Source organism: Lactuca virosa, chromosome 7 (genome assembly GCF_052849685.1).
Source record: "Lactuca virosa cultivar CGN04683 chromosome 7, Lactuca_virosa_CGN04683_v6, whole genome shotgun sequence".
Classification (NCBI taxonomy): domain Eukaryota; kingdom Viridiplantae; phylum Streptophyta; class Magnoliopsida; order Asterales; family Asteraceae; genus Lactuca; species Lactuca virosa.
Genome location: NC_136432.1, coordinates 160,717,581 through 160,788,813, shown reverse-complemented (window position 1 = coordinate 160,788,813; position 71,233 = coordinate 160,717,581). Strand labels below are relative to the sequence as shown.

Below are 71,233 nucleotides of genomic sequence, written 5' to 3'. Positions count from 1 at the left end.
ATGACTGACAGATAAGAAGAGAAAGAAAACATTTTTCTACAGACCTAACTCATCGGAATTTACCAGTCGCCCCATCAATACCGGAATTAAGGACAAAATCCGCACATCGAGGAAAAGTTAATCCACGGTTCCAAGTACGGGTTCATTTAATGTGACGAGTAGATTCCCATATATATCTCCCTGCTCAACCTATCCAAGCGTCGTATTTTCAGGCCAAACGGATTTAACTAGGTCAAAATTTGTCAAGTCTATGAATTCCTTAAGTTCATTAATGCCTAGTCAAGTCCATTTATAATCTTTCGTGCCTACCGACGCATCAGCCCAGAGTAAAGACCCTTCAATTTTGGGTACGTTACGCAGACTCAGATTGCCTGTTATCACATGATCATATCACTTCCCAAAACATCTCACTCAAACTCATTTCATTAACCAACATATTTTTGGATTTTTTTGGATTTTCTAATGTTTTTGGATTTTGTTTAAAACTTTCTAATTTTTTTGTTTTGTTTTTATTTCTCCCCCTAAATTTGTGCATAGGAGAGAAACGAAAGTAAATGCGCAAATTTAAACTATCCTAAAACAAAAGTTAGTCTTTAAAGTGAATCAGCTTACGAAAAACTCAGGAGTATAGAGAAGAAAACTCAAACCGTAAGTCACCGATTGAATTTGCATCCAGAAGGTCTGAGAACAGCACGTGTAATCTCAGAACAGATCCGAAAATTCTTCATGTCATTAAGCACTAACCCCATGTGATCTCTTCCTTTCTTCCTTTCCCGCAAAGGACACATACTCCCAAACAATGTTCTGAGTGTTGTACAGCTGAGAGATGTCTCCTATCATGTGCCAGGAACAGCCACTACCAACAAACCGAAGTCTGATGATATGCCTCCATAGCTGCTCCGACACAGAGTGGGATCAGTTGGTCTTTGGAACCCAGTCCATTTTGAAACTGGGTCGACCTTTGTCATTAACGCACAGTACTCTCTCCCATGACATGTCCTGCTTATCACAAACAGAAGATGAAGAAATATTAGAGTCATTAGTTGATTTGGGAGAGTGAGCCTTTGGAACCCATTTGTAGTTGGGTTTAACCCATTTCTTTTTCGATCTGATGGGTGGCTCAGTACTTGCTTTTGAACTTGATGTCGGCCGTTGAGATGACGTTGATTTTGACTTCACGGGAGCATCTCTTGGATTTGGCTTCTTAGCCGACATTTCCTTCTTGCCCTTGGGAGTTGGATTCTTGGCCTTCTGCGCGTTCCAGTCACCATGGTCTGAACGTGACCTTGAGGGGTTTCTTTTGGAGTATCTCCCTCTTGGCGCGTTCTGCCAGCCTTGTGCATAGTAGGGAACGTATGCGCGATTTGGACAGTTTCTGGCAATGTGTCCAGGTGTTCCACAGTGAGAGCATGTCTTTTTCTTCACTGTGAAGTTGTTTCTTCCTGCCCCTGGTGGCGTATCCATGCCTTGTCTCTTGCTTTTCCCACACGCACAACTACAGCAGGCACTCTGTTTCACTGGAATTGGTGGCCTGTATTTCTGAACAACAGGTTGATCAGAAGCAACTGAGTTCGAAGCAACAGATTCAGAGTTCAAGGAGATGTTGGTTTGTTCAATGGTGTTCTCCTTGTTCTCATCCTCTACTACTTTACCTGCACATGTAACAGAAACATCAGGAGCATCAGGATTATCAACATTAATAATGCCTCCTGATACAAAACCAGCTGGTTTGCCATATTGAAGATGTGCCTCCCTGTCAATTTCTTTCTGTGTCGAAGGGATGGATGTGTAGTTATGATTGAAAGGTGGAGGAACACTATCATACCCTAGACCCTTGTTTTGATTATCTTTGAATTTTAATTGGGTTTCAAATAAGGAGTCGACTGTCTTACTTGACGCAGTATAATTTTTGAAACTAACATCAGTTTTTCCACATTTAATTTTCAAGGCGTCAAGTTCTTCGGTTACAGCATCAAGTTGTCTCTTAATATAGTCATAATTTTCACACTTGTTGCTGAATTCTTCCTGAAGCTTCCTAAAGTCCTTTATTTTTGTTTCTAACTGGGCCTTTAGGGGTTTCTGTCCTTTCCTGAGTTGATAACCTTCATATCTCAGGTCCTCAACTTCTCTTTTTAATAAATCATTATGTTCACGAAGAAGTTTAATCGTGGCTTCACATGATTGAGAACATGAAACTTCACATGATTGAGAACAAGAAACTTCATTGACCGGAAGGTTTGTGGAACTCATTGTTTTTCGACAATTCAAAGCGTCAAGTTCTTCAATTACAGCAGCAAGACTAAGACGATTGAGATCTTTTGTCTTCTTGATGTCAGCCACGTTCATATCCCATGATTTCGGAAGTGCATTCAATAGCTTTTTTTTTATCTCAGATTTGGTCAAGAAGATCCCAGCTATATTCATCTCAGTAGTGAGTGTGGTAAAACGCTGCAACTGAGCTTCCAGGGTTTCTCCAGGGATATAATCGAACATGTTGAAATTTTGTCTTAACATCTCCTGACGACTCTCTTTCATGTCTTCAATTCCCTCGTAAACTTCAAAAACTATTAAAAGCACAACTAGAACTTAAAAGACAAACTTAAATTTAAAAATGCCCTTTGACTATAAACCTCAAAAGTCAACCTTAAAAGTCAAATTTAAAAAGTCAAACTCAAAAGTCAAACCGAAAAGCTAAATTTGAAAATTTAAAAGTCAAACAAGAAGGTCAAAGTTTAAAGTCAAAGGTCAAACTTTAAAGTCAAAGTCAAAACTTTAAGTAAAAAGTCAAAAATAAAAGTCAAAATTTAAAAACTAAAATTTTTGGTTGAAAATGGATTTTAAAAATAAAATTTTTGAATTTTTGGGTTAAAAATGACAAAATGCGAAATCTGGAAGCGACAGGGAGAGGTTAAGTTTTAAATTTCGATGGATTGAAAGAAATGATCGGTTGGTCGAGTTGGCTAAGCGCGCTGTGGTAATCACCTGGAGGTCCCGGGTTCGATCCCCGTCACCCCAAACCTCGCGTCCCTTTTTATTGAAGCTGTATTCCGAGTTGGCTAAGCCTGAATCCCACTGATGCTGCCGAGCCGAGCCGATCAGTCCTCCAAGCCGCGATCCACCAAACCGTATTCCGAGCCGAGCCGCAGACGATTCGAGCTGTAAACCGCCGAGCCGAGTACTCCGAGCCGCAAGCCGCCGACCGTAAACTCCGGCGACCGTAAACTCCGTTTACGGCCGTAAACTCGGGACCGTAAACTCCGGCGACCGTAAACTCCGGAAAACCCTAGCCGCAGCCGCTGCCGACCGTAAACACTTCGGAAATCGCTGTTCTTGACGAAAAACAGCGTTTTTGCCCCTTTTTGCTCCAAAACTCGATCAAAAACTCGTTTTTAGGAAAAACGCGAAGAAGAAACCCCCCTTATTTTGCCAAGATCTATCCAAAAACGCAGGAATTTTTCAAAAATAAGATCAAATAAGCTCCAGATCTGACAAAAATTGATTGATACAACCAAACTCTGATACCAATTGTAAGTCCCTAAATTGCTTGTGTATCAATCAGATCCGTTTGATGGTGCGGAATCCCAATCAAACGGATGATGTCAGATCAAATAGAAGAGAAGGAGAAGAAGAATATGATGAATCTTGTATGTATTGATATGAATGAAGATCCGGATACAAGATTCACACACACTAACACACACTCTCTTTTCTCTCTCTCTAGAACACCTTCAAATACACACACTTAAGCTCCTCTAGTGTTCATCCATCATCAATCAATTCCTCACACCCCTCACCCCTATATATACTCAATTGGGCCGGCCTTGGGTTTACGGCCGTAAACGGAGTTTACGGTCGTAAACACCCATTGGGCCGTAAATAGAGTTTACGGTCGTAAACCTGTTTACGGCCGTAAACACTACCTGGCCGTAAACCTGACCGTAAACACATATAATATTACATAAAATTACAATCAACTAGAAAAGCAAAGTATAAACCATATTTTTGACCCAACACTCCGGGCAAAACATCGCCCTCTCAGTAAACATCCTGGTGATCTCTGTCACCGACTCTGAATCCTGCTTCAGCTCTAGGAACTCCTGAGCCAACCTCTCTCTCTCAACCTGCGGAACATAACGAGTACTGAACATCTCCTGGAACTGATCCCAAGTAATCGCAGCCCGCTGCGCATCAGAATAAGATCCCGTAGTCAATCTCCACCAATCCTTCGCCCCGACCCTCAAAAGGTTCAGAGCACACCTCACCCTCTGATCCGCAGGGCATGAACACGTGAAGAAACAACCCTCCACGTCTGACAACCATCTCATAGCAATGATAGGATCCTGAACTCCATCAAAGGTAGGGGGCTTCGTATTATCGAAATCCCGATACTGAAAGCCCCGACCGGCTCCACCCCCTGCCGCTGTCACAGCCGCTGCGGCTGCCGCAGCCGCTGTCTCTGCAAGAGCTGCATAGCGCTCATCAAAATACTCCACCATGGCGGTCTTGATCGACCCAAATATCTCTGGCAACTCAGCCCTGAACATGGCAGCAACCTCATCATGCAGGATCTCGCAAATCCTGGCATCCAACTCATCCGTACTCATCTGACCAATGACCTCGGGTGGTACTGGTCCATCCTGACCACCCTCTCCCGATCCTGATCCCGAACCGGATCCTGCCCCGAAACGTCTCGTAATCGCCATGCTGCAATACACCAACAAGAACCTTAGACACATCACATACCCGCCCGGGGAACTATCTCATAACTGATACCCTAGAGAGTTGTGACTTCCTTGATACACGTATGGGTCCTATGCTTTCAGTAGTACGGGCCCATACTACCTTCCACACCTACCCATATTTGTCTCAAGTATCACCACAACACTCTAACCATATACACACCACTCAATCCTCACTCCTAGAGGAAAGCTGAATATCTCATATAACGAAAACCCTAGGCTAGTAGGCATCACATAATCAGGCAATTCTATCATGCAATTCCTGAAATTCCTAGCCTAGTACTAGCATGCTGTTCTAATATATCACATAATCAAATAACTCGTATGGTATTTTGGGGTCTACTTACTGGCTCTGGCTGATCGTACCCTCTGCATCCTCCTTTACTTATTTTGAAAACCTTTTGAAAACAATTTTGAAAATCCCTCCTTGATTTGAGACTGGATTCACACGAATGTTCCTCCAATTCACTCAAACCAAGGCTCTGATACCAACTTGTAACACCCATAAAATTTGAGCCAATTTAAAACATTTTAAATCATTCAAAAACCATTACGTTGATACATTTCGTTTTCAAAATAGTTTAAACATCAGAGTATCCCCCAGAACCATATTGCATAAATCATAAAACATGAGGAGCGGTACGATCACGTCTTTGCCTTGCCACGATCTCCTGAAGTACCTGAAACAATACACTGAAACTGTAAGCCCGAAAGCTTAGTGAGTTACCCCCCAAAATACCAACCACACATAAACATACTCATAACATATCACAAATAGAACAGCCATGCACATCGGGTCTACTGTGTGACTGGTCCGCCCGCACCGGGCCTTCAGTCCACCTGGTCCACCCTCCGAGTCTAGCCCTATATATCGAGTCTACAGTGTGATTGGTCCGCCCGCACCGGGCCTTCAATCCACCTGGTCCACTCTCTGAGTCTATAGTATGGCTGGCCCGCCCGCACCGGGCCTTCAGTCGGCCTGGTCCACTCTCCGAGCCTCGGCACCTCTGGTCCGCCCCTCTTGGGCCTTCAGCCTATCCGGACCGCTCGCTGGGCCTTCGGAATATCCGGTCCGCCCTGGGTATGGTGGCCTACAGCACAAAGCAGGACCCGCCTCAACCCAACCCCCGTCAAACAACCATGTGTACATAAAACAATCAATCACATAACAAATCCTTAACAAGACTATCAGTCTAACAGATCACATAGCATATCAACATCCTAACCAGGATTCCGACCTAACCGGTCACTAGCATAGCATTACCCTATATACCGGGTACCGACCTTAACTAGGTCACTAACATAACACCATCCTAAATACCAGGATGCAGATCTAGCAAAGCAATAACATAACAAACAATACCGGATTTCCATCCGATAAAGGGTCGGCCTTGGTGCCGTAGACCCTGTCGATATAGTGAGGATAACTCACCTGCAATTTCCGACTGAAAAGATAAGACCAAGCTGCTCCGACCACCGACACGATCTCCACCACAAAACACTACCAAAGAACCAATTCCATAAATACCAAAATTACCATAATACCCTTGGAAATCAAACTGGTCAACTCTTGGTCAAAGTTAAAATCCTCAGTCAAAGTCAACCTTCATAACTGACTCTACTCGCCGAGTCAACCCGTTGACTCGTCGAGTCCTTATACTCTGAAAACTCTTAGAACACGACTCAACTCGCCGAGTCACCCCAAGACTCGTCGAGTCCAACGATCTCCGAGTCCCATCCTGCTCATCTCACCGAGTCACCTCCCGAATCACTGCTTCGAGGTTTAACCAGAAAGATTGGGGTTTTGCACCCAGACTCGCCGAGTCCAGAACAGACTCGCCGAGTCCAAGGCAATCTTCAACAGACTCGTCGAGTTCATCCATGTGACTCGCCAAGTCTCTTCAGTTCTCAATCCATACAGAGGCTTTTCGAGCCATGCAGGGGTTCCAAACTGAAGATCCACCCTTCTAGGGCATAACCCCTACGTAAAGTTGCAAACTTTACGTGAAACCAAGGAGTTAAAGGTCCAAATCACTCTAGGGCTTGGGTTTAAGACAAAGGATCCCCTCAATAATCCCAAAGGATGGTGCTTTATGCTTCCATAGCTCAAAACTAACCTAGATCCGGAGTTGCAACCTCAGATCTAGCCTCTAATCCGAAATGGATCACAAACAAGCTAAGGAACCCCAAATCAACCACCATGGATGAATCTAAAAAAAGGAAATAGCTTAGGATAAGGGCTTCTTACCTCTGAGATGTGCCCAACTAATGTAGATTCTGGATCTATACAAACCCCTTGATGCTAGCCTCTATCTCCTCAAGCTTTTTACACCAAAATCTTCTTCCAAGCTCCACTCTCCTCAATCAATGGTGTTTCACACGAACTAGGGTTTGCTGGAACTCTTAGGGTAGCAAGGGGGCTGAGGGAAGGATATAATGTTCTTTATATAGGGTGCAAACCCTAAGATTAGGGTTTTCCTCTCTTCAGCACCAACTCGTCGAGTCCTAGCCGCCGACTCGGCGAGTTGGCCACTTAAACCTGCGACAAAATCCCGCTCCGACTCGGCGAGTAAGCGGTCCTACTCGTCGAGTCCCTTCTTTTATTTACACTTTTGGCCCTTCATTGAACTTCTGAAATTTCGGGATGTTACATTATAAACAACGATATGAAGGGAAACACCTTCCGGGACTAGGAAACACCTTGATTCAAGTGTTATAAGTACTAAGGATTGCATCTAAGGGTGGTAGGACATTGCTATGGAGTTTAGGGTTCAAGGGTAAACCCCCTTGGAGTTTACGGTTTTGTGACCATAACTCATTGAGTTTACGGTCGTAAACCCATGAGTTTACGGCCGTAAACTCATGGTACTTTTACCATGTTGAGTTTTGAAGCTTTACAAGTCCTAAGAAGCATTCCTACTTCAAGTCTAAGCCTTTGGAAGTGATTAGGGCACCATTTCACTCCTTTGTGGAGTTTACGGTCCTTGGACCATTTCTCTTTGGGTTTACGGCCGTAAACCCAAATGGTTTATGGTCTTTTTGTTGTTTTAAGTCCTATGCACATCAAGGAAGGGATCTGGACTAGTTTCCAAGGCTTGGTAAGGGACTAGGGCACACTTTGGCCCCTTTGTTAGGGTTTACGGTCCAAGAACATCTTGGACCGTAAACACCTTTGATCTTGTGTTTCATTGGTGTTTTCTTGATGATTAGAAGTGTAACAAGTCTTATAATACACTAGGGTAGGAGTACTTACTAGGTAGAAGCTTGAAAAGGTGCTAAAAGTCCAAGAACACTAGTGTGTGTTCTTGGTGTTCTTGGTGAAACTTGAAGATCTACACTTTTGGAATGATTTCACGGATGGAATCATGTAAGATCACTAGATTAAGTAAGATATCAACTTTTTAGGGCTAGAAACACTTACAAAGTTCAAGATCAAGAAGAAAAGTCGGATGATACTTGAGAGGATTTGAGTTTGGATCTTGAAAATGTGAAAAGTGGTAAATAATGACTAAGTGTCATATTTATACCCCTTTTTAGGGTTTACGGCCATAAACACCTTTGCTTAGGCCGTAAACTCCAAACTCTTGGAGTTTTGGGACATTATTGTTGCACAATAAACCCTAGGACATCCTCTCTCCTGATATCTCCCCAAGTACTATCTTTAAAAACACTCAAACTTGTTCCAAAAAGTTTGAAAGTTAACAGAAACTGTTCTGACTTCTAGTGAGTTGAATGGTTGTACAGAATAGAAATTTCGGGTTGTCACAATTTATTTTCAGGATGGTGACTCTTCGAGGCACCCCGACTAGTGGTTTTGGTGCTGGTGAGGGTTCAAGCTTGGGTTCTAGAGTCGGGCAGTTGGATGATCAGATGTGGGAGTTCATTTCATCGGAGATTACCCGCAACATACTTGAGCAGACGCCTGTGATCTTTGGTACAATCAAGGAGGGTATCATGGAGGTGTTGGAAGAGCACTTGGGCTCTTTCCGTTCTGAGATGGTGGCATTGATTGGAGCTCGTTCTTTGACTTTCAGGGAGTTTCGGGCATGCGGGGATCCGGAGTTCTTCGGGAAGAGGGACCCGATCACAAGAAGATGTTGGTTAGCGGATGTCGCTAACGCCTTCCATACTAGAAGTTGTCCCGATGGGGTAAATGTCATACTTGCTTCCTGTCTTCTGAAAGACAGAGCCCGAGATTGGTGGGATGAGGTAGGACATGCCTTGGCAAGTAGGGCAATTGAGTCCATGACTTGGGATGATTTTGTGACTAGATTTTCATCCGAGTTTTCACCGGTAATTGAGGTGCATCAGTTGGCGAGGGAGTTCCAGGACCTTCGCCAGACTACTGAGATAGTGGATGAGATCACCGATATGATCCGGTAGAGGGTGTTGTTGGTTCCGCAATATGTGGCGAATGAATAGATGAATAAGGCGAGATACCATGATATGTTGAGGAGTGACATCCGACATTTTGTGAGCCGATCCAGTTGCAAAACACTGGATGATATGATTGCGAGAGCCAAAGAGAGGGAGATTGATCTAGAGATAGAATTTTAAGAGAGAAAGGATGTTAGGGACGAAATTATGAAGACCATGAGGGTCTATTTATAGCTGAGTAATCTTACAGAGAAAGCATATTTGAATTAATTAAATAATTAGATTTAATCCTAATTCAATTCCATGCCTTATCAACACCTATGGACGAAAATCCTTTAAGAATTTATTCCTTAAATTTTTCCAACCCTCTCTTGGGTTCCAAAATATTCCAGTCTCTCAACTATTGAGCAATTAATATTCACGCCTTGTACCTTTAAATAATTTTCTGATTAATTTTAATTAATTTTAACATGTTTCTAAATAATTTATTAAGCTATGATAAAATAATAAACTATTTATCTCACTCTCTTAAATTTTTTTCTAGCTATTTTAGCTCTTGAGGGCGACCCTACAAGGACTTTGTTATTATTCCCAAAGTTATACCAGTTAGTTATGACATTAAACACCCATTTATTTCCAACATGTCTTAATAGATAAAGTTTTCAACTTTATCCCTGCCTTTGGATCATTCAAATCCAATAACAAACCTAAGTCAAAATGAGTCCCAAAAAGACTTCCTTTCTTGCATGGCTCAAAAGGAACCCCAAACATGCACTCAAAAGGTCTTAGAAATGTCCATAGGTCTAATAATTACAAGTCTAATGCTCTGGAGTTCTATAAACTCCAAAGCTTCTAGCATAAGGGACCAAAGAGACCCAAAAACACATCTACATCCTAGTTCTTAATATGATCACATATAAATCAATGATCTTGATCACTTATAGAGGTCTAGAATGAAGTTAGGAAGTTGAATCTACTATGGATCTAGCTTCTTGAGCATAAAAGCTACTAGCTTCGCCACAAAAGCTCATCAAACACACCACCAATGCACATGAAGGATAAAAAGAGGATAAGGTTTAGATGAGAGAATATTCTTTAGGGTTGGAGGCTAATAAATAACAAAACCCTAGGAAAATTTGCCCATAAATAGGCCCAAAACCCTAAGCTTCTAGGGTATATCCCAAGAAGCCCGTCACGCGGCAACTTAATCATGTCATGCCCCTCAATCCGTCGTGGTGCCACTTAGGGAAATCCCAAAAAACTTAAATAATCCAAAAACATATCGGAAGAACAAATGTTACATTTATTCAGAAAAGATTATAACATCCCAAAAATTATAAGGTAAAAATTTCATTTTTAATTCAACCATAAACACCCTTTATCCTTTTCAATCATTCAAAAGCATATCCAAGTAAAAATAGTTATTAGAGTACAATCCCAAAATCACAAAGTGCAGAAACATGGGTGGATGCGAAGCGATCAAGTTGGGCCTTTCCCTTTTGAACCGGAAGTACATGCAACAATAAACATAAATCATAAACACAAAGCTTAGTGAGTTCCCCAAAATAATGCGTACCATACATATATGTCAGCTCAAGGCTGTACCGGGTCTATTTCATCCCCATGTTTATTTCACCCTCGAGTCTATTTCAACTCATATGTCAGACTAAGGTTGTACCGGGTCTATTTTACCTCCGAGTCTATTTCACCCCCGAGTCTATTTCAACTCATATGTCAGCACAAGGCTGTACTGGGTCTATTTCACCCCACATATATATTGAAAACAAGCACACAGGCATATAACACATACAACATTAGTCACAAAGACTACAAGCACATGCAATCCCTAGTGTCCTATAGTATAGTGAGCAAACTCACCTGAATCACGATACTGACTAAAAACTCGCTTAATGACGCACTGATCACAACCAACAACTCTCACCGCCAAAAGATGGGTGCAAAACACATCCTAACAATCCACACAAAGCAAACCCTACGTCTACCTTCTAAAAATAGAGATTGACTAAAAAGTCAACCCATGCCAAAAGTCAATGGTCAAAGTCAACAGCCAACGTTGACTTTAGTCAACCGCCACGTCGTGGCCCTCCAGCAACAGTCCATCATGATATTTCATATTGCCACGCCATGGCGACCTGGTGCCACGCCGTGGGCACGGAGTCTTCAGCAACTTAATGGATTAAGCTGCCTCCCTTAATCCTAAGGACTCCAAAGTTTTGATCTGGTTCATACTATTGTCTAAATGGATAAACATTCCATCTTTATCCATTAAGACATCCAAAGAGATCAAGATCTCAAACCTTAGGTCCAAATAAAGCCAAAATCCATAATGTCTTAATCATTAAGCCCTTAATCCGAAAAAGTCCTTAACCCAGCTACTCCATAAGGGTTTCTAAAACTAGATCTATCATAAAGGTGGAAGCTTTATAGACATGTATGTCCAATATATATCTAAGATCCATCTTAGGTCAAAATATGAACCCTAAAGGCCAAAACGTAGGCAAATGATAAGATCTTCCATCAAAGACTAGATCCATAGCATATAATACTCTTGGAACTCAAGAGAGTCATAAAGTTGCCAACTTTATGAGTTCTGTAACACTCATAAAGTTCCAACCAATTTAAACTTTTCAAAAACAATCCAAATCCATTAATTATTACAAAAAGGTTTTCAATTAGTTTATTATCAGAGTATCCCAGAAACATCAGCAGAAAAATGAGGAGCGGTACGATCACGCCTTCGCCTTGTCACGATCTCCTGAGGTACCTGAAACAATACATTGAAATTATAACCGAAAGCTTAGCGAGTTACCCCCAAAATACCAACCACATACAACCATAATCATATCATATCACAATACAGAGCATCCATGCATATCGAGTCTACAGTGTGACTGGTCCGCCCGCACCGGGCCTTCAGTCCACCTGGTCCACCCTCTGAGTCTACAGTATGACTGGTCCGCCCGCATCGGGCCTTCAGTCTGTCTGGTCCACTCTCCGAGCCTCGGCACGTCTAGACCGCCCTCTTGGGGCCTTCAGCCTATCCAGACCGCTCGCTGGGCCTTCGGTCTATCCGGTCCGCCCCAGGTATGTTGGCCTACAGCACAAAGCAGGACCCGCCTCAACCCAACCCTAATCAAACAACCATGTGCACATAAACAGGTAATCACATAACTATCCACAACCAAACAAACCGATCCAGCAGATCATATAGCATAGCAACATCCTAACCAGGATACCGACCTAACCGGTCACTAGCATAGCATCAACCTATATACCAGGATATCGACCTAAACCAGGTCACTAACATAGCATCATCCTCTATACCTGAATACCGACCTAAACCAGGTCACTAACATAATACCATCCTAATTACCCGGATGCAGATCTAACAAATCAAAAACATATCAAACAGTTACCCGGATTCGAATCCGATAAAGGGTCGGCCTTGGTGCCTTTGACCCTGTTGATATAGTGAGGATAACTCACCTTGCACTTGCCGAGCTGGAGAGATAGAATCAAAACCCTCGATCACCGCCACGAACACCACCACCTATCACTCCAAAGAAACCACAACTATCAGAACCCAAATTACCAACATACCCCTGGAGATCAACAGGTCAACTCTTAGTCAAAGTCTCAGTCCTGGTCAAAGTCAACCTTCCTGGTTGATCCTACTCGCCGAGTCAACCTATCGACTCGTCGAGTTTATGAACTCAGAAACCCACCATACACGACCCGACTCGCCGAGTTCCTAACAGACTCGCCGAGTCGCTACGCGACTCAGTATCTGAAACCTCAAACCAACTCGCCGAGTCATCTCCCAGACTCACCGAGTCCACTCGGGACTACATCGAACCAAAACCCCACTCGACTCGCCGAGTCATCTCCCAGACTCGCCGAGTTCATACAGGTATTCCCATAATCGAATGATACAGAGCTACTCCTTTGATCCAAACAGTAAATCTAGGTCCCTAGAGTGCATTAGCAACATAAAGTTGCTACCTTTACGTGCTTTCATGTCCCAGAATCCGAAAACCAAGCTAGAAAGGAACTTAACTCATGAGGGATGGCTTTTGCATAACAATACTAAAGGCTTTCTGCAATTCGGATCCAAGTAGAACTCAGATCTGGAGTTTCAACTCCAGATCTAACTTATGCACCAAAATATCATCATATCATCCCCAAACAAGCCCTAAAACTCCATGAAAGATGGATCTAGAAAGGAGAAAGGCCAAGGAAGCGATTCATTACCTCAAGATGAACTCCAACTGATGAATAATCCCGATCTCCACAATTCTCCTTGATACAAGCTTCTTGATCCACAAGATCCCTTCACAAAATCACTTATCCAAGCTCCAAAATGCTCCTAAGGCTCTCACTCATGATTTTAGGGTTTCTGGATCTCAAAGGGTAGTAAGGGGGCCGAGGGGTGGACAATAGATCCTTTAAATAGGGTGCAAACCCTAAGATTTAGGGTTTTCCCTTCCCAGCACTGACTCGTCGAGTCCCGCCGACTCGGCGAGTCGGGCTAATTAACACGTGCTCCTCACATGCTCCGACTCGACGATTTATAGCTCCAACTCGCCGAGTCCATCCTCCCATTTACACTTTACACCCCCGAACTCTTGCTTCTGAACTTGTGATGTTACAATTCTCCCCCACTTAAATTAGGCTTCGTCCTCGAAGCCTGCTGCATCACACGATTTCGGATAACACTCCTTCGATGTAACCTTCGATATCAAACTGACCCAGGTCTCTTCAGGCACTACTATCGTATCCCTAAAAAAATCAACTCCTTCTCCTGCAGGGCCCTGACAACTGATCAAAGCCGGCCACCGGCTTCTTTTCCCTGATGACAACACATATCAACTAAGTATCACCTGATGATACTACCATATTCCCGTCTTACACATTCATTCGCAGCTTGCGAAAACTGGATACCATTATAAACCACCGGGCCCTGACCCAGTACTAATCTGCTATCCCTTGCCCAACTGGCACTACTTATATCAAATTGTACTATTGGGAACTCATCCCGTTTCCTTCCTGAATCCAATCCCTTTCCGCGCTGACATGATAATGCATTCTTCAGTTTCCGAGCAACTCCTATGAACACCCATCTATAACACATATACACATCGTACCTGGCCCAATCAGCCTCGAGCTGGAATACCAGGCACGCCTACGATGGGTTCAGTCATCCCTAGGATGGAATACCACTACATACATAACCCATGACTACAACCATACTTGGAATCCAAGGATCTATCCTTGCATCTTTTCCGAACTCCTCTGATTCGACACCACCGATAATCATTCCACAACCTCAACAGACACCCAACCCAGATGTGCTCCCATATAACTAGTACAATCCCAATGTTCACTGTCCATAACTGAAATACTTTCAATCATCCATTCACACTACTGCTTTCCCTTCAGTTGACCAACACTCCTTCCCGGAGCTACATACCTTTCCCTTCTATTATTCAAGGAAGTCTACTCAACGACCTTTACCATATCAACAAGTGCCACGGTGCTAAAACTCCATTCTACAGTATCCCTTTGTAGAGCAACTACTACTCCGAAACTCCCATATATTCAGAATCTGATCACATAACTAACAAGGCCAACACACAGCCTTCAGCTAACTCCATTATCATGATCAATACTTGGGGCCAGACTTACTGATTGCTATTGCATAGCAACATACTCAATCAATCTCCGCATACAGGCCTACTAACACATACAGAGTCTTTAGCATGACTGGACCGCCTTACCAGGCCTTCAGCCTATCTGGACCACTCTCAGAACCTTCAGCATGTCTGGACCGCCCTCTTGGGCCTTTAGCCTGTCTGGACCGTTCTTCGAGCCTTCGGCCTGACTGGTACGCCCACCGGCCTTCAGTCTATCCGGACCGCTCAAAACTGTGGTACACCACCCTGAACCATTCTTCCCGGGAACCTCTCCCATGTAGACTGTTCTAGCCCTCTTGGGGTTCCGAACTCCAGATCCATTCTATGAATTTTAACCCCGTCCTAACCCCAGGCCTCATGTCAATCATCCACCTTATCTGAAACCATGGTCTGCTCCTTGACCCACGTGTCTATCACCTGCTCTAACCAGACCACACTCTCGGCTAAAGACACTGCTGAATCCAAACAGTTAACCAACCTTGGATGCTTGTTGTTTCACCTGATAATTTTCTAATTCTCCCCACTTAGTGCACCAACTACTAACTACCGATGGCAAAACCGGCATAGCTCAAACGTCCCTACTCGATATTATCCCCCTTATCCATGAACTGATTCCCTCTGGAGTGATCAACCTTCACAGAACAACCCTCCCGACATCGCACATCCGAACACCAAGGAAGTTCGAATCTCAGCTAAACACTTCTTACATCGCAGATGCTATACCTAGCAAAGAGATCATACAACCTATCTTCCGATCATCTATACCCCTGGGAATTAACCATCTACAACTCCTAATTGCTAAAATCCTCAGATCTACTAAGAATCATGCTGAAAAGACGGAAAGGTTTACAATACCACACAATAACAAGATAACAAGATAGAAACATACCAGCAGCTGCATCTGGCTCTGACCTGACCTCCTCTGCTGTAAGCTGGAAAGCGCTTCCCTGAGCCCTCGGAGGCTCCGCTCCACCCTGACCCCCGCCAGTAATCCTCAAAGTGGGCGGTGCTGGAGCCTGCACCGGTCTTGCAACAAGTTGTGGACAGTTGGCCCTCATGTGACTGACCTGATGGCAGTGATAACAAATCCTCACATCTTGAACCGGGGCCGACTGACGGCAATCCCTCGCATGATGCCCCTCTCTCCCGCACTTGCGGCACGTACCACCGGACCTACAAACTCCGGTATGAACCTTCCCACACTTCTCACAAGTGCGGCTGTTGTGCCCTCCAATCCTTAAGTCAACGGTCTTGGGTCGTTTCGGTGCCGGCTGCGACTGCATCGGGGCCTGCCTCTGCTCTCGCAACTGCAACTCAATCTCCAACTCGCGCCGCCTGGCGGCCTCCTGCAACTCCAACAAGGTATCACATCTCTGCGTGGACACAAACTGTCTGATATCCCTCTTGAGCATACTCAGATACCGGGACATCTGAGCCTGTTTCGAAGCAAACTCAGGGCAAAACATTGCCCTCTCCGTGAACGTCATGGTGATCTCTGTCACCGACTCTGAATCCTACTTCAGCTCCAAGAACTCCTGAGGCAACCTCTCTTTCTCAACCCGCGGAACATAACGAGTACTGAACATCTCCCGGAACTGATCCCAAGTAACCGCAGCCCGTTGCACATCAGAATAAGATCCCGTAGTCAACCTCCACCAATCCTTCGCCCTGAGCCTCAAAAGGTTCAGAGCACACCTCACCTTCTGATCCGCAGGGGATGAACACGTGAAAAAGCAACCCTCAACATCTGAAAACCATCTCATAGCAATGATCGGATCCTGAACTCCATCGAAAGTAGGGAGCTTCGTATTATCGAAGTCCCGATACTGAAAGCCTCGACCGGCTCCTCCCCCTGCCACTGCTACAGCCGCTGCAGCTGCCGCGACAGCTGTCTCCGCAAGAGCTGCATAGCGCTCATCAAAGTACTCAACCATGGCGGTCTTGATTGACCCAAACATCTCCGGCAACTGAGCCTGGAACATAGCAGCAACCTCATCATGCAGGATCTCACGAATCCCGACATCCAACTCATCCATACTCATCTGACCAATGACCTCGGGTGGCGCTGATCCACCCTGATCACCCTCTCCTGATCCCGATCCTGATCCGGATCCATCCCCGGTACGCCTCGTAACCACCATACTGAAAATACACCACAAGATATTAAGCATTCCTCATAATAACCCGAGAACTAACTCCCAACAAAACCCTAGGGGTTGTGACTTCCTTGCTACGCGTATGGGTCCTGTGCTTTCAGTAGTACGGTCCCATACTACCTTCCACACCTACCCATATTTGTCTCAAGTATCACCACAACACCCTAACAATATACATCAACATAGCGAGCATTTAATCCCCACTCTTAGAGGAAAGCTAACCGACTCACAACTGACCTACCGGTCCCACACAACTCACCCATCCATGAAACTTTCACCAACCCTGCAGCACTAGTGTATGCTAGTCATACATAACGCTGGACCCTATAGACTTTCGAATATCCAATCCTACCCTAAGCTCCCAATCAGACAAGAACAGAACATAAGGCCAAATCAAACATTCTCAGGCTATAAGATCTTAGTTATGCATAACCGTGATGCCTACACTAAATAACTACAGTAATGATGTCAATTTCATATAAAGAAAACCCTAGGCTAACAGGCATCATGTAATCAGGCAGTTCTATCATGCAATTCCTGAAGATCCCTAGCCTAGTACTAGCATGTTGTTCTAACATATCACATAATCAAATAACTGTATGGTATTTTGGGGTCTACTTACTGGCTCCGGCTGATCGTACCCTCTGCATCCTCCTTTACTTATTTTGAAAACCATTTAAAAATCATTTTGAAAATCTTTCCTTGATTTGAGACTGGATTCACACGAGTGTTCCTCCAATTCACTCAAACCAAGGCTCTGATACCAACTTGTAACACTCATAAATTTCCAACCAATTTAAACTTTTCAAAAACAATCCAAATCCATTAATTATTACAAAAATGTTTTCAATTAGTTTATTATCAGAGTATCCCAGAAACATCAGCAGAAAAATGAGGAGCGGTACGATCACGCCTTCGCCTTGCCACGATCTCCTGAGGTACCTGAAACAATACACTGAAACTGTAAGCCCGAAAGCTTAGCGAGTTACCCCCAAAATACCAACCACATACAACCATAATCATATCATATCACAATACAGAGCAGCCATGCATATCGAGTCTACAGTGTGACTGGTCCGCCCGCACCAGGCCTTCAGTCCACCTGGTCCACCCTCTGAGTCTACAGTATGACTGGTCCGCCCGCACCGGGCCTTCAGTCTGTCTGGTCCACTCTCCGAGCCTCGGCACGTCTGGACCGCCCTCTTGGGGCCTTCAGCCTATCCGGACCGCTCGCTGGGCCTTCGGTCTATCCGGTCCGCCACGGGTATGTTGGCCTACAACACAAAGCAGGACCCGCCTCAACCCAACCCTAATCAAACAACCATGTGCACATAAACAGGTAATCACATAACTATCCACAACCAAACAAACCGATCCAGCATATCATATAGCATAGCAACATCCTAACCAGGATACCGACCTAACCGGTCACTAGCATCACATCAACCTATATACCAAGATATCGACCTAAACCAGGTCACTAACATAGCATCATCCTACACCAGAATACCGACCTAAACCAGGTCACTAACATAATACCATCCTAATTACCCGGATGCAGATCTAACAAATAAAAAACATATCAAACAGTTACCCGGATTCTAATCCGATAAAGGGCCGGCCTTGGTGCCTTAGACCCTGTTGATATAGTGAGGATAACTCACCTTGCACTTGCCGAGCTGGAGAGATAGAATCAAAACCCTCGATCACCGCCACGAACACCACCACCTATCACTCCAAAGAAACCACAACTATCAGAACCCAAATTACCAACATACCCCTGGAGATCAACAGGTCAACTCTTGGTCAAAGTCTCAGTCCTGGTCAAAGTCAACCTTCCTGGTTGATCCTACTCGCCGAGTCAACCTATCGACTCGTCGAGTTTATAAACTCAGAAACCCACCATACACGACCCGACTCGCCGAGTCGCTACGCGACTCAGTGTCTGAAACCTCAAACCCACTCGCCGAGTCATCTCCTAGACTCACCGAGTCCACTCGGGACTACATTGAACCAAAACCCCACTCGACTCGCCGAGTCATCTCCCAGACTCGCCGAGTTCATACGGGTATTCCCATAATCGAATGATACAGAGCTACTCCTTTGATCCAAACAGTACATCTAGGTCCCTAGAGTGCATTAGCAACATAAAGTTGCTACCTTTACGTGCTTTCATGTCCCAAAATCCGAAAACCAAGCTAGAAAGGAACTTAACTCATGAGGGATGGCTTTTGCATAACAATACTAAAGGCTTTCTGCAATTAGGATCCAAGTAGAACTCAGATCTGGAGTTTCAACTCCAGATCTAACTTATGCACCAAAATCTCATCATATCATCCCCAAACAAGCCCTAAAACTGCATGAAAGATGGATCTAGAAAGGAGAAAGGCCAAGGAAGCGATTCATTACCTCAAGACGACCTCCAACTGATGAATAATCCCGATCTCCACAATTCTCCTTGATACAAGCTTCTTGATCCACTAGATCCCTTCACAAAATCACTTATCCAAGCTCCAAAATGCTCCTAAGGCTCTCACTCACGATTTTAGGGTTTCTGGATCTCAAAGGGTAGTAAGGGGGCCGAGGGGTGGACAATAGATCCTTTAAATAGGGTGCAAACCCTAAGATTTAGGGTTTTCCCTTCCCAGCACTGACTCGTCGAGTCCCGCCGCCGACTCGGCGAGTCGGGCCACTTAACACGTGCTCTTTACATGCTCCGACTCGACGAGTTATAGCTCCAACTCGCCGAGTCCATCCTCCCATTTACACTTTACACCCCCGAACTCTTGCTTCTGAACTTGGGATGTTACTAGTTCCTTCCACCTAAACTTGCTCAAACATGAGGAATATTGGATAATATTCAAGATCTAACCACCAAATGACATAAAGCAAAGAACTTGGACACTTACAAAGGTCTAGAGATAATATGAGGTGACGATAATTTTGATTCCTTGCAAGCTCCACCAAAAGATCACCTTCTTCTTCTTCTTCTTCTTCTTCTCTTCTTCAAGCCAAGAAAGCTCCAAAAAGCTCAAGAATCAAACAACAGATGAAGGCTAGGGTTTTTCTGATGTGAAAGAGGGCTTGGAGGCTGATAATGAACCCAAAAATGGGTTTAGAGGGGTTTAATTACGAAGGAAACCGTAAAAGAATGATGGGCTTGGGTCAGAACAGTTGTCACGTCGTGGCAAGTCTTGGCTACGCCGTGTTGGCTCAATAAAATGTGTGTGCCATCTATTCAATGCCACAGCGTGGGCATCCTTGCTCCAAACCGTGGCACATGGTTTTTCCTAAAACTCCATCTTTAGCCCTATAGAATAAAAAGCTAAACCATACCGGAACACGGGTGTTACATAAATATAGATTATTTCATTATTGAGATGTGGATTGATGGTTCTTAGTGCTGGAATTGGCGCATGGAGTTGAGAGGATGTCAAGAAGAATATGAATTTGTGGAGTTAATTTCGATTCTTGTTGACGTTCATCTTGATGACCAACCTGATAGACGGGTTGGGATTTAAATATGGATGGGGATCTCACAGTAAATGCTTTAGGAACCATATAGGTGATTTCTTTTTACCAGATGAAAATATGTCTACTAGAAAGACTTATTTTCTCCATAGATCGAATTTGGTGATAAATGTGTTTGGTGTTCCTTGGGTGCTTTGTACTTTGCTTTTTTTTTTTTACAGGTGGAGGAATTGGAGCATCTATTCTTGAAGGGCCAAGTTGTGGCTAGAATTCGGAATGATTTATTTAAAGGGATGGATTCGAGTGCCCTTGATAATGTTGTAGAAATGATCATGTGGATTAAATTGGCTCGGGTGTCTACTACTGAAAAAGGCGGCTTTAGAAACGATTGTTTTTACCACTTAGTGGATGATTTGGAGTTTCCGAAATGCCATTTTTTGTGATACTAGCTGGAAAAATAGCTAGTATTGAGTTTATATGAGTCGTTTTTTTTTTTTTTGATTACTTAGTAAAAATCGTAAACTTCACATTAATTAGGTTTCTTGGTTACAAAACCAGAATAATACTAATAATTTGAAATTGTTTTTTCTATTGGCTTCTTGGTGACGTGGGTTTTATAATATGGTGTTGTTCTAGAAAAATTTATATGTTAACGATGTATATTAATCTAACTTGTTTTAAGAAGTGTGTTTTTTAGGGGAAATAACGACATGCTTTTAATTTTGTACATTTTTCGACAGGATCGGATTAAGGGTAACCTATGTAAATACACCCAGGTGTTGTTTGTTTTTTCTGATGCAAAATGTCTGCAGTCTGCGGACCACATCTGTAGACCTCTGCAGTAGAAGAGGTGGACCAAACGTCTGCAGTCTGAAAAAAGAAGACTGTTTGTTTTTTTAACATCTGCGGGCTACTAAAATAAACTGAAATCTAAATAAACTGATTTTTTTTAACTTCAAAGTGATTTTTTAATATTTTTATGACTTTGTTATAAATAATTAACGAATCTAGATCAACTTTTATGTATTATTGTATAAAAAAATAAATGGTATGAATTAACGTATATATTTGATAAAAACCAACTTTGGTTGCAAAGTTATAACTAAACATTATAATTAGTGATCAAAGAATTTGATACATAAATGAATGGAAATAAACTTCGATTTTTTCAATTAAATCCGTTAAAAACGTACCATAAATATTTTTTCTCAAGAAATTGACGATATTGTATTAAATAATGTTTTAAAAATTTGTCAAAAAAATATAAGAATATATTATGATTTTTTTTCATATTTATATAAACAACTTCAACGACTATTATTGTAATAAATCTTTATTTATAAATTTGTCAAAAATATCATGTTTGTATCGTCGAACGTATTTTTTTTTCAAATTGTTTATCATTAATAAAGTTGGAAAAAATATAAATTAAAAAAACTTAAAATAAATAAAGATATATATGTTTTTTTAGGATAGAAGATGTCTGAAGATGTTAGAAGACTCTGGTCTACATCTGCACCAAGAAGAGGGCGCACAGACATTTTTAGGTTTACAATCTTCAAAAAAACAAACAGTCTGCGAAGGCTAATGTCTGCGCATGGTCTGCCCGGCGCAGACAGAAGAGACCACGCAGATCTGCAGACAAAAAACAAACATTACCCCAATAGTAATCATAAAGTGACCATAAATACACATAGTATTTGTTGGGTCTAACATGTTCCTTATCTCGCATGCAAGCAAAGGAGTTGTAAGGGTATAAGATAACATGCCCCTTTAGTTTTTTCTAAGCTAGCTACATGGAGTTGTCCGGTAATATTTTACAAGCCATTGAATATCTAATATCACCAATCACCAGCTTTAAGTTTTATTGAAGTTTTAGTCGAATAAATTAGATTTCTTTAAACCAAAATGGTTCCCCCTTCCCCTATCCATCAAACCTTTTTATGTTTCCTTGAGAAATTGACTTTTTATGGATAATATACAACTTCAAGTTGCATGATTTTTAAAGGTTTTCTTTATGTACAAAAACCTTAATCACAGATAACCAATGTTGCAATATCTTGACCTAAAATCAATAAGCTTTCACAAGTTACAACGTTGACATATAGAAGTAGTGAATAAATTAAAGCCCCCCTCCTCAACTATGATTCTATAAATAGAGCATTAAGAAGACTTATTCTTATAACGAACACAAAGAAAATGGCAAGCAAAAGGTGTTTGTTTTTTATCATTTTGGCAACAATTGTTGTTTCAGGTGCCATTACACAAGTGAAAGCTTATACATCCAGTTATTGCAATCATGAGTCCCGTTGCCCGGGTCAATATATCTCATGCCCTTCTGAATGCCCTGAAAGCAACTCCAACGACCCCAAGACTAAAGTTTGTCGCATTGATTGCTATTCTCCAAAATGCAAGGCTCAATGCAAACACAGTAAGAATTACTTAATTTATTTTCTTGTTATCTTAATCGATCATTCTTAAATATTTGATACTTTCATATACTGCTCTGTAAAAACTATTTGATATATTGCTTACGAATTGTATTTATTGTTTTTTTTATTATAACATCATATTTCCATTTATTTATTATAATAATAAATATTTTGTATTAATTAAGGTTTTTTTTTCCACTTTGTAGACAAACCAGAGTGTGACACACCGGGATCTGCATGCTACGACCCACGGTTCATCGGAGGAGACAGCATCGTCTTCTACTTTCACGGCAAAGTCAACGAGCATTTCAGTTTGGTCTCCGATTCTAACCTCCAAATCAACGGACGATTCATCGGTCACCAACCCACCGGCAGATCCAGACCCTTCACTTGGATCCAAGCCTTGGGTCTCCTCTTCGATTCCCACAGTTTCTCCCTAGAAGCAACTAAATCCGCTACCTGGGATGGCGGAATCGACCACCTGAAATTCTCCTACGATGGAGAAGATGTTTTGTTAGCTCTTGGTGGGTTATCGTCATGGAAGTCGCCGGAGGGTGAAATCGAAGTGGAGAGAACGTCTGAAGTGAACAGTGTGATGGTGAACATACCTGGAGTTGTGGAGATTTTGGTGAATGTGGTGCCAGTTACTGCGGAAGATGACAAGATCCATGGCTACAATGTGCCTTCTGATGACTGTTTTGCTCATTTGGAAGTGCAGTTTAAGTTTACCGGACTTTCGGATGGAGTTGAAGGGGTTCTGGGAAGGACATATCAGCCGGATTTTAAGAATCCTGCGAAGCCAGGGGTTGCTATGGCGGTTGTGGGAGGAGAAGACAAGTATAGAACGACGTCTTTGTTGTCTTCCGATTGTGCAAACTGCATTTACGATTCCAGTAATGTTGCAGAGAAAGAGAATAATATGATTAAGGAGCATGGAACTTTGGATTGTTCTGCCAAGGGATTGTTCCGTGGAAATGGGATTGTTTGCAAGAAATGAGGGGTGAAATGAACTGAATATCTACAAAGTATTTTAAAAATAAATCATCATAAATAATTTATAAATTCCGTTGTAATGTTCAATATTTCAATGGAAAATGTGATGCAATGTGCAATGTTATCTTGATGGAAAATGAACCAAAACGATGTTATAATTTTATCAACATTTTCACAAAACAGAAGGTTTTTAATCTTAACATAAGGCAGTGCAACGGTATAAAAACGAGTCACACCTTGGAATAAAACTTAAAAAAATATATGAACCAAGGAAAATGCCTTAAAGGCTTAAGGTATTAGTTTGGTTAAAAAACCGCACTGGAATTTTTTGGAAAATTTGGTGCTGCGTCCGGTCAAGAAACAAGTCATAGAAGTGATTATTAAAGCTGCTTCGTGGTGCATATGGCGCTTTCAGAATAAGTTTATTTTTGACACGTCCAAACCTAATAGGGATTCGATATTTGACGATGTTGTGGCGTTTTCTTTTTCTTGGGTTTCTCATAGGAATCATAAATTTCATGTTATGTGGAATTTATGGATCCAAAACCCAACTTTGATCTCTACTTTGTAATTCTTGTTTTGCTCTAGCTATTTGCTAGAATTTTTTGCCTTTTTATTATATCTTCAGCCGTTCAAAAAAAACACTAGAATTTTTTTTTTGGACTACTAAGTTAAGCTTAGGTTTTTATTATCTCAACAAAATCTATTCATCAAAGTAAAATAATAGATAAATGATTTGGATTGTACTGAATAGGTTTGGAATAGGTTTGGAAGTGCAATGGTTCGATACGAGAATCATTGTTATACATAAAACCAAGTAACCAATCCAGTACACTAGTTGCAATTTTGTATAGTATAACTTTGATGAGGTTTATAGCTTATCGACTTTCAATGCTACTATGAAATACGGTTTTTTTATAGTGTCTCACTGTCTTGTAATAACCATTATTTTTTGAGTTGACGGTCTTGACCCATTTATTTTGGCATTTCTTTAACAATATATGGAATTTACGACTTTCTTCTCATTTATTTGGGTCAGGCTTTCATTGTTTGGAATTGACGATCGTTGGCTCATTTAGTTGAGTCTAAAATACCAACCCTTTGAAAATTGACAATCATTGGCTCATTTAGGTGGGTGTTGGGTCTGATTATCGTCCTATCAAATATAATTGGTTAGAGATTATACATGTTGAAAATAAATTTTCTAAAAATCTGTTAGAGTTTGTTGTTAGACTTTACTTGTTTAGATTTTGTTTACTTTCAAGAAACTATATACATTGTTTTTTATAGTTGTTTATGGCCTAAATTGGTCATTTTGCCCATATTCATCACTTAAACATCTTAACTACATGTATAGAGGACCAAGTTCAGTAGATTTTTATAGATTGAGATTGATTCAATACATTAGAATCTTCGTTCTAACACTATTAAAACTATCATTATATATTGAAATCTAAATTTCACCATTTAATCCACAAATGTTTTCCATCATTGCCATTGCAAACCTTAAACATAAATACTAGGAGTTGAGTATTAAGCTTGAAAACTTGATCAATGGATTAAATATCACTAAGAAAACACCAAAATCGAATTTCCTCATAAAATGGTTTTGAATCCACAAAACCACTATAAACTCTATTCTCTTTTTCTCTTCCTCTATTTTTTCTGAACACAAATGATGCTTCAAAACCCTAAGATGATTTGATCCCAAATATGTTCCTCATTTCACAAATTAGTCATCCCACTTTGCTTAATTTCATGTATTACCCCAAATGGTATAATATGTCATCATTTTTTACTTCCCATTTATAGTCACTTAGTCAAAATAGTGAAATTAAGGCTTAGACATCCCATAGGGGAGGTCGCTGAGTTCAAACATTTGAGATTTCAATTAAGGGTTGGCCAAGAGAAAAGGTACACGGTGCAGTTCCAAAAGTCGCTGCTTAGTATCGTCTCAATATCGGGAAGCCACAATGGGTGGTGGGAAACCCATTTTAATACTAAAGGGGACTTTACAAAACAAACCTATGAAATTTACAAAGTAAGTAATCATAAGCTTTAGCAACCCTTGTTGAAAGCTAAACTAGCATTGTTAATTTCCATAAGCCAATGTTGTCCCACGTTTCATATGAACCCTTCTAATGATCAAATCCATGCTTTTCTATAGAATCTCAAAATGGAGTCTTTATTGAATTAAAAAAATATATTACATATTGTTGCCACGCCACAAGAAATTTGGTTAATTATAATACATCAAAAGTATCAAAGTGGTATTTATGGAATAATTATATGGAAAGTTACTCACCTTGGATGTAAGCTTGTTGTTGAATGTACCCCTCTAGCTTGGTACTCTTCAACCCTATAGTTCATTGATGTAAACATATCAACGTACATCATATTAACATCATTTTCAACTCATCAAGGAGTAATCTTTCTCATGAACACCCATATTCGATAATCTAACCATTTTCCCATTGTTAAACCAAACATGCATTATATAACAACGTAATTTGACACATATTACATCATTTCAATCATGTTTAGAAGATAAATTTGAAAAACTATATCATCTATTCAATTACTACCACATATTAACTCATTACCCACCAAAGTTCCCAAATTTAGAAACCCTAACCCCACCACCCAGGCCCCAATCCCCCAGGCCCCATCCTCAATTCTTCGCTCTCAATCGCAATCGCTAGTCGCTAATCGCCAATAGAAGTTGTCGACTCCGCCAAAATCCTAATCGAAGCTGTCGTCACCATTCGCCAAATCGAAGCTGGCTGCTGTGGTGCTGCTACTTGCTGCTGTTCTGCACGATTGCACAGCTGCAATTCTGCTGCAATCCAATCCTCATCGTCAATTCTTCGCTAATCAGTAATCAGGTATGTTTTCAGCTTTCAATTTGGTTGCTGTTCTTGACTTCTTTCCTGTTTCAGCCTTTCAGGGATTCATTCAGAATTCTCTCTTTTATAATTTCTAGTGTTGCACTTTAGGGGTGAGCAAAAACCGAACCGATAAAAGAAAAACCGCAAAAAACCACAACCGAAAAACCAAAACCGACGTAAAAACCGATGGTGCGGATTTCATTTTTTTGAAAAACCGAATTTATTGGTGCGGTGCGGTTTTTATCTAGAAACCGGACCACCAAAACCGAACCTCACCGCAAGCTTATTAAAAATAAAGTCAATCACTAATTTATATTATAAAATTATACATATTATATAAAAAACTAATAAATTCTAATTTATACATATATTATATATTGAACTTGGCGGTAATTAATAATTAGGTATTAGGTTTAACATGTCAGTTTTTCACTTTGTGTTCATGACTTAATGATTATGTGTAAACTGTAAACACTATGTAGGCTACAACTTGCAAGCTTGTAACTTCTAAGCGCAAATTGAATACAAAAACGAGCTTGGGAATATGGGTTACAAATGAAGTGATCAAGTAAACAACATAAAAAAACTCAAAATTACAGCTTCTAAATATGAGGAAATGAAATGATACCATGTCATATAATCATAAATCTTCACATGAACATCATGGTAAAAAAATCGTACCGATGAACATAAAAAACCGCACCATATGAATGACTCGGTTTAAAACCGATACCGAACTGGTACAAACCGAAACCGCACTAAAAAACCGCAAAATCGAACCGTTGAAAAACCGCACCCAACGGTTTCTAGAATTCAAAAACCGCACCTCGCGGTTTACGGTTCGGTTTGACCCTAAAACCGCACCAAACTGCACCATGCTCACCCCTATTGCACTTGTTTGGTTGTTGGATACTTGTAATTAGAATTTAGAAAATTGGAATTGTTCAGGACTTCAGGAGCCTGTTTTGTTGCTTTTGTCTAGAATGAACTTATGAACTGATATGAAGATTTCCCCTATATTTGATTGTTGTTGGAATTTTAGGAATCTAACTAATTACACATTGTTAAATATTCTCTTCTTGGTTCAAGTAATTAGTGATGAATGATGAGCATTGCTTATTTTCTTATGTTAATCTAATATGTGATATAAGTTAAAGGACTTAATAGTTGATTAACTGATTTTGAATGAATTGTTTTTTGATTTTGATTTATATAGATACAATCATGGGAAATATGAAAACCATTCATTCTTTCTTCAAAAGAAAGGTTGATAATGAAGAAATTCATGATAAAAATCAAGAGATTAAACGTCACAAAGCTTCAACAAGTGAACCACAACCACAAGAACATGAAAATCAACAAGAGAATGATAGGAATGAAGCTACACCATCAAATCCTAATGAGGTGGTCCAGGTGGATCTTAAGCAACTAGAAAGAGATCCCGCTAAAAGAAAACAAATGTGGGATTATCCGGTTAATTTAAGGGAAGAAGTAAGACGAGCTTATATGAGTTAAGGATCTTTCCAAATACGTCTTAAAGAATATCATGCTAAAGGTTCAAAGAAACATCCTCGTAGATTCCAATATTCTTGGTTCAACATTTTCCCTAATTGGTTAGAATATTCTCCAACAACACATTCATCCTATTGTTTTATTTATTTTATATTTAACGATAAACCAAGTGTGCGTCATGGTTATGATGCATTTACTGTTAAAGGATTTGACAATTAAAAGAAAGTTAATGATGGGAAAAACTGTGCATTCTTGAAGCACATTGGTTGTTCGCAACATAGAAATGCTGTTGCATTCGCTGAAAATTTGATGAACCAAGAAGTACACATTGAAAATATCATAATGAAGCAAAATGAAGAGCAAATATTGAAGAATCGTTTACGATTAAAAGCTTCGATTGACACAGTTCGTTGGTTGACATTCCAAGCGTGTGCTTTACGAGGACATGATGAATCTCCTAATTCCAAAAATCATGGTAATTTTTTGCAAATACTAAAACTTCTAGGTTGCGTTTAGTTACGGAAAAACAGTTTTCATTTTCTGTTTTTCGTTTTCCCTTTTCAGTTTTCGTTTTCCGTTTCCGATTTTCATTGGAAAATTTAGAAAATGCGTTTAGTTAAAACTTATTCATTTTTCATTTTCAATTTTAGAAAATTAGAAAACGTGTTTAGATATGTATTTTTCTATCGGTTTTCATTTTTAGAAAACGGTAGTGGGGGTAGGGTGGGCGTAGGGACGGTGGCGATGGTGGGGGCAGCGGCAGGGGGCAGTGGTGGTGTCGATGATGGCGACGGTGGTGGTGGTGGCGGTGGCAGCGGGGTCGCGGCGGCAATTGTGGCAGTGGTGGTGATGGCGGCGGCGATGGTGGTGGTGATGGGGTAGTGGTGGTGGTGATGGTGATGGTGATAGTAGGTCGGTGATTGTGGTAGTGGTCTTGGTGTTGGGTGGGTGGGTGTGGGTGGGGGTGGGTGTAAGTTTGTGGGTATGTGGGTGTCTGTGTGTGTGTGTGACATCCCCAATTTCACGGCCAGAAAAGACCGATTTGTTTATGCTTTGTTTTTAAAATCAGAGTAATCGTTAAAAGAAAACTGTTGCGGAATTTGTTCCCAAAACAAAATATGATAAAAATTTATCAAAGCATTTCTTAAAGAAAAGTATTTTCATTATATAACAAAATCTCGGGATGTCATGTTCCGATACAGACACATAAGCATAAACAGAACTTACATTTATTTACACTAATGATTTACATCTCCTTTAATCCCTCAGTGAAATATGTCTTCGTATTGATACCTGTGATACAAAGAAAACTGAGTGGGTCAGGCTTGGGAGCCTGGTGAGCATATAGGGTTTTCAACCCACAATAATATAATTATTATATTTAATCAGCAAACAATCAACCCAATTACCCATCCCCATTATCTTCTTTATTTCTTAAGGTTTTACCCTAAGAACCAACTATCCTTCATTCATTCATTCCTAAGGATTTACCTAAGGAATTGGCACGAAGTCCATTGTTGCCAAAGTTTATCTATCAGGTACTAAATCCATAGCTATCAGGCGCTAACTCCATAGTCACCAAGGTTCACTTAACAAGCGCTAACTCCATAGTCGCCAAGGTTTACTCAACAAGCGCTAACTCCATAGTCGCCAAGGTTTACTCAACGTGCGCTAACTCCATAGTCGCCAAGGTTCATCAAATAGGAACGAAGTCACATCGTCGCCAAGGTTTATACAATAGGCGCTAACTCCATAGTCACCAACTATCCCATCTACCCATGTTCTACCCAACATTTTCGTAGATATAAATACTTACATAGTTTAAATCATTTAACACCTGTATAAAACATCAATTCCATGCCCATTTCAAATAGACAAATAATATATAAACACATAGCACGTATTTCATAGCAAATACTTCGTATTTATGTGTTAGAAGAAAGTAACTACACACTCACACCAAACGTATACTTAATACATTCAAACAATACTTGTATTAAAATCGTGTTTATGAAAGGGACTATACACTCACCTGATCAGAAGATGATCGGGCAGCACTACGGCTCTAAGAGTAGTATTTCTTCGGTGAAACTAGAAGATCTTCACACACCGGGCTTCTCGCAGGCAGAGCTTCGACTCGGAAACTCTTTTCTTCTCGGGATCTTCGGGATTCGGGACTTGCTTCGGGTCTCGGGATGATACTGGGGCTTCAGGGGGTTAAAATAGGGCTTAGAGAGGGTATCGGGACTGAGAGAGTAAGGGAGGAGCAACCAAAATCGACTGACCCTTGATTTCTATTTATAGGGTCATTTTTCAGCTCTCACGTCGTGAATTTTAAGTTCTCACGTCGTGAATTCAATAGTCATCAGGTGCGTCATCGCCACTTGCGTCTGTCAGGCTCCAGAAGTCATAAATACTGAGTTCACGTCGTGAACACTGTATTCACGTCGTGAACTCTGACAGTTTTGGGGCTTCGCGCCCCGAACTTCAAAAATTCATAACTTTCGCATACGAACTCCGTTTTCGACGTTCTTTATATCCACGCGTAGGTGCGATTATGCTCTACAACTCTCGTTTAGACTCCGTTGGCTAATTTTGAATTTATTTTTAATATATTTTAATATATTGTTTTTAGTAGGCTAGGACAGGAAAACTCCGTTAGAAAATCATAACTCCTTCGTCTGACGTCCGTTTTCGTCTGTCTTTCCGCCGTTGCACTACTATAGATGAGATATTCAATTCTCATTTAGATTATTTAGGCTAAATATCGCTCGATCTCATATTCGAACTTCGGGCTGTACACTGCTAAGCCGAAACTTCGAAAAATCATAACTTCCTCATACGCAGTCAGATTTAGACGATCTTTTTATGCACGCTCGCGGTTTAACGTATTCTACGACTTTCATTTAGACCGCTAAGGCCAAATATCGCTCTAACGTAAATTCACTATTTACGTCGCGCTGTGTCGTGCCGGTTCTGTCGCGAAACTTCGACAGGTCATAACTTCTTCGTTATAACTCGGATTTCGGCGTTCTTTATATGTACGGAATCCTTGTAACATATACTATAACTTAGTTAAGATTAATCCTTCTAGATAATCTTCCATCAAAAAGTCATTTTTGACGCTTATCGTCTCTAAATTGACTAGCCCTAATCTACGGGCGTTACAGTGTGTGTTTGTGGGGGTTGGTGTGTGTGTGTTTGTAGGGGTGGGTGTGTGTTTGTGGGGTCGGGGTGGGTGTGGGTGTGTGTTTGTGGGGGTTGGGGGGGTGTGTGTGTGTTTGTGGGTGTGTGTGTTTGTGGGGTGTGGATGGGGGTGTGTGTGTTTGTGGGGGTTGGTGTGTGTGTGTATGTTTGTTTGTGAGGGTTGGTGTGTGTATATGTGTGTGTGTGTTTGTGGGGGTGGGCTTGGGAGTGAGTGTAGGTAGGTAGGGTGTGGTGGGTTGGGGTGTTAAGGTGAGGGTAGGTAGAGGTGGATGGGGTGGGAGTTGGTGTTTTCTAGAAAAATTTTGGAATTAGAAAAATGTGGAAAACAATGATTATTGGTTTTCCAAAAATTTCCAACTTCTTTGTAATTTTAGAAAATGGAAAATTTTCATTTTCCGTGAAAATTTTAGAAAATAGACGAACTAAACGCGTTTTCAAAATTCTCATTTTCCTTGGAAAAATTTTCCGGAAAACGACCCATTTTCCCGCAACTAAACGCACCCCTAGCATCTTATAATGATGAAGTTGCAAATGTTATATTAGAGAAAACTCCTTATAATTCAAAATATACTTCTGGAGAAATTCAAAAAGAAATTCTTAGTATTATTGCAAATAAAGTTAGAAAGCATATTTGTATTGAAGTGGGTGATTCATATTTTTGTGTCATGGTTGATGAGTCTAAAAAAGAGCAAATGGCGATAGTTTTGAGATTTGTTGATGTAGAAGGGATCATACGGGAAAGGTTCTTGGATTTGGTTCATGTTAGGGATACCTTATCATTAACCTTCAAAACAAATATGTGGAGACAACTTTTGCACTATCAGTTTGATGTTAGTAAAATCCGTGGCCAAGGTTATGATGGTGCTAGTAATATGAGAGGGGAATGGAACGGATTAGAGGCACTTGTTCTTAAGGATTGTCCTTATGGATATTATGTTCATTGCTTTGCTCACAGATTACAACTAGCCTTGGTAGCTACTTCAAGGGAAATTATTCTTGTACACCAATTTTTCACAAACTTAATTTTTTTTTAATTAATGTAGTTTGTGCTTCCGGTAAGCGTCATGATGAGTTACAAAAGGCAAAGGCAACTGAGATTGAACAATTATTGGAACTAGGTGAAATCGAATCAGGCAAAGGATTGAATCAAGTTGGGACATTAAGAAGAGCTGGTGATACACGTTGGGGTTCTCATTTTCGTTCTGTTTGCAGTTTGCTTAACATGTTTGATTGTACTCGTGTTGTTCTCTAGGGAATAATTGATGAGGTATCTGCTACTTATTCTCAACGCGGAGATGCTAATGCAGTTTAATGTTTCCTTAAATCATTTGAGTTTGTGTTTATTCTTCACTTGATAAAGGAAGTAATGGGAAAAACTGATGTACTTTCTCAAGCTCTACAAAAGAAATCCCAAGATATTCTTAATACCATGGAGTTAGTTTCAGCAACAAATGAGGGTCTAAATGAATTCAAAAACAAGGGATGGGATTCTTTACTTGCACAGGTAAAGTTTTTTTGTGAAAAACATCAAATAGATATGCCAGATATGAATGCTCCATATACTTCTACTCGATACCGGCCTCGAAAAACAGATAATCATGTTACTTTTGAACATTTTTATCGAGTGGATTTGTTTACAGCCACATTGGACAAACAACTACATGAGTTGAATAGTAGATTCAATGATCAGGCGATGGATCTATTAAGTCTTAGTTCTACTTTAGTTTCAAAAGAACACCCTAAAGTGATTAAAGTTGATCAAATTTGTCGTCTTGTTGAGAAGTATTATCCCGAAGATTTTACGGAGCAAGAGAGAATTCAATTACGCTATCAATTGGAGATTTTTAATATTGATATGACAAAGAATCCCAAGCTTAGTGGTGTATCAACTATTGCTGACTTATGCAAGGGTCTTGTGGAAACTCAGAAACGTGAGACGTATTATTTGCTTGATAGAGTGGTGCGGTTAATCTTGACACTTCCAGTTTCTACCGCAACAACAGAGAGGGGATTTTCAGCAATGAAAATATTCAAGAACCGTCTTCTCAATACGATGTCGGATGACTTTCTCGCAAACAACTTGGTGGTTTACATAGAAAGAGAAATTGCTGAAAACATTGATTCGAAGTCGGTAATTGATGAATTTAAAGACCTTAAAGGTCGTCGGGCTGAGTTGTAATTCTTTTTCTAATTATTTTTTGTGTTTATTTGCAAAAACAAATTTGGTTTTTTTGTATGTAAGAAAGTTAATTTTAGTTTATAATACTTTCGCCCCCCCCCCCCCCCCAAAAAAAAAAAAAAAAAAAAAAAAAATTTGTTCAAGCTCCGCCCCTGCTCTCGGAACAAGCTTGATTAAAGAGCTCGGTGTTGTTAAATGAGAGATAGGATGTTGTTAGTTAAAGAAGAATGTTCGACGACGTATCAAGTTCCGATTTTGACTCCAATGAATTATCCAGTGTGGGCAATCAAAGTCAAGTCGATTATGGGTGCACACAACATATGCGAGAAGGTTGAACCGAGGGCGTTCGATGGAAGAATCTCTCAAAATATGATTGATCGGCAAAGGTATGGTTGTCAAGACAAGAAGGGAATGAACAAACAACACGGTGTGAACATTATGACGTTGGAGTTTAAATCGGGTGGCTTTGGGTGTAGCCAAGGAAGAGGTTGTCGATCCGGAAAAAGTTGAGATGGTAATGAACGTGTCCAACGGGATGCCATGTTACATGTTACGTGTGTTGTGAACAATCAAAATGGTACATATGACTTTGGACGTTGCCGAGGTGGAGGTCGGGTGTCCGGGAAAAGTCGGGATGGTTCGGGAAGACGGTGATTCAACACTACTATTAACGAGTGGTATGACCAATCTGATTAAGGGGGTGATTGTTGGGTTAATCGGGCATTAAGTCAAGGGGCATTTTAGGAAAGTTAGATATTTAAGTTTTATTTTATTGTTTTAGAGTTTAATTTGGAGAGTAGTTGATTTCTTATTCACCAGGGAGTTTTTTTGTTTCGTATAAATAGATAGATGTAATCGTATTTTATGTTTCTTAAATAAGAGTTTATAAGGTTTAAACAAAACAGCTTCTCTTCCTGTGTTATTCTCTTTATTTTCTTCCTTGCATAAGAGGGGGTTCATCAAAATTGAATCTTACGGTTCTTATATAAAAGATTGCTTCCACCTCTAGAACACATGAACTTTCTGTATTTTCTAGTATCATTTTTTTGTGAATTTTGAAATGTTTTTAATTGAATTTGGCATTTATAAATTCTCAAGCTACAGTTATTTTCATTTCAATGCTTAATATTTATTATAAGGAGTATTCCATGCTTTTGAGTTTTGAGGAACAGACGTTCCATCCAATAGACGGTGGAGGTGGGACCACCCACCAGATCTCACCGAATTACAGATGGTCATCTCCCACCTACGTGTCACCGACTTATTCTTTCATTCTTCCAGACCAAAAAAATCATAATCCACACTAACTTTTCAATAACAACTTGTATTCTCTTTATTTAATCCCTACATTCTTCTGGATTAAGCACTTTTTATCCTGGAAAATCTCTGTAATTTCTTACATACAAAAAAAAATACTCCACCAATTTTGGTATCTGTCACCATTTTGTTCGCCAACTTTCCCTTCCCACCACCATACCCGTTTCCAAGATTCTTCGTTCTTCGAAGAACTAAAAACCAAAAGAATTTTTGAGGCTTAAGTAATCGTTAATCTCTCCGATCACAACCTTATCGCCGGAGAAGACTGAGACACCAACAATGGGGCGTAGCCTCTTCGCCTGCTTCTCCAAACGCTCCTCCAAAACCTCCTCTTCTGATATCAACAAGTCAACCGCAACACATGACGCCGCCGCGGACGAATTGACGGCCGATGAGTTAAAAAGAGGAGGACCGGTGGTGGTGGAGCTGTTCTCATCCCAAGGATGCGCCACATCGCCGGAGGCGGAGCTTCTGTTCTCGAGGATAGGTAGGGGAGATTTCAATCTTGAAGTTCCGGTGATATTAATGGCGTACCATGTTGATTACTGGGATTATAACGGATGGAAGGATCCGTTTGGGTCGAGCCAGTGGACAGTGAGACAAAAGGAGTATGTAGAGTCGTTGAATCTCGACACCATGTTTACGCCGCAGGTGGTGGTTCAGGGGAGGAGTCAGTGCATCGGAAACGACGAGGAGGGTCTAATCTCCGCGATCACCTCCGCAACCAGATACCCCCCGCCAGCGTTCCAGGTAATCTCTTGAATCAACACGTCCAAATTAGGATAATTCAAAAATCTAATCGTTGATTTACTCTTTAGGCGACATTCGAGAGGCGTACACCGGAATCCTTGCAGGTCACCCTGAAAGGCGCGTTACGCGCCAAATTAGACGGCGGAGCAGACATCATGGTGGCACTGTACGAAAGCGGGCTCGTTACCGACTGCCGGAACGGCGACAACAAAGACCGAATTCTAGCCAATGATTTCGTCGTTAGAAAGCTCGGAAAGCTCTGCTCCGGCGACAAGCTACCTCCGAAGAAGCCGATTACAGGAACACTCGATTTTGGGGTTTGGGAAGGTTTCAACAGCGCCAAATGCGGAATCGTAGTGTTTGTTCAGCAACATGGATCTCATCATATTTTTGGTTCTCAACGTATTCAACTACCAGCCAATCTCTGATTCAAATTTTCTTTCTGCCATTGTTGTGCTTGTTTTAATTGATTGAATTGTAGAATAGTTTGATCATATTTGTGAAATTTTGAGTGCTTAAATCTTATGAATTACCAACATATAGAACAAACCACCATCTGGGTTTCTGTTTTCGTAACATATTTCTATATATAAACTCGAAATTAATAGGCACAAAGGCTAATAACAAAATGGAAGAGTAGATTCTTGATTCTTGTTATTATTGGTAGGGACCCCAGAAGCTCAAATAGGTAATAGTCCTCAATGGTTCTTCGGCATCTTTACTACTCTTTGTTGCTCTGCCGGAGATGTTGCCGGATGGGTGTTGTGACACCAGAGATAGGCTGAGTTGGGACACCGGTGGAGCAAGTAGTTGCCAAAAGGTGTGGGATTTGGATCTGAATGAGTGATGGCGTATTCCTATTATAGCTCCCAATGTAACGATGATGCAAGCTTTGTCTACAAGCTTCATTTCTGCGAATTCTTGAAACTATGAGGTAGAGAGAGAGAGCTTTTTTGAAGATGGAAATCTGATTGGAGGTTTATATAGAGTTAGAAAAGGTTGTGTCGTATGATAAAGCAATTGAGGAAATGTAGGGTTTATTGTCTCATTGGTGAGGGAGGTTCCATGCTGGTATGTCGTAATCGAGTATGGTCTTATGGACGTTGTTGAGTGTATCCGTACAACCACCGTGATGTATAGTCTTTTTCGTATTTTGTTCTCATTTAGAACAAATTAAATAGGAATCCTCCTTATAAATAACCAGAATATGTTTTCTCGAATTGTTTACATTTATGTGACGTCTCCTTGTGGGAAAACTCTAGTTCAAATAGATAGTTAATTAGTATTTAAGATGATGTAAATGGTTTATTTATACAACATGATGTTCAAGCATAGAATTACACAAAACTTATTGAAAAGAATTTGGTCACTAGTTAAAACTTAAAACCCACGAGGACGCTTCTTACTAATGAAATTTACAACACATTACAAAAATCTTTATGACAAATCTACACCCTCAACCTGTTGTCGAGCAAGGTATTTCTCCCTTCTTTCTTTCTACATAGGAGATCAAATAACAATAGTTAGAAATCAATATGTGCTAATGAGAACTCAAAAAATATGAGAACCTAAAAAATAACTCTTGGATCAAATTTGATTTGCAAAATGGTGGCCATTAGATGAATTTGATCCAAGGGCTGTGATTGTAATTTCAACTTACCCACTCGTCTATAACCATCCCTTGGCCAACAACTTTTGGAGATGTGTCCACTTGAGGCTTTTTTCGTATCTCTAATTCAGCTTCAGCTTCAGCCAACTGATGTTTTAGTTTTTCCAATGCCTAAATACATCAAATCTTCATGTCAGTTTTATATTATGATGTCATTAATTCATTAATTATATATAACAGAACATAACAAACTTACAGGGGTAGGACGTTCTGCATTCAAGAAGATAACACGTAAAATTCGCTCAACAACTACTTCATCCTTTTGTTCATCAAACTGTAAGATGAAGAACAGATTATTGATTGTTGAATCTTTGTTTTGTTTGAACAGATTTTGATTATTTAAAGGGAAAAAAGAAAAGTTACCAATTCGGGCACATAATCTGTTCCTTCTTTCACTTTGAGGCTCATGATCTTGAACTTAACTTTACTCCTTTGGTTTAGTTGTTTTTCGTTTTTCTCAGGTTGCTCAACAAACTTGAAAACTGTCATTAATTTATGTCAGTGAAGAACACATGATGACATAAATGAAGAAAGAAGTAGGAAGAAGGAAGATAGATCCTTACCTGTAGCAATAATGGTTTCTCCAGGTGCTAGAATACCACCAGGAGGTCGCATGTAACAGCTCTTTGGTGCAGTAGTTTGAAACTGATGACATTAATCCATCAGATTAAGATCTTGTTGAACAATTACATCAGATTAGGTCTAAATCAAAGCATAAATTAGGTGAGATACCTTAAAAGCGACATGAGAGCTGCTATGGTTCTTGATTCGAACAGCACTTCTCACCTGTTTACCAGGTTCATCTTCAACAACAAAAATCAAAGTAAAACAGTCAGACATCATCTCATCAAATCGTTGTAAATCAATACATGATTTTGCCTAGTGATTTTCAGGAACATCGTTTAGGAGGAAATATCATCACCGATATGGAAACGAACATAATCAATGTGAACGATTTAGTCAGTAAAAACAGAGAACAGAGACTTTATTAATTACGAACGATAAGATGAGAAACGATTCAGCTGACATGAAAACTTAAAACGATTACTCACAAGGAAAATAAAGGTTGTTAGCCGGATCAAGGCGGAGTCTACGCCTAGCTGGTAGGAGCGATTTCGCCACCGAGGATACCTTATTGGAAGTCCGACGGTTTGATTCGACGCCATTTTCATGGCTTTTCTGACTTTGAAATTGAAGATTCCGCGTCGATGAAAACGACGAAGAAGGTGTTCCAGATTGCCAAAACGGACATAGTCGCCAGGGCTTTCCATCTGAATGGGAACGGCGGTGATCAGCGATAGACATGACTAACTTATTGCAACAGTTCTCCTTATTTGTAACAGCTCACACCACACAAGTAAGGAATAAGAACTCCGGTTGACGGAATTAAAATATTCCGGCAAAGTAACGGCTTACGCTCTTTGATCCATATGAAAAGTGGAAATGACGATATCGGACTTGAAATGTGTGGAATTGAATTTAACTTCTGCTTGATGTCCGTCCTCCTCACACTTTGGTGCTCGTCTTGCAAGTATCCGGAACTTGAGCTCTGTCTCTAATGGCTGGTCTGTTTGTACCTCTGTACTGAAATGGCCTTTCCTGACAAATGAAATTATGCCTGTTCATTCACATATTACTTTCTAAGTTTTAAACCTTGCAAGTTTCTCCCTTGGGTTTCTCCATCATTACAAACTACCCCTAACTTAATTTTATTTAAAAATAATAATGATTTGAGATATTATTAATCTTATAATCTAAATTTTTTTTATCCAAGTATCTAACTAGATGCTGAAAATAGGCTTGAACAAGTTAAGTAATAAGTGAGAATAGATAATATTATAATATATGTTATTACATGTTGAGATTAGACAAGTAACAGATTAGGTTGATCACTTATGTATATTTTTTGTATGATTCTAAATTGAATGATTTAGGAGGTCTCGAGGTTTAGAATATAACTTAGGTGAATGTTGGATCCTAGATCTTCTTCCTTTCTATCCCAAGTCTTGAAAGTAAGGAGGTCAACCAGAACTCTGGATCTGGATCACAACAAGACTAGTTAGTGTGATTCCGAGTGGAACCTGAAACCTGTCCGATGACTAAGTTAGTATGTAGTCGGGGTGGGTGTATATTGATAGTGAATATAATTGAGATGCAAAAGATAGATACTTCTGACGATATTTCCATTACCTCATATAGGAGATGACCTTGTCGTCGGACTTGGATATCCGAGAGTTAAAGGGTGATGAGACACAAAGTAATTTGGACTGATTTGATTGACTGATAGCTACGTGGTCAACACATCGTCTGTTGTGATGCTCCCTGACTAATTAAGTTCGACCCCTACCTTATGATCATTATACATCAGTGATTTGTGGGTGGTGGCGAGATCGACTTGCAGATCGGTTATCTTACTGATGTGCCTTCCGGCTGACTTATGTCCGTCCGGCCCTTTTTCTTTAATCTAAGAAATACGTTATTAGTGGATCTTAACTCGTTCCTCATGTTTCTTTATATCTATTTTCTTATATTTTACCTATATGACTTTTTTATCAATAGATTTGACAGGGTTAATGTAGTGATCATCTCATATTTATATCTTTTTGTTTTTTTGTTAATAAGAAACAACAATTTGATATGTATAAATTCAATCAGTTTTCTTAATCAGTTTTCTTTTTGTTGAGAAGTAGTTCAAATACTTTACATAAAGATCATATATATTAAAAAAGATACTTACCTTTTAAACAGAACGGTTACTGATTTTTGGCTATAGTTAGTCGGGTTACCCTTGTCCTTCGAGGCTTGGACATCATTGTTATAATTAAGTTAAGAGATGGCTTAGGAGATAAAAATATTAATGTGTAGGGCGTATATGTATATAGAAAACTATAACAGGAGGTGAACTGAAATTTATGGAAAGTATTGTGTAGGAATTTAATTCAATATAGCAAGTAGGTGTGTATCCTAGCTGTTTGAAGTGGAGACTACATGATTAAACTCGGCTTCATAATTAACCAATTAGCCCATATCCTTTTAATGACTACGCAACCATCTAATGCCACGTAGTCAACAATAATACCGAATCAGCAAAAAGGCTGAAACCACCCCCACGTAAGCGTCAGCGCAGGTAGTTTTTCTCTTTACCTTTTTATATAATTAATGTTGTAAAATATAAAGATTTTAAAGTTATACTTTTTTGAAATAAAATTAAGTGAAAATATGTTTGTTGTACTTAATTCGCTATTTAAAAGTAGTCTAATAACACTTTAAAAATGGCGAAGTTGGACGGGTTATATAATATTACGAAAGTAACATTTTTTTAGGATAGATCAAATGAGCTTGGATGGATCTTTTAACATATTTGTGTATTTTTTTCTATTTGAATTTTATAAATAACGAATATACTTAAAATAAGTTTATAAGTAATTATATTTTTAAATAATTGTCCAATTCTTTTTTAAATAATCACCTTAACAATCGTAAACAGTTGAATATATTTTCATTGACTTCAAACCATTTGAGATACATATTTACCAACAGATGGAATGTTACTGAATAAATAAGTTTAAAATTGCCGATGAAAGTGCCAACTCAAATATCTTCCTAGACACATGTCATGAGACCGGTTAGTTGGTACACGTAATAAATACATGTAGATAGATAATACTTTGGATCTATATTAGTTTTTATTTTGTTTTAGCATATTTATTGTTTTGAATCGTTTTTTTTTTTTCTAAATTTTATCCAAATTTATAAAAACGGACAATGGTTTTTTGGATGTGTGTATCCAAACACAAACCGACAGGATAAGTATGCCTAAGTCAACTAGTATAGTACTACAGTCAATATGAAAAGATAAATCATAATATCTTTTTTTTCATATTTGAACCTGAAACTTCACTTATAGAATCTCAACTTCTTATTGTTAATACAGTCATACGAAGAGCATGTCTTGAATTTCAAGCTCAGTAATTTTTTGTTTTGGAATAACTTTTAGCCTTTAATTAAAAAATAGTGTAGGGAATTTAGATGTTTAAATATGAAAAAGGCATAGTGATGTGATAATTGATTGTTTGATTAGGGCGGTGAGAGTGAGTTGTAGTTGATACTTCCTCTACCCCACCAAGGATATATCACATTAATGCCTAATAATTCACTCACCATTTAATTCCTTTCAGAAAGCTGTTCAACCAACCCAAAATGGTGTCACAAAAATAATTATAAATTAAGAAACATGAACTTTTACCTCATTTTAGTTTATAAGCTTAGTTTTATATTCCCTAAGACAATAACACATGAACTTGTGGAGCCTTGTGTACGTATAACTATATATCTTGTTTACATCTCACATTACGTCTCACTTCTTGCTTACAATTTGATTATTTTCGGAAAACATATTGGATATAATCTCCGCATTTCAGAATTAAAATTATAATGGATTTGATATTATTGGATATGGACATAAGGTGCGACTGTGACACATATTTAGCAAGTTATATGAAATATGAGATTAGCTATCTTTGTCACACCTGAGAAAGCCCTAGTGTTTTATTTTTTAATTAATATCTAAGATCTTAAAAATAATTATACAATTAAAATTTCAACAAATAAAATAATTTACAACTAATACACCTTTAATTTACTTTTTATGACCACCATGGAGCATCACCTGTTCTAAAATCTGTTTCTATCCACTGAACAAACACCACTTTGTCATCATCTATTTCTACACGAGCCAGTTCCAAAGACTGTTGACACACGATGATAAATTAGCGACATGTACCTCATGCATCAAAACTTGTACATTTGTTTAGGGAGAAATTAAATACTTACCATAGGAGCAGGACCTTTAATAAGTTTTCCATAATTATCATATTGTGAACCATGGCATGGGCACATAAATTTCTTTTCAACTGTGTTCCATGGTACTATGCAACCTAGATGAGTGCATACTGCATTTATCCCGTATGTTGCTATACTTTTGTTGCTCTCCACAATAAGGTATGTTGGATCTCCCTATAAATTATAATTTTACCTTTTTATTGAACAATTGTAAAAAAATAGTTTATAAGAGTTTTTGATACCTTTAAGCCTTGAGTAAGGGTTTTGTCACCAGGTGCATGGGTGTTTAGCCATTCTGATGCAATAATATTGTTTCCAATCTCGTCCCTAGCGCTAATACCACCTTCCCAACTCCCTGAACTGTTCCAATTCCCCACATAAAATATTAAAAAATCGACACATTTCACATTTCAAGGAATTGGAATTTTTATTTCGAAATAGTCGAGGAAACAAATGTCCTAGTCTACTCATAAGTCATAGAGAATGATTGATGAGATAAAAGTTTATGGGTTTTCTAACATCTATACACACTGATTTTGGCAGCGGAAACAAAATAAAAAATCTTATGTGTACATGCACCCTAATAGATCTAGGTTTATTCTATTATAGCAACCTACTTTGAAAAAAAAACTGTAAATTATGAACCTCTTGATCTTAATCTTCTTGATTCCTTGATTGAGATCTTGTTGCAGCCATTTTGATTGGATGAGATGACCTAATAGTAGGATTGTAGGAATCCCTCTTTTGCTTCACACCCAAGACACCAAAAGAGCAAACAGGAAAACCCTAGGAGAGAGGAGGTTTTCGAAAATTCTATAACCCTAGAAAGGGGTTATAATTTTCGTCTAAGGCAAGGAGATAGGAGGTTTGGATGATTTTAGGAGGATCAAGGAGCATCAGAGTTTAATCCCTAACATCCTATTTATAGCCTCCTGCTTAATCCTTAAGCCATTCAAAAACCTAAGGATAATTTCTATCTTTATATGGAATTGTACCCTATCATTTCGTGAAGTCGTACCCTATCATTTTTTGGAGGGTTCTGGAATATTCCAATTAATTAAAAATTAATTAATTAATATTTAACCCATTTAATTAATTTATTAATTCATAATAAATCAATAATCTTATTTTCTCCTATTTCCTTATTGCTCAAATAGGTCATTAGGGCAACCCAAAAGGACCCTGTTATTATTAGAAATATTACCAATAGTTAATGACATTGGACATTCCTTCCAGCAAAAGCAACATGAAAGACAATTCAGGTTTCATTGTCATCGGATGGTTGATCGGATATGAGAAATAAAAGTCTCGTAATTTTTTGGTAAACAATCAATATGGCATAGTTTTGTCATAAAACCAATGATGCATCCGGCTGTATAAAGAATGCTCAAAAGTCATTCGAGTTGCATGATGAAGTTCTTGTAGAAATTTGGGAAGATATGGTGGTTTGAAGTGGTGACCGACAATACTAATGTATACAAATCAGTTGGAGCTTCGTGATGGATCAGATCCATTCTCAGAGATCAATCCTAAACCCGATAGACTGTTCCTTTTTCCGGTATAAGAAATAGGTGACTTAGCTAAATCGATTCTAAGAAATATCTAAGCAAACCCTTTATCCTTATTTCAACAAAGGAAGCACAAGCCTTTTCGATTTTTTGCTGAAATACATGAAATCAAAGGGCATTATTCGAATGCTACTGCAGGTACATGCGAAGAAATGATGAAAAGGGCTATATTTGCCAGAGAATTAAGAGAAAGAGCTTGTATTGGACGACCCCATGTGCCACCCATTGCATCAACTTATGAGCATTCTCTATATAAGCGATGCAATTCCAATACAAACTCTCTCTCTTCTCCATTAACAATGCTCCAGCCGCTTTGTATGCACTAGCATTGAACCACATTATCTTCCTTAATTTCTACAATAACTTTACGAAACTTTTTCTCATATCCTACCAAACATCTGATAACAATGAAACCCCGGTTGTCTTTTATGTTGCTTTTATCCCATCCACTAATGGACTTAGCAAAAGCTTCTCCAATTGATTGTAAGGGTGTTCTACCCAAAATCCTTCAACATACCTCATCTAGATCCCGGTTTGGTCTAGTTAAAAACTCATAGAGTTGCTCTTTCTCCACATATCTTATATTTGACATGTTCTTTAACCTCTCCATGCCAAGTTCATGCCATGAAACTTTCAAACAATTGTAATGAAAGGTCACCTCGGTTGGTCATTAAAAGATGTCCTTTAGTTTCATTTTTATCTCTAATACTTGGGACGTACAACCCAGGTCTAAGCAGGTTTCATTTACTCACATTGAAGTCTTGAATAAGAGATATCGATCTTCATTGAATTGATGAGTTACAACATCACAATCGAGTTATTGAGTTCCCACGTAGCACATTGCTTATCATTAGGGTCGGGTTGAGGTATGTCACCAATGAGATATCCTAGTTTACCTCTTCCTCTAACAACCATGAACACCGATCAAGATTACTTAAAGAAGTTTTTCCCTTCTATAGTATGCAATTTGTAATCACCATATAGGAGTTATCATTGTATGTAAAGTTTTGTGTGGCAGAATGAATAGGCTAGAACAACCAATGAGCAAAATTTGTATGGATCTTATGCTCTTGATACCATAAAATAACAAAGAATGAAACAATGAAACAATTTTCTAGCATGAATTAAAACTAATTCTTTGCCCTGCTATTTCTTTTACAGCCATTGTAATTCATAATCAATGAGCTAGTGTTAGTGCTTAATTGCATCGGAACAATATCTCCACTCCACAAAAATTGATATCTCCCTAACTTTCTATAAGGAAATCGACTGACAAATTGATGAAATGAACAAAAGAATTAGGGTGAGAAGAGAACAAACCTAGGTCGTGCAGTATAAGGTGCTAACATGCCGGCGGCGGGTAGACCAATGGCGCCGAATAGCAACAAGCTCATAAGCTTCCTCCTCTCCATAACAAAAACACCGTCGGCGCCAATGCTTGCTGCAGCCTGACATGTCACCTTCATCCCCTTTTCAGTTACCACCGTTTCAAATCTGGTCGATTTCGCCATTAGTCCTTTGGTCGGTGAGAAGACTCCGTTCTTGCTAGAACAGCACTGTTAAGATTCAAATCGAATTGAATTAGAAAGCTGAATGTAAGAAGAATTAAATGCAAGCACCATTAAACATGAAGTCGGAACTCGGAATCTAGTTTAGGAACCTGTAACTAATAGGAGCTCTGATTCCAATTTCAAACATCGAACTCTATTTTAATTTACCTGAGAAGTGGCCGGAGGAATTGTGAGAGCAGCCATGGTAGGATAATAGAGTTAACTCTGGATTTGGGAGCAAGAAGGTGCAAAATGAAATTTGGGAGCAGTCTATGGAAGATGAGTGGCACTAGGATCCACGTATTCAGGTCGAATTAAAATCACGTTGGTGACTCTGTAATATATAATAATATAATATTAATTTTTAAAATCTATATCTATCAATATAACTAACAACAGTAAATGGTATTTGGTGAATTTTGCATGTATATACCATGTTATAAAGTAAATGTTTGTTTTTATACACGTTATAAAAAGTAGAAATGTTTGGTTAAAATAAAATACCCTTCGGTTTTTATTTTAGGTTTAAAAAAGGCAATCTAGAATTTTAATTATGTTAAAAACAAAAGAAACCAAAGGTTTTTCATAAAATCCCGTAAAAAAACCTTAGAATAATTAAATAAACGATGTATCGTATGTAAAAAGCTCACAAGGACAAATGAAAGGATGTGACAATCGATATTATTTCTATTGATCGGTTGCAACATATCAAACATAGATCATGAAGATTTCATTATTTTCAATATTTTACATTATATTTTTTTAAACAGATATTAATGATAGTTTAGTTATCACACTACAACGAGTTAGAAAGCAAACAGACAACATTTTAAAAGGTATGAAGATAAATAATAATAATAATAATAATAATAATAATAATAATATAAAATGTTTAGATGGAATTAAAGAATGCCATCCAAGATTTTAAATTTTTTAAAATGAAAAAATTATATAAGAGAAATGACTCCAGATTAGGAGATTTGAGAGAGGATGTGAGATGAGATACTTGCATAAAAATAAAAATAAAAATAAAAACCAATGAGATATTTATAATTTATCTCATATTGCTAGTGAGTGAAAGAAAGAGTGAATATCTATCTATTTAATTTATAAGGAAAAGCTTTGGTTAGAGATGAATAGAAGAAGAGCAATCTGGACATCTCTACTATATCAAAAAAATAATTAAAAATACTTAATGGATTGGGTAACATTTTGGGCTAATTCGTTGGTCCAAGACTTTTGAACTTGTGAGCCCTTTACTCCAAGCCTGGTATATGCGTCTCCACTCAACTAACTTCATTTTCACACTCTCGTGAATTGTAATGTGCAATTAGGGTGAATATTTGGATCGGAGTGACATTTAGACAGGACCGGTTTTATAGAAATTGGTGAACTTTAGACCGGACCGGTTTTATAGAAATTGGAGAACTTTAGACCGGATCAGATGAGGCTTACCAGGTTCAGGTACTCCAAGTATGGTTCCCGGTTCTTGGACATAAAAATAAGCATTTGGACTGGAGTGGACCGGACCGGCTCTTGGACCGGACATGTTTTACAGAAATTGGTGGACCTTGGACCATACCTTTTGAGGCTTACCAGAGGTCTGGTTCCCGGTCCAGAGGTCCAAATACTCACCTCTAGCGTGTATAAAAGGAAAGGTAAAAGGGAAGAAGAAAGATATCGTAGGATGTAGATACATGCATATAAGAGTTCTTAAAATCTTATTTTTATGACACCTAAACTAAAAATTATACTTTAGTACCTTAAAATATTTTTATTAAACCAAAAAAATAGTTAATCTATGCGACTAGACCTATGTACGATTCATCGATAAACTATCTTTTTTAATTAATATATGCATATTCAATTAATAAATTCTATAGGTTTTGTAACTTAACACAAGTAAACTGTTTGTGTTATGGTGATTTGGTAAAACAAATGAAAGATATGGTGAATAACTTATTGATTCATATTCAAATCATGACACTGCTCAACCTATGTGATCATGAAAGTTCATCTGTAGTGACTTCATAGTCCAGGACATTAGACATATACGAAAGTTAACCCGGAAACCCTTGTTAGGAAAGTTAACTTTCCAAACAAAAAAAGCTTAACGCAACTAGGATCATGTTTATCAATGTACGTAGCGATAATTGTAAAAAAAAATAATAAAATAAATAACTGGACAATCAATTGCACTAAAAGTCGACTTGCAAGCCAATCTTCAATGTTAACTATTAAATTTGCAATGGTCATATGATTTGTTATTGTTTGTTAATAACCATATATATAATATGTTTGCAATCCTTTACATATAAAAAACCTGACATATCTATTTTTGATTTGATTATGACATTTAAAGTCTATATAACAAGAAATTAAATGTGTTTGACAAAATTAGTTTGTAACTAAAAATTATAACTTCTATTTGTATAGAAGTGTTCGATGATAATAGAAATGTAAAATTATAAAATCTCACAATTAGGAATATTTTGTTTGAAATAAAAACTAAAAGCTAGTATGACAATGAATTTTAGTTAGAGTTTTCTTAAAAGTTAAAAGCTAAAAACTTTCAAATGTTCATTATCGAAAATACACATTGTTGGTGTGTATGTAAAAAAAACGTATTGTCTCCATATACAATTTCATATTGTTTGCCTCCAACTTACGTATTATCAAACTTGGTGTGATGAGATAAAAACAAATTTAGTACTAATTTGAACTTTGAGTTGGGTAATATATTGATCTATTTATTGGTATTGTTAAGTACATTACTTTTTGTAATTATTACACACGGTTTAAAAAATGACAGAAATTTATAAAACATTTCACAAAGATGAGGTTAATTAGTCAATTTTTTAAAACAAAAATTTTTAAATTTGTTAATGATAGAAAAATATTGAAACTAATAGGTTTTTATATGTTAAAGTTAGTAGAAACATGATCTAGGAAAACAATAAAGTTATAAATAAGATTTATGATTGTGGATTTCTATTAAAATGTAAACGTAATGCAACAAATTCCGAAACATAACAAAACAAAAAAAAAATAGTACTTCCAAAATATATATAAAGTACATTTCGATTAACCTAAAATTTTGTATGTTTCTTGAATTTTATTTTGATATTCTACTTTAATCAATGAACTTAATTTCAATTTGTCGAGTCTTGACCTTTAATTAATATTATTTTAACACAATTATTTTCTCGAACCAAATGATCAAAAACTTGTGTTCCTTATCTTTCGAAAAAGAAAAAAAAAATGCTTCCATAAACTATTAAACCAAATAAATATCCTTTGATTCATTTATTTATGTGTTTCCCTCTTAGACATAATAATTATTTGACCCTTCAAAGTCAAAAATAAGACAAACGATAACAAGAAGAATAGTAACACTCAAATTCCATAACAAAATAGGATGATGGAGATAGAGATGAGATGTAGACATCTTTACCTTCATCCAAGCATATTGAGCTGCTCCCAATAAAAAAGACCTGACTTGAAAAAATATATATAAAAACCGAATATCCATCCACAATGAAAATCAACAAAATTACTTATATACCCCTAAAATAAATGTCATGTTATTTAGGGCACACACAATGCAATATTCAAACCTAAAAAAGATGCTATATAGTGGTCTAATGTGGGAATGTAACAAAAGTGTTCAATTGGATTCTTTACTACAAATTTTCTAATCCAAAACATTTCATTATCATGGGCCAAAAACAGAAAAGAATTTTTTGCATTGGGTTGTACCTCTCCTGTTTTACGGGTCTGGGTATGGGTCCGGGTTCCGGGTCGACCCAATTGAGATCAAAGTTCATAGGTATCTCCTCTTTATCTTCTTCTTTTGAAATCTCAGTGGTAATCTCAGATGTATCTTCATGATCATCAGGTGAAGAATCTTCAATCAGTAGTTCCTTTCCTTTTTCTGGTTTGACACCCCATTTGTAAATTTCTTTAAGAATCACTGGACATTTCCCAGGATTCAGTATATAATCTGCATGTATACAAGAAGAGATTTCAGATTACGATCATATCTGTATAATGTTCGTTTTGAATTTTAATTTCTGAAAGATGAAGAAGTTCGATCAAAGTTATAGGTAATGTACCTGGTATAACATGTTCCTTCAGTTCATCGAAGCATTGTTCCAGTTCAGTCTACGAGCAAAAAGAAGTGAGAAGAGGGATGAATTCTGTGAATCTGGTGATAAGAATAGATGAAATATAACCTGTTGAACAAATCCAGATCTTGAAATCCTCCGTGAGAATTCAGAATACAGTTCGGGAAGTAATTTGTAGGCAGTTACTAGAATCGATGAAGCTGCAAGTGTAGAAGGCCTGAATTCTGTGAATCTAACATCTGGAAGAAAATGTATGGATTAGAATATCAAATCGAACAATTTCATAATAGTTACAGAGACGATGATTAAACAGAATACATACTAACATACCTCTTTGGATAGAAACGATTATGTTAGAAACAGTGGAAATTGGTAGAAACTGCTGCGGATCTTCGGTCTTAAGCAGAGGAAGGAAGAAATACATGAAGGTTATGGCAGTCACTGGTCGTACCTTCCATTGTAGACCTTCTAAGATCTGAAGCTCCATAACTAGAACGTATCTAACCTCCGCCATTTTGTGTTTATTCTGTGTATTAGATCGATAAATCAAAAATCAAAAATACATACACGATAGATATAATATGTATATACAGAGATAGAGATCAGTGAGAAACCCAAAGTTCAACGAACGAGAAGTCTGAACAGCGTATTTTGCAAGCGATTGAAACGCAACAGAAGACAAATAACTTCAAATTTTCTTCAAAACCTTTGTCGCGTAGAACCACCTGCATCGATCAGATTGAAATTAAGTTTATCTAAATTTTTGATTCCATAAGATAACTTTGATTGAAGTAAATATATATCACCATTACCGGTATATTGATGTTTGTTGACAGGAAACGATCGACATAAGTGATAGCAAGAAAAGGCACGAACGAATCAACTTGATCAGATGTATACTGTTCGTACAGCAACAAATTAAGAAATCAACTATATCGAACATCAATTAATCAACGTAATATGAATGGCGATTGATTTAATTGTAGTTCATTATTGATTATACCTCTTCGATTTTGGAAATTGCGATTGATCTGATTGCGATGAACCTCTGCTCTTTGGAATAACCACGAGCAACCATGAAATCCACCTCAAGATCGAAGTACTTCTGGACTAGAGCTCGATTACTGGTATTGTGGCGAACCAGTAATGGATTTGTTGGATTGAATTCCATTCTGATTTTGATTTTGATTTTGATTTCTTCTCGGTTTTTTGGGCTAACTATATACGTGATCACAAGAAGATTTGCCGCGAGAGTGAAGAAGTCGCGTGTTCGCTGACTTTTCTCAAACCGTTTCAATCTGTACGGATAAAGCGGTTATTTGAATCATGCAGGCCAAGGCGGGAATATAGCATATGAGTTGACTCGTTTCGTTTTTTTAATTTTGATATTTAACTTAAACAGATGAACTCGTATAAAAGGCTAACCCTAAAAGCTGAAAATAAAAATGGTTTAATATGACATATTTATCATTTTATGAAAAGTTTACAGAAATAGTAAAATGGTTTGAAATAAAGTTATGTAAAACTGATAAATATTATATTATTAAATGCTTAAAACGAGATAAAATAGCTATAATGGTTAATTTGTTATATTAATTTGATAAATTCTATACTGCATACTTATCATAAAAATTTTATGCAAATTTTACAGTTTATAATAAAAGGTTTTTAAATAAAATAGATAAAACCGATAAGTATATAATATTAAATGTTTAAAACGAGATAAAATAGCAATAATGGTTAATTTGTTATATTAAATTGTTAAAATTTAGGGAAATTGAGTAATCTAACCATATTTTAATATGTTTTTAAAAATAATAACCAACGTTATTTATTTATTTATTTTTATTTTTTTTAAAAAGACAAACTAACCACTCTCTTTAGAATGAATGTTAGGCGTGTCAAACCCAACAAATAATATGGGTATAATAGACTCCAAATACACTGTTTCAATGCACTAAAAAATAGTACAAAGCAAGCAGGGTCGAACCACAGAGACACGAAATAAAAATATATACCTCTTTGCGCAAGGTACTTTGATCACAAATGGGCTTTTGTTTGCAAAAGTAAAATAATAAAATAACAATCTACTTTAAAAACATGCAGAAATGAAATAAACTTGTAAACAATTTGATTGAAAGGTTCGAGTTCTAGTTTTCAATGTTGTTGTTCAACTTGATTACGACTTGATGCATGATTGCTATTCTAAGTTGGTACTGAAAGATATTAACACGCTCTAACACCTCTCGTTTGCCAAATTATCTAACCAAAACACGCTCTGTGACTAGACCTAGCTTTACTAATTCAACATAAACACGCTCTTAGATTGTATTGAAAATTTCATTAAGTTTTGTACAAGTTTCCCAACAATGTTCATTTCTTCTCATACGCTCGGAAGTATGAAAACATGTGATATATGTTTTACAATAAGAAAACTTATTGTTTGTTACCAATTATTAAATTAATAGAACGATTAGGTGCCCTAAAAGTTAATTAATTACATAAAAATTCAATTCATGAAAGTAGCCAATCAAACACAAATCAAATTCAAGGATTCTTGTTTAAACAAAAACATAATCACTAGAATAGAATCACAAATCAAACATCAAATTATATGCTTCAAGTCAAGCAATCAACATGTTTTGAACAAGAACTAGAAATTATGGTTTCTTAGCCACACATGACTAAGAACAAATCAAACAAGAATAAAGATGGAACTGAAATGTTTAATGCTTATAAAAGGAAATCAAAAGTGTTTGAAATGATTAGTAGCCTTCAAGAATACCCAAAAATCTCCCCATAATCGCCAGTGAAAGCTCCCAAAACCGTCTGTTTATAAAAATGACGTCTTCCCCTCTTTTAGTAACTGCTCACATGCCTAACTCAAGGCCATGCGTTTTTTAGCATGGCCATGCCTTTTGCCCATGTGTTTTTAGCATGCCATGTGTCTTGACCATGTGTTTTTAGCATGGCCCATGCTTTTTGCTAAAAGTCCAATAAGTCTTAACGGTTGGCTCCTTCTTCAGTCTAGCTTCACCACGAGTCATGTTGCTCAAATATAAGATGAGAAAGGACAAACACGACTCATGTCGGTGTGACATGAACCGTCTTTTAAACGTAGTCCTTTGCTATGATGATATGCAACGACTCGAGTTATGTCTTCATATTTTCTTCCATGGCATGGTCGGTCCATCTTCTCTTCATGCTCCAAAGCTCCAAGCTCCAAGTTTCAAGCTCCATGCTCCATGTTCCAAGCTCTATGCTCCATGCTCCAAGCTCCATGATGCCTACAAAATAAATCATGCATTTTAGCTCTATTTATTAAGTTAATATATACATGCTATATACACACAAATCACATATTTTCAAATAAGTATTTTTCATTTATCCATAAAAAGTACCATCTTCTGTTCATGCTCCAAAGCTCCATGCTCCAAGTTTCAAGCTCCATGCTCTACGTTCCAAGCTCCATGCTCCATGCTCCAAGTTCCATGATGCCTACAAAATAAATCATGCATTTTAGCCCTATTTATTAAGTTATTATATAAATGTTATATACACACAAATCATATATTTTCAAATAAGTATTTTTCATTTATCCATAAAAAGGTTACGATCGTCGATTGACATAATTACATCTTTTATAACTAATGCCCAACGAGAAATGTGGGCGTTACGAGCCCTTAGGATGATTCCATTATGGAATCATGCATCGGAAAACAGATGTGGATAGCGACTCCTCATGTCACTTTCTGTCTCCCATGTGAGGTTCGACATTTAAGTATCTTTCTATCGCATGGGTACTAACTCAACCATCTTACATCGTAACTTCTTTGTCTTGTGCCAACAATTGCTTCAGGCTCTTTAATCAACCTCTTGTTTTCGTCATAAATTGTTTTCATGAGATTTAGGTCATATTCTCCCCTAAAGACCTAGTTTGAGTGGAGGACAGGCATGGGTCATGCATGTCCATAAAGGTTGGATTTTTATGAACCTTTAAGGTCCCAAATATGGCTGGATGTTATAAATCCAAAATGTTAATGATGATTTAATTTCATACATGTGATTGTGAACCCGTTTCTCCCATTTGACCTTGCATGTCCACAAAGCAAGGACATTTATGGTGCTTAGGAGTGTAAAGAAGCCTTCTAGGAAGCATGAGTTAGGAACTTAGTAGATTAAGGATTTAATCCATTAAGTTAGTTCTATGAAGTTACCACGACGTGGTGGTGTAACACCCAGAATCAGGAAGATCAGGAAAGGGAAGAAAATCTCTAAGTCAAAGGAGTCAACTCGTCGAGTCCAAGGAGGAACTCGACGAGTCGGAGCGTGACCCGTGTCGCGGATTAAGTGACCGACTCAGCGAGTCGGGGAGACTGACTCGACGAGTCTGGTTTGGGTTGAGAAACCCTAATTTGGGGACTTGGCACCCTATTTAAGCATCTCATTCTCATTTCTAGGGTTTCATTTATAGCCTCCATTGTCCAGAGACGAAACCCTAGCCTCCCAACTTCATTCTTGAGCTTGTGTGAGAAGATTAAGGCTCTTGGTGTGCATCTTGAAGATTCTAGAAGAAAGGGAGCAAGGAAAGGAGTATAGATCCAGAGTTTGGGTGACATTCCAGATCATTTGAAGGTATAAAGCTTATACCTTGGCTGTTAATCATCTAGATCCCTTTTCTAGCTTATCTTTTGTAACATTTGGACCATTCCCAAGTGGAATCCGGGTGATAAGCCTTGGAGGATGGATTGGACATTAGATCTGGACACTTTTGAGCTCTAGAAGCTCAAAGTTGTTGGCTTTATCTAGCTAAGGCTCCATGTCTTGACCTTGAACTTCTTATTACCTTGGATTTGGTGTTCTAGCCTCATAGCACCTTGCATGCACGTAAAGTTAGCAACTTTACGTGCAATGCTAGCATAAGGAGTCCAGATCTATGAGTTAGGAGTGTTGGAATAGACTGAAATCGACAGAATAGAGTTGTCTCAAGATGGACTCGGCGAGTCAGTTCTTGGACTCGGCGAGTCGGGTCGCAAATCCAAACCCTTCTGTTTATGATACAGATCAGTGAGTGGAGTTAGTAAAGGATTCAGCCAGTCTGTGTCCGTGATGGACATGAATATCATGGTACTCGACGAGTTCAAGGAGGAACTCGGCGAGTCCAAGGCAATCTTCTTAGCTGATGAAGATTGACTCGGCGAGTTGTAGAACAACTCGGCGAGTCGGTTGAAGATAGTCCCGAAGCGTTAGATAAAGGAGAACTCGTCGAGTTCTCGCTAGACTCGACGAGTGGAGTCAACTCGGCGAGTCGGTAGAATAACTCGGCGAGTTGGTAGAATAAATCGGCGAGTCGAGTCAACTGGAAGGTTGACTTTGACCAGGACCTTGACCAGAGTTGACTTAGTTGACCTCTGGAGGACAGTTTAGGCTAAGTTCTATTATTTGGTGTTGGTAGCTCGGTGAGCTAGGAGAGCAGCGCTTCAGAGAATAGTCGATTAGCAGCCAGATGATTATCAGCAGAGTTCAGCAGTATAGGTGAGTTTCCTTCCAGTAGGAACGGGTCTACGGCCACAATGCCGGCCCGTTTAGTTAGCAGTAGTTCCGGACTTCGGTCCGATGCAGTAGTTCAGTGTGCTTGATGTCTTTGTGACTCAAGCATGTTTATGTGTTAGTTAGTCCGGACCTCGGTCCGATGCAGTATGCAGTATATGTGTTTATGCTAGTAGCTATGATTATGTTATGTTATGTTCAATTAGTCCGGACTTCGGTCCGATGCAGGGGGCAAGGCCCCAGTTAGTCCGGACTTCGGTCCGATGCAGGGGGCAAGGCCCCAGTTAGTCCGGATTTCGGTCCGATGCAGGGGGCAAGGCCCCAGTTAGTCCGGACTTCGGTCCGATGCAGGGGGCAAGGCCCCAGTTAGTCCGGATTTCGGTCCGATGCAGGGGGCAAGGCCCCAGTTAGTCCGGATTTCGGTCCGATGCAGGGGGCAAGGCCCCAGTTAGTCCGGACTTCGGTCCGATGCAGTAGGCAAGGCCCAACATGTGCTTTATATGTTATTGTATGGTATGTGGTAGTTTGGGGGAGCTCACTAAGCTTCGTGCTTACAGTTTTCAGTTTTGGTTTCAGGTATTTCCGGTAGCGGAGAGTAGAGCTCAGGATGATCGCATGGCACACACCATAACTAGTCAGCCTGGGATGTTTACTCTGATGAAATGAATAAGTGTTTTGAAAAGATACTCTGATTTGTTATATAACTCTTTTAGTATGTTTGAAATGATTTAATATTGTGGTTTAAGTAATGTTTTTAAAAAGAATTTATTGTGTTGATTTTTGGGTCGTTACAAGTTGGTATCAGAGCCTTGGTTTGAGGGATTCGGGCGCACTCCCGAGTATGTCTGAACTCAAACTAAGGAAGTGGTATAAAGTTTTCAAAAGAAAAGAGTTTTAGAAAAGCAAAAAGAAACTTAGAAAGAAAAGAACTCTGAAAAGAGAAAAAAAGGGTGTGGTGCATGCAATCAGTCGAGCTCAAGTAAGTACTCCCAAATTACCCATACAAGTTTATGTCATAATTATCAGTTCCAGTTTCAGTAGAACAACATGCTAGAATAAGACTAAGGATCTAGGAGGATGCCTTATGTGCCTATTATATGTGTTTCAGCTTATTGAGAATTGCATGCTAGTATTGAGTAGACAGCAGTAGGATAGCCTGTTTAGGTTATGCCTGATAGTATGAGCTTAGCATTGTATGCTAGTACAGTTTCTCGTTATGAGGATAGAAGTGCTTAAGTAGTTTCCTGTGTCTGAATGCTGCTTGCTTCGTGCTTTGTAGGACTCGGAGTGATGGGAGTTAGCCATTAGGTGAATACGTCACGTCACATGTGATCAGGGTTGAATAATCTCAGAGTGATGAATTTGGCCCTATTGTGCAGCTCTTGTCTGAGTCTAACCGTTGTAGGGACGAGTCTTTTACTCGAAGGATTATCTGAGCCTCGTCACATGTGATGGTATTCAGGTGATGACTAATTGGCATTACAAGGAGGCTTTCAGCAGCTGAGGACTGGCTTGGGTAGAGTCAGAGATTTGCCTAGGGCAAGCCTAGGATGAGAGTAGCAGAGATCAGTAGCAGTAGAAAGGACTTGGTTGAGTTAAGGTAACTCTTGAGGAAAGTACAGATAGATGTGGAAGGTAGTATGGGCCCGTACTACTGAAAGCAGAGGATCCGTACTCGATTCAAGAGGGGCCAAGACGAAACCAGGGAAATTGTAGAGTGTGTGAGATCCCTCGGCAGCCATGAGTATTCTGACAGTTAATGCGATATGTTTTCAGTATGGTGACGTTGCGCGAGATACCAGTTAGCAGTTCAGGTGCCGGGGAGGGATCTGGCTCAGGCTCTAGAGCCGGACAGCTTGATGATCAGATGAGAGATGTCATTTCCGCAGAGATTATGCGCAACATCATTGATCAGACTCCTGTGATATTCGGTTCGATTAGGGAGGCCATCGTGGAGCTTCTGGACAGTCGTCTTGAGGCCTTTAGGGCCAGGATAGTTTCAGGGCAGTTTGGGACTCGTCTAGAGCCCGACTCTTATGGATCCCAGGGATCCATCAGGGAGGGGGATCCCATTTTTAGCTCTTGCCATCAGGGGTCGGGAGCGAGTGGGGAACCCCGTCCCCAGGAGAGTTCTCTGCGTGATTGGGTTGCTGCGGAGGTATCACGAGTCGTTCGCGAGGAGCTACCCGACATCGTTGGGAGGGTCACTGATAGGTTGACCGAGAAGCTCCAGGATCAGACAGCGGTTGTTCAGACGATTGATGGGGACGATGGGGTAACGCAGGAGCGAGAGATTGACCGGGAGTCAGAAAAGAAGAGGAAACCGGATGAGGTTCAGGGGCCCACAGGTTCGGGTAAAAGAACCAAAGGGCCGAGTTCGAGATCGAGAGACTTCCAGGGCCGCAGCCGGTGCGGTAAGTATGGCAGGACGCATGGGGGTGCGTGTAGGAGTAGTAGAGGTGGTGATCCTGGTTGTTTCAAGTGCGGGTGGACTGGTCATTTTAGCAGAGATTGTACTGCTACTATCGCCCAGGGACTTGACCCAATATGTTTCCATTGCAGTCGGAGGGGCCACAAGAAGGCCCACTGTCCGAGTTTGTGTTTAGCAGGGCAGGTGACAGCTCCTGCCCCTGTGACTTCGAGAACCGCCAGCAGACGTCAGGGTCGGGCAAGGGCGCCCACAGCTCGGAGCAGAGCATTCCGGTTGATTTCAGCAAGGATTCGAGCAGCACGGGAGGTTGGAGGTACATATCTTTTACCTTCCTGTCAATTATTATTTATGATGTTGTTGTTATGTTCTGCACCGATTTAGTAGGTACATATATTGGAATATTATATTACCTACTTGTGATTGAGTTATATGTCATCTGCATACCTTGGATTCTTGAATGATAGTTGAGGACGTCCCCTGTAGAGCAGGTTACTACGGATGCAGTAACTGTAGCAAGTATGAGTAAGACTCGGTAGTATCTCACTACCTTTGGGAAGGTGTAGTTCGGGTATAGATCGGTTATATTCCAGCACGAGGAGCACCTGAGGGAGGTGCTAGAGACTTTGAGAAGGGAGAGACTTTTTGCAAGGTACTCCAAATATGAGTTCTGGTTGTGCGAGGTGCAATTTCTTGGGTACCTTGTCAGTCAGAAGGGTATTCTAGTCGTTCCGGCTAAGGTAGAGGCCGTGATACAGTGGGAGTTTCTGAGGTCTCCAATTGGGATTCGGAGCTTCCTGGGTTTAGTGGGTTATTACCGGAGATTTATTCGGATTTTTAGAAGTTGTGTGATCTTTTGGAGTAGTTGGTGTTGAAAACACTAAAAAGGGTAAGCGTGGTACTAGCATATTGGTCATGGGTGGTAAGAAGGATCGGGAATCCTTTCCAGACAGTGAACTGTAAGGAGCTAGTTGAATCGAAGTGGGGGAGGAACACTCGTATAGTCAGGAACGGAAGAAAGTGCGAAGCGAGGATGAGTTCGCAACCTTGTTGAGCATGATAGTAGTCCGAGTGGCTGATCGGATTGGGAAACGCGTGAGATGGGAGTTGGGAAACTCCCCAGTATTGAGTGCGTGTAATAGCGATCATTAGATGATTGGTTTGGGAAACCAGGTTGAAGATTTTCTCGGCAGGACGTGATATTAGTTAGGATGTAAGACTACAGGACAGCCGTAGCATTCACCAGCAGGTAGACAGTACGGGAAGTGTAGCGAGGCTACGGGATGACCATAGTAATCACGTCAGATGATAGCTGGTTCGGAAAAACCAGGTTGGAGGATCGCCGACAGGACTTGAGTGAGTCAAGATGCAGATTGAGTGAATGTCCGGCATGAGATGCTTTCAGATTAGTAGGCAGTGTAGAGTCAGAATGGAGAGTGCAGTAGGACTGCGGGATAGCGCAACATTCCCCAGCAGCGAGTTAGTGAGGGGGTGTTGTAAGTCTGCGGATGTAGCCGTAGCATTCACTAGCAGTCAGATAGTATCAGAGTGTTGTAAGTCTGCGGGTGTAGCCGTAGCATTCACTAGCAGTCAGATAGTATCAGAGTGTTGTAAGTCTGCGGGTGTAGCCGTAGCATTCACTAGCAGCCAGATAGTATCAGAGTGTTGTAAGTCTGCGGGTGTAGCCGTAGCATTCACTAGCAGCCAGATAGTGTTAGAGTGTTGTAAGTCTGTGGGTGTAGCCGTAGCCTTCACTAGCAGCCAGATAGTGTTAGAGTGTTGTAAGTCTGCGGGTGTAGCCGTAGCGTTCCCTAGCAGCCAGATAATGTCAGAGTGTTGTAAGTCTGCGGGTGTAGCTGTAGCATTCACTAGCAGTTAGGTAGTGCTAGAGTGTTGTGAGACTGCGGGCGTAGCCGTGGAATACACTTGGCTGGTAGATAGCGTGAGTGCGTTGTTAGGACGCGAAAAGAACCGTAGCACCCACCATTTCGGGTATAGCAGTAAGAATATGGAAATTCACGGATTGGATTTCGGAAATTCCCAGACGGATTAGACCTGGTTAAGCGAGTGATAAGATTGTAGAAGCGTCACTACAGGGATGAGAGCAAGGAAGCAGTGGACTGCTTAAGGTCATTTATGACATAAGGCTACAATTGGTCATGTAGCAATCGCGTTTAGCTGTGGGTTGGTAACCTCAGGATTGGACGTGTGGAACCGATCAGTTAGATCAGAAGGCCGCTAGGGCCACAGTGACAAGATAACTAGTAGTTGTTAGTTTCAGAGAAGGATTTCGTTCAGAAGTTGTGTGAGGCGACTAAGTAGGGAGTCCTTGGGGCTCCGCAGTCGGGCGGGAACCCGGTATTCCAGATGACTGACAAATAAATTGAGACCAGGAAGGTCTCGATAGATGTTGGAAAACAGCCATGTAGCAACATGCTGTTTCTGTCAGTTCAGTGTTTCAGGCAGTTCAGCGTTCAGGCAGTTCAGTATTCAGGCAGTTCAGTGTTTCCAGGCAGATCAGTGTTTCAGACAGTGTTGGGTCTCCAGCGGTAATGATATTTTGGATTCTCATGGATAACTTGGAAGATCAGGAAAGGGAAGAAAAGCTCTAAGTCAAAGGAGTCAACTCGTCGAGTCCAAGGAGGAACTCGACGAGTCGGAGCGTGACCCGTGTCGCGGATTAAGTGACCGACTCGGCGAGTCGGGGAGACTGACTCGACGAGTCTGGTCTGGGTTGAGAAACCCTAATTTTGGGACTTGGCACCCTATTTAAGCATCTCATTCTCATTTCTAGGGTTTCATTTATAGCCTCCATTGTCCAGAGACGAAACCCTAGCCTCCCAACTTCATTCTTGAGCTTGTGTGAGAAGATTAAGGCTCTTGGTGTGCATCTTGAAGATTCTAGAAGAAAGGGAGCAAGGAAAGGAGTATAGATCCAGAGTTTGGGTGACATTCCAGATCATTTGAAGGTATAAAGCTTATACCTTGGCTGTTAATCATCTAGATCCCTTTTCTAGCTTATCTTTTGTAACATTTGGACCATTCCCAAGTGGAATCCGGGTGATAAGCCTTGGAGGATGGATTGGACATTAGATCTGGACACTTTTGAGCTTTAGAAGCTCAAAGTTGTTGGCTTTATCTAGCTAAGGCTCCATGTCTTGACCTTGAACTTCTTATTACCTTGGATTTGGTGTTCTAGCCTCATAGCACCTTGCATGCACGTAAAGTTAGCAACTTTACGTGCAATGCTAGCATAAGGAGTCCAGATCTATGAGTTAGGAGTGTTGGAATAGACTGAAATCAACAGAATAGAGTTGTCTCAAGATGGACTCGGCGAGTCAGTTCTTGGACTCGGCGAGTCGGGTCGCAAACCCAAACCCTTCTGTTTATGATACAGATCAGTGAGTGGAGTTAGTAAAGGATTCAGCCAGTCTGTGTCCGTGATGGACATGAATATCATGGTACTCGACAAGTTCAAGGAGGAACTCGGCGAGTCCAAGGCAATCTTCTTAGCTGATGAAGATTGACTCGGCGAGTTGTAGAACAACTCGGCGAGTCGGTTGAAGATAGTCCCGAAGCGTTAGATAAAGGAGAACTCGTCGAGTTCTCGCTAGACTCGACGAGTGGAGTCAACTCGGCGAGTCGGTAGAATAACTCGGCGAGTTGGTAGAATAAATCGGCGAGTCGAGTCAACTGGAAGGTTGACTTTGACCAGGACCTTGACCAGAGTTGACTTAGTTGACCTCTGGAGGACAGTTTAGGCTAAGTTCTATTATTTGGTGTTGGTAGCTCGGTGAGCTAGGAGAGCAGCGCTTCAGAGAATAGTCGATTAGCAGCCAGATGATTATCAGCAGAGTTCAACAGTATAGGTGAGTTTCCTTCCAGTAGGAACGGGTCTACGGCCACAATGCCGGCCCGTTTAGTTAGCAGTAGTTCCGGACTTCGGTCCGATGCAGTAGTTCAGTGTGCTTGATGTCTTTGTGACTCAAGCATGTTTATGTGTTAGTTAGTCCGGACCTCGGTCCGATGCAGTATGCAGTATATGTGTTTATGCTAGTAGCTATGATTATGTTATGTTATGTTCAGTTAGTCCGGACTTCGGTCCGATGCAGGGGGCAAGGCCCCAGTTAGTCCGGACTTCGGTCCGATGCAGGGGGCAAGGCCCCAGTTAGTCCGGATTTCGGTCTGATGCAGGGGGCAAGGCCCCAGTTAGTCCGGATTTCGGTCCGATGCAGGGGGCAAGGCCCCAGTTAGTCCGGACTTCGGTCCGATGCAGTGGGCAAGGCCCAACATGTGCTTTATATTTTATTGTATGGTATGTGGTAGTTTGGGGGAGCTCACTAAGCTTCGTGCTTACAGTTTTCAGTTTTGGTTTCAGGTATTTCCGGTAGCGGAGAGTAGAGCTCGGGATGATCGCATGGCTAACACCATAACTAGTCAGCCTGGGATGTTTACTCTGATGAAATGAATAAGTGTTTTGAAAAGATACTCTGATTTGTTATATAACTCTTTTAGTATGTTTGAAATGATTTAATATTGTGGTTTAAGTAATGTTTTTGAAAAGAATTTATTGTCTTGATTTTTGGGTTATTACAAGTTGGTATCAGAGCCTTGGTTTGAGGGATTCGGGCGCACTCCCGAGTGTGTCTGAACTCAAACTAAGGAAGTGGTATAAAGTTTTCAAAAGAAAAGAGTTTTAGAAAAGCAAAAAGAAACTTAGAAAGAAAAGAACTCTGAAAAGAGAAAAAAAGGGTGTGGTGCATGCAATCAGCCGAGCTCAAGTAAGTACTCCCAAATTACCCATACAAGTTTATGTCATAATTATCAGTTCCAGTTTCAGTAGAACAACATGCTAGAATAAGACTAAGGATGTAGGAGGATGCCTTATGTGCCTGTTATATGTGTTTCAGCTTATTGAGAATTGCATGCTAGTATTGAGTAGACAGTAGTAGGATAGCCTGTTTAGGTTATGCCTGATAGTATGAGCTTAGCATTGTATGCTAGTACAGTTTCTCGTTATGAGGATAGAAGTGCTTGAGTAGTTTCCCGTGTCTGAATGCTGCTTGCTTCGTGCTTTGTAGGACTCGGAGTGATGGGAGTTAGCCATTAGGTGAATACGTCACGTCACATGTGATCAGGGTTGAATAATCTCAGAGTGATGGATTTGGCCCTATTGTGCAGCTCTTGTCTGAGTCTAACCGTTGTAGGGACGAGTCTTTTACTCGAAGGATTATCTGAGCCTCGTCACATGTGATGGTATTCAGGTGATGACTAATTGGCATTACAAGGAGGCTTTCAGCAGCTGAGGACTGGCTTGGGTAGAGTCAGAGATTTGCCTAGGGCAAGCCTAGGATGAGAGTAGCAGAGATCAGTAGCAGTAGAAAGGACTTGGTTGAGTTAAGGTAACTCTTGAGGAAAGTACAGATAGATGTGGAAGGTAGTATGGGCCCGTACTACTAAAAGCAGAGGATCCGTAGTCGATTCAAGAGGGGCCAAGACGAAACCAGGGAAATTGTAGAGTGTGTGAGATCCCTCAGCAGCCATGAGTATTCTGACAGTTAATGCGATATGTTTTCAGTATGGTGATGTTGCGCGAGATACCAGTTGGCAGTTCAGGTGCCGGGGAGGGATCTGGCTCAGGCTCTAGAGCCGGACAGCTTGATGATCAGATGAGAGATGTCATTTCCGCAGAGATTATGCGCAATATCATTGATCAGACTCCTGTGATATTCGGTTCGATTAGGGAGGCCATCGTGGAGCTTCTGGACAGTCGTCTTGAGGCCTTTAGGGCCAGGATAGTTTCAGGGCAGTTTGGGACTCGTCTAGAGCCCGACTCTTATGGATCCCAGGGATCCATCAGGGAGGGGGATCCCATTTTTAGCTCTTGCCATCAGGGGTCGGGAGCGAGTGGGGCACCCCGTCCCCATGAGAGTTCTCTGCGTGATTGGGTTGCTGCGGAGGTATCACGAGTCGTTCGCGAGGAGCTACCCGACATCGTCGGGAGGGTCACTGATAGGTTGACCGAGAAGCTCCAGGATCAGACAGCGGTTGTTCAGACGATTGATGGGGACGATGGGGTAACGCAGGAGTGAGAGATTGACTGGGAGTCAGAAAAGAAGAGGAAACCGGATGAGGTTCAGGGGCCTACAGGTTCGGGTAAAAGAACCAAAGGGCCGAGTTCGAGATCGAGAGACTTCCAGGGCCGCAGCCGGTGCGGTAAGTGTGGCAGGAGGCATGAGGGTGCGTGTAGGAGTAGTAGAGGTGGTGATCCTGGTTGTTTCAAGTGCGGGCGGACTGGTCATTTTAGCAGAGATTGTACTGCTACCATCGCCCAGGGACTTGACCCAATATGTTTCCATTGCAGTCGGAGGGGCCACAAGAAGGCCCACTGTCCAAGTTTGTGTTTAGCAGGGCAGGTGACAGCTCCTGCCCCTGTGACTTCGAGAACCGCCAGCAGACGTCAGGGTCGGGCAAGGGCGCCCACAGCTCGGAGCAGAGCATTCCGGTTGATTTCAGCAAGGATTCGAGCAGCACGGGAGGTTGGAGGTACATATCTTTTACCTTCCTGTCAATTATTATTTATGATGTTGTTGTTATGTTCTGCACCGATTTAGTAGGTACATATATTGGAATATTATATTACCTACTTGTGATTGAGTTATATGCCATCTGCATACCTTGGATTCTTGAATGATAGTTGAGGACGTCCCCTGTAGAGCAGGTTACTACGGATGCAGTAACTATAGCAAGTATGAGTAAGACTCGGTAGTATCTCACTACCTTTGGGAAGGTGTAGTTCGGGTATAGATCGGTTATATTCCAGCACGAGGAGCACCTGAGGGAGGTGCTAGAGACTTTGAGAAGGGAGATACTTTTTGCAAGGTACTCCAAATATGAGTTATGGCTGTGCGAGGTGCAATTTATTGGGTACCTTGTCAGTCAGAAGGGTATTCTAGTCGTTCCGGCTAAGGTAAAGGCCATGATACAGTGGGAGTTTCTGAGGTCTCCAATTGGGATTCGGAGCTTCCTGGGTTTAGTGGGTTATTACCGGAGATTTATTCGGATTTTTAGAAGTTGTGTGATCTTTTGGAGTAGTTGGTGTTGAAAACACTAAAAAGGGTAAGCGTGGTACTAGCATATTGGTCATGGGTGGTAAGAAGGATCGGGAATCCTTTCCAGACAGTGAACTGTAAGGAGCTAGTTGAATCGAAGTGGGGGAGGAACACTCGTATAGTCAGGAACGGAAGAAAGTGCGAAGCGAGGATGAGTTCGCAACCTTGTTGAGCAGGATAGTAGTCCGAGTGGCTGATCGGATTGGGAAACGCGTGAGATGGGAGTTGGGAAACTCCCTAGTATTGAGTGCGTGTAATAGCGATCATTAGATGATTGGTTTGGGAAACCAGGTTAAAGATTTTCTCGGCAGGACGTGATATTAGTTAGGATATAAGACTACGGGACAGCCGTAGCATTCACCAGCAGGTAGACAGTACGGGAAGTGTAGCGAGGCTACGGGATGACCATAGTAATCACGTTAGATGATAGCTGGTTCGGAAAAACCAGGTTGGAGGATCGCCGACAGGACTTGAGTGAGTCAAGATGCAGATTGAGTGAATGTCCGACATGAGATGCTTTCAGATTAGTAGGCAGTGTAGAGTCAGAATGGAGAGTGCAGTAGGACTGCGGGATAGCCGCAACATTCCCCAGCAGCGAGTTAGTGAGGGGGTGTTGTAAGTCTGCGGATGTAGCCGTAGCATTCACTAGCAGTCAGATAGTATCAGAGTGTTGTAAGTCTGCGGGTGTAGCCGTAGCATTCACTAGCAGTCAGATAGTATCAGAGTGTTGTAAGTCTGCGGGTGTAGCCGTAGCATTCACTAGCAACCAGATAGTATCAGAGTGTTGTAAGTCTGCGGGTGTAGCCGTAGCCTTCACTAGCAGCCAGATAGTGTTAGAGTGTTGTAAGTCTGCGGGTGTAGCCGTAGCGTTCCCTAGCAGTCAGATAATGTCAGAGTGTTGTAAGTCTGCGGGTGTAGCTGTAGCATTCACTAGCAGTTAGGTAGTGCTAGAGTGTTGTGAGACTGCGGGCGTAGCCGTGGAATACACTTGGCTGGTAGATAGCGTGAGTGCGTTGTTAGGACGCGAAAAGAACCGTAGCACCCACCATTTCGGGTATAGCAGTAAGAATATGGAAATCCACGGATTGGATTTCGGAAATTCCCAGATGGATTAGACCTGGTTAAGCCAGTGATAAGATTGTAGAAGCGTCACTACAGGGATGAGAGCAAGGAAGCAGTGGACTGCTTAAGGTCATTTATGACATAAGGCTACAATTGGTCATGTAGCAATCGCGTTTAGCTGTGGGTTGGTAACCTCAAGATTGGACGTGTGGAACCGATCAGTTAGATCAGAAGGCCGCTAGGGCCACAGTAACAAGATAACTAGTAGTTGTTAGTTTCAGAGAAGGATTTCGTTCAGAAGTTGTGTGAGGCGACTAAGTAGGGAGTCCTTGGGGCTCCGCAGTCGGGCGGGAACCCGGTATTCCAGATGACTGACGAATGAATTGAGACCAGGAAATCTCGATAGATGTTGGAAAACAGCCATGTAGCAGCATGCTGTTTCTAGCAGTTCAGTGTTTCAGGCAGTTCAGCGTTCAGGCAGTTCAGTATTCAGGCAGTTCAGTGTTTCCAGGCAGATCAGTGTTTCAGACAGTGTTGGTTCTCCAGCGGTAATGATATTTTGGATTCTCATGGATAACTTGGAAGATCAGGAAAGGGAAGAAAAGCTCTAAGTCAAAGGAGTCAACTCGTCGAGTCCAAGGAGGAACTCGACGAGTCGGAGCGTGACCCGTGTCGCGGATTAAGTGACCGACTCGGCGAGTCGGGGAGACTGACTCGACGAGTCTGGTCTGGGTTGAGAAACCCTAATTTGGGGACTTGGCACCCTATTTAAGCATCTCATTCTCATTTCTAGGGTTTCATTTATAGCCTCCATTGTCCAGAGACGAAACCCTAGCCTCCCAACTTCATTCTTGAGCTTGTGTGAGAAGATTAAGGCTCTTGGTGTGCATCTTGAAGATTCTAGAAGAAAGGGAGCAAGGAAAGGAGTATAGATCCAGAGTTTGGGTGACATTCCAGATCATTTGAAGGTATAAAGCTTATACCTTGGCTGTTAATCATCTAGATCCCTTTTCTAGCTTATCTTTTGTAACATTTGGACCATTCCCAAGTGGAATCCGGGTGATAAGCCTTGGAGGATGGATTGGACATTAGATCTGGACACTTTTGAGCTTTAGAAGCTCAAAGTTGTTGGCTTTATCTAGCTAAGGCTCCATGTCTTGACCTTGAACTTCTTATTACCTTGGATTTGGTGTTCTAGCCTCATAGCACCTTGCATGCACGTAAAGTTAGCAACTTTACGTGCAATGCTAGCATAAGGAGTCCAGATCTATGAGTTAGGAGTGTTGGAATAGACTGAAATCGACAGAATAGAGTTGTCTCAAGATGGACTCGGCGAGTCAGTTCTTGGACTCGGCGAGTCGGGTCGCAAACCCAAACCCTTCTGTTTATGATACAGATCAGTGAGTGGAGTTAGTAAAGGATTCAGCCAGTCTGTGTCCGTGATGGACATGAATATCATGGTACTCGACGAGTTCAAGGACGAACTCGGCGAGTCCAAGGCAATCTTCTTAGCTGATGAAGATTGACTCGGCGGGTTGTAGAACAACTCGGCGAGTCGGTTGAAGATAGTCCCGAAGTGTTAGATAAAGGAGAACTCGTCGAGTTCTCGATAGACTCGACGAGTGGAGTCAACTCGGCGAGTCGGTAGAATAACTCGGCGAGTTGGTAGAATAAATCGGCGAGTCGAGTCAACTGGAAGGTTGACTTTGACCAGGACCTTGACCAGAGTTGACTTAGGTGACCTCTGGAGGACAGTTTAGGCTAAGTTCTATTATTTGGTGTTGGTAGCTCGGTGAGCTAGGAGAGCAGCGCTTCAGAGAATAGTCGATTAGCAGCCAGATGATTATCAGCAGAGTTCAGCAGTATAGGTGAGTTTCCTTCCAGTAGGAACGGGTCTACGGCCATAATGCCGGCCCGTTTAGTTAGCAGTAGTTCCGGACTTCGGTCCGATGCAGTAGTTCAGTGTGCTTGATGTCTTTGTGACTCAAGCATGTTTATGTGTTGGTTAGTCCGGACCTCGGTCCGATGCAGTATGCAGTATATGTGTTTATGCTAGTAGCTATGATTATGTTATGTTATGTTCAGTTAGTCCGGACTTCGGTCCGATGCAGGGGGCAAGGCCCCAGTTAGTCCGGACTTCGGTCCGATGCAGGGGGCAAGGCCCCAGTTAGTCCGGATTTCGGTCCGATGCAGGGGGCAAGGCCCCAGTTAGTCCAGACTTCGGTCCGATGCAGGGGCAAGGCCCCAGTTAGTCCGGATTTCGGTCCGATGCAGGGGGCAAGGCCCTAGTTAGTCCGGATTTCAGTCCGATGCAGGGGGCAAGGCCCCAGTTAGTCCGGACTTCGGTCCGATGCAGTGGGCAAGGCCCAATATGTGCTTTATATGTTATTGTATGGTATGTGGTAGTTTGGGGGAGCTCACTAAGCTTCGTGCTTACAGTTTTCAGTTTTGGTTTCAGGTATTTCCGGTAGCGGAGAGTAGAGCTCGGGATGATCGCATGGCACAAACCATAACTAGTCAGCCTGGGATGTTTACTCTGATGAAATGAATAAGTGTTTTGAAAAGATACTCTGATTTGTTATATAACTCTTTTAGTATGTTTGAAATGATTTAATATTGTGGTTTAAGTAATGTTTTTAAAAAGAATTTTTAGTCTTGATTTTTGGGTCGTTATAGGTGGCTAGACAGGTCGTGACTATTTTGTCGTGGATTAGCCACGACGTGGCTGGAAATTAGCCACGACGTGGTGACCTTCTGAGTTGACTTTGACCTGGTTGACTGTAACACCCGAAATCCAAAAGACCCAGAAAGGAAAGAAAAACCCTAAGTCAAAAGGGGTCCACTCGTCGAGTCCAAGGAAGAACTCGACGAGTCGGAGCGTGTCCCGTGTCGCGAATTAAGTGACCGACTCGACGAGTCTGGTCTGGGTTTGGAAACTCTAATTTCGGGACTTGGTGCCCTATTTAAGCAACATTACAGGCCTCCATCCCACCCTCCATCACTCCCCTCACCTACTCTCGAAACCCTAATCAACCTTGTGGAATATTGAGCTAGTTTCTTGCCTTTGTGAGTGATTTGAAGCTTGGAGAAGGAAGGAGACTCTTAGTGGTGCAAGAAGGAGCTATAGATCCAGAGTTGGTGTGGTATTTCAGATCATTTGAAGGTATAAAGCTTATACCTTGACTGTTAATCATCTAGATTCCCTTTCTAGCTTGTATTTTACCACATTTGGGCCATTTGCAAGGTTAATCCGAGTATTAAGCCCTTGAGGATGTATTGGACTTCAGATCTGGGCACTCTTGAGCTTTAGAAGCTCTGAGTTGCTAGCTTTATCCAGCTATGGCTCCATTTCATGTCCTAGACCTTCATTTTAGCTTGGATTAAGAGTTTTAGCTTCATAGCACCTTGCATGCACGTAAAGTTAGCAACTTTACGTGTAATGCTAGCCTTAAGAGTCCAGATCTATGAGTTGGAAGCAATGAAATGGACTGTAATCGATAGAATTGAGATGTCACAAAGCGGACTCGGCGAGTCGGGTCGCAAACCCAAATCCCTTCTGGTTATTAGTTAGATCAGTGAGTTGAGTTGATGAAGGACTCGGCCAGTCTGGGTCCATAATGGGCATGAAGATCATAATACTCGACGAGTTCAAGGAGGAACTCGGCGAGTCCAAGGCAATCTCCTTAGTTATGAAGGTAGACTCGACGAGTTGTTCATACAACTCGGCGAGTCGGTTGAGGATGGTCCCGATTGTATGGTTGAAGGAGAACCCGTTGAGTTCTTGCTAGACTCGACGAGTTAAGTCGGGGGGTTGTAAGGGATCGGAGAAGTATGGACTCAACGAGTTTGTAGAACAACTCGGCGAGTCAAGTCAACTGGAAGTTGACTTTAACCGTTGACTTTGACCAAGTTTGACCAGGGTTGACTTTTGGATTATTGTGGTCTAAATGTTGCTTTGGGTATTGAGAGTTCGGGAAGCCGAAGGGTCAGCGATTCAGAAGAATCGGTTAGCAGTCAGAAGTGTTCAGCGAGTCTTCAGCAGTGCGAGGTGAGTCTCCTCACTGTGTGCATGGGTCTACGGCCACAATGCCGGCCCATTATGTTTATGCTTATGGTTATGTGCAGTAGGAGGACTCGGGGGTTAGCCCTAGGCACTTATTATGATTTGTTCGGATTTAGATCCGTTGTCGGGGTTAGCCCGATGCAGCTTGTATGTTCCGGATTTCGGTCCGATGCCGGGTGGTACCCGAGGCAGTAGCGTATGTTTATTTATACTTGTGTCTTTATGATACTTGTATGTGCCTGGTAGGGAGGTGAGTCGGGCGAGGACCCGTATCTCATCACTATCCGAGTACGGATGGGGTTCCGTATCTCATTAGTAGCAGAGCAGGGGCGAGACTCGAGTTAGTAGGGAGGTGAGTGTGGGCGGGGGCCCGTATCTCACTATCAGCAGGAGCGTGGACGGGGTTCCATGACTCACCAGTAGCAGGACAGGGGTGGGGCCCAAGACAGGCGAGGCCTTAGATCAGTAGTACAGTAGAGTATGTTTAGCTTTATGATATGTGTTATGTTATATGATTGTATATGCTTAGCGGGCGAGGCTCGGAGACAGGCGGGGCCTAAGAGAACAGATCTGTATACCGAGCGAGGCTCGATGCCAGGCGGGGCCTGATGCCGGGCGGGACCCGATGCCGGAGTTAGTCCGATGCCGGGCAAATCCCGATGCAGCGGGCGGGGGCCCAGTATGTGGATATGTATGTGGTATGTGGTAGGTTGGGGAACTCACTAAGCTTCGTGCTTACAGTTTTCAGTTTTGGTTTCAGGTACTTCCGGTAGCGGAGGGAAGAGCTCGGGATGATCGCATTGCACACACCAAGAAGTTTTAGCCTGGGATGTTTACTCTGATAAAATGAACAAGTGTTTTGAAAAGATACTCTGATTTGTTATATACCCCTTCTAGTATGTTTGAAATGGTTTGATACTATGATTTGGTAATGTTTTAAAAAGAAAATTTTGGTCATGATTTTTGGGATGTTTCATTGACTTTTGGTCAAATTGGTAGTTTGGTTAGTAGACTAAGGGGTTGACTTTTTATGGTTCTTTAGGTGATGTATAGCGCCAACCTTCTGACTGTACGAGTTGTAGTATGTTCGACTTCGAATGTGAGGTGAATCTTCTCACTATACTATGTAGGATGCTAGAATGCCTTTGTGACTCTTGCATGTATGTTGGGCTTGGCCCGTTATGTGGATTGGGCGGGGCTTGTTATGTATGTTAGGTAGGGACCGTGATGGTTATGTGGTATTTTAGGGAACTCGCTAAGCTTCATGCTTACGGTTTTATGTTTAAATGTTTCATGTACTTCAGGTTCCAAAGGGAAGGGTTCGGCTTGATCGCACTGCATCCCCTTGAGTTTTATTCCGCATTTTAGATTTATGATTTTTCTCTAATGTTTGAGAACACTTTACACTATGATTGTCTTTTGAACAAATGATTGTATGGTTTTTTGTGATTGAAAAATGAAACTTTTACTTAGTATTTTCGGGATGTTACACTTCGGGGACAAGAGATAGAGGTTCATTCGGGTACA

The 71,233-nt window shown here is 40.6% G+C and overlaps 6 protein-coding genes across 6 annotated transcripts; 3 read left to right on the top strand and 3 right to left on the bottom strand.

Moving 5' to 3' along the window:
- The first annotated feature begins 22,629 nt into the window (after positions 1-22,629).
- Positions 22,630-24,006, top strand: LOC145125478 (uncharacterized). Its single transcript, XM_079060934.1, has 2 exons — positions 22,630-22,888; positions 23,096-24,006. Exons 1-2 carry the CDS (start codon positions 22,657-22,659, stop codon positions 23,884-23,886), a joined length of 1,023 nt encoding a protein of 340 aa, XP_078917060.1. The 5' UTR covers positions 22,630-22,656; the 3' UTR covers positions 23,887-24,006.
- Positions 24,007-27,994: 3,988 nt separating this feature from the next.
- Positions 27,995-33,668, top strand: LOC145127268 (uncharacterized). The gene is made up of 8 exons (XM_079062492.1): positions 27,995-28,261; positions 28,505-28,757; positions 28,986-29,128; positions 29,195-29,264; positions 32,033-32,407; positions 32,533-32,693; positions 32,742-32,795; positions 32,850-33,668. Exons 1-8 carry the CDS (start codon positions 27,995-27,997, stop codon positions 33,666-33,668), a joined length of 2,142 nt encoding a protein of 713 aa, XP_078918618.1.
- A 1,421-nt stretch (positions 33,669-35,089) lies between these two features.
- Positions 35,090-36,313, top strand: LOC145123312 (membrane lipoprotein lipid attachment site-like protein, putative (DUF1223)). Its single transcript, XM_079058527.1, has 2 exons — positions 35,090-35,735; positions 35,804-36,313. Exons 1-2 carry the CDS (start codon positions 35,265-35,267, stop codon positions 36,161-36,163), a joined length of 831 nt encoding a protein of 276 aa, XP_078914653.1. The 5' UTR covers positions 35,090-35,264; the 3' UTR covers positions 36,164-36,313.
- Positions 36,314-37,011: 698 nt separating this feature from the next.
- LOC145123308 (vesicle-associated protein 4-1-like) lies at positions 37,012-39,003 on the bottom strand. The gene is made up of 7 exons (XM_079058523.1): positions 38,457-39,003; positions 38,137-38,207; positions 37,968-38,049; positions 37,768-37,886; positions 37,601-37,678; positions 37,396-37,515; positions 37,012-37,232 (listed from the first exon to the last, which is right to left on the bottom strand). The coding sequence occupies exons 1-7, from the start codon at positions 38,707-38,709 to the stop codon at positions 37,173-37,175; spliced, it is 783 nt and encodes a 260-aa protein (XP_078914649.1). The 5' UTR covers positions 38,710-39,003; the 3' UTR covers positions 37,012-37,172.
- Positions 39,004-41,934: 2,931 nt separating this feature from the next.
- LOC145123519 (cytochrome b6-f complex iron-sulfur subunit, chloroplastic-like) lies at positions 41,935-45,665 on the bottom strand. The gene is made up of 5 exons (XM_079058729.1): positions 45,533-45,665; positions 45,135-45,370; positions 42,489-42,606; positions 42,238-42,420; positions 41,935-42,152 (listed from the first exon to the last, which is right to left on the bottom strand). Exons 1-5 carry the CDS (start codon positions 45,566-45,568, stop codon positions 42,051-42,053), a joined length of 675 nt encoding a protein of 224 aa, XP_078914855.1. The 5' UTR covers positions 45,569-45,665; the 3' UTR covers positions 41,935-42,050.
- On the bottom strand, positions 45,635-50,662 carry LOC145127267 (putative cyclin-D6-1). Its single transcript, XM_079062491.1, has 8 exons — positions 50,495-50,662; positions 50,304-50,390; positions 50,106-50,216; positions 49,822-50,017; positions 49,600-49,730; positions 49,480-49,528; positions 49,124-49,367; positions 45,635-45,698 (listed from the first exon to the last, which is right to left on the bottom strand). The coding sequence occupies exons 1-8, from the start codon at positions 50,660-50,662 to the stop codon at positions 45,635-45,637; spliced, it is 1,050 nt and encodes a 349-aa protein (XP_078918617.1).
- Between the last annotated feature and the right edge of the window lie 20,571 nt (positions 50,663-71,233).

Coding starts and splice junctions, on each gene's coding strand:
- LOC145125478 (XM_079060934.1), top strand. CDS start 22,657: ATGGCAAGCAAAAGGTGTTTGTTTTTTATCATTTTGGCAACAATTGTT. Junction 22,889..23,095: donor CAAGGCTCAATGCAAACACA/GTAAGAATTACT, acceptor TCCACTTTGTAG/ACAAACCAGAGTGTGACACA.
- LOC145127268 (XM_079062492.1), top strand. CDS start 27,995: ATGGGAAATATGAAAACCATTCATTCTTTCTTCAAAAGAAAGGTTGAT. Junction 32,408..32,532: donor GGCACTTGTTCTTAAGGATT/GTCCTTATGGAT, acceptor TAATTAATGTAG/TTTGTGCTTCCGGTAAGCGT. Junction 32,796..32,849: donor AACGCGGAGATGCTAATGCA/GTTTAATGTTTC, acceptor CACTTGATAAAG/GAAGTAATGGGAAAAACTGA.
- LOC145123312 (XM_079058527.1), top strand. CDS start 35,265: ATGGGGCGTAGCCTCTTCGCCTGCTTCTCCAAACGCTCCTCCAAAACC. Junction 35,736..35,803: donor ACCCCCCGCCAGCGTTCCAG/GTAATCTCTTGA, acceptor TTTACTCTTTAG/GCGACATTCGAGAGGCGTAC.
- LOC145123308 (XM_079058523.1), bottom strand. CDS start 38,709: ATGTCTATCGCTGATCACCGCCGTTCCCATTCAGATGGAAAGCCCTGG. Junction 38,208..38,456: donor TAACAACCTTTATTTTCCTT/GTGAGTAATCGT, acceptor TTGTTGTTGAAG/ATGAACCTGGTAAACAGGTG. Junction 37,233..37,395: donor GGATGGTTATAGACGAGTGG/GTAAGTTGAAAT, acceptor TCTCCTATGTAG/AAAGAAAGAAGGGAGAAATA.
- LOC145123519 (XM_079058729.1), bottom strand. CDS start 45,568: ATGGCTGCTCTCACAATTCCTCCGGCCACTTCTCAG. Junction 45,371..45,532: donor TTCCTCCGGCCACTTCTCAG/GTAAATTAAAAT, acceptor GAATCTTAACAG/TGCTGTTCTAGCAAGAACGG. Junction 42,607..45,134: donor CCTTATACTGCACGACCTAG/GTTTGTTCTCTT, acceptor GAATTGGAACAG/TTCAGGGAGTTGGGAAGGTG.
- LOC145127267 (XM_079062491.1), bottom strand. CDS start 50,662: ATGGAATTCAATCCAACAAATCCATTACTGGTTCGCCACAATACCAGT. Junction 50,391..50,494: donor CAATTTCCAAAATCGAAGAG/GTATAATCAATA, acceptor CTGTACGAACAG/TATACATCTGATCAAGTTGA. Junction 50,217..50,303: donor CAACAAACATCAATATACCG/GTAATGGTGATA, acceptor TGATCGATGCAG/GTGGTTCTACGCGACAAAGG.